We start from the raw sequence: 72,089 nt of genomic DNA on the forward strand, positions 1-72,089 counted from the left end.
GGAAAAACCATAGCCTTGACTAGACGGACCTTAGTCGGCAAAGTAATGTCTCTGCTTTTGAATATGCTATCTAGGTTGGTCATAACTTTTCTTCCAAGGAGTAAGCATCTTTTAATTTCATGGCTTCAGTCACCATCTGCAGTGGAACTGCTCCTTAGGGAGTGCTAATGTTGGATCACTTCCCCCCACCTATCTCATTGCCCATTATAGCATATTCTTATTTGGGGGGAAGTGGACAGCCCCCAGCTTGACGCCAGCTTAGGTGAGACAGCTGGCTCTCTTGCTTACTGGGTTAAAGGCAAGATGTGCAGCTGTGGAATCTTTGAGCATAGAGATGGTATATTGGTGGAATAAGCTCCTTGGCTACCTTACTTCAAGGTCTGGATAATCCCTTTTTAATTTCTACTGCATATTTCATTGAATTCTCAGGTAAAAAGCATGAGTTGAGGCTGTAGACAAATTATGTTGCCTGCCTTAGCACTAAACAAAGGGCGCTGGGGCCACTGAGCCTCGGTCTCTGAAGCCCCCAGGCCCAGTGGTGTACCCCCGAGGGGATTCAGGATGTAGAAAAGAGGACACTGGCCCTAGAGAGTCAAGGTGCATATCAAAGAAAGGACTTCAATGCCTCCAGTCTTCTGCATCTTCCCTGATAGAGAAAAGTACTCAATTCCTAAACTTGAGATGTCCGGTTTTCTTTAAATAACAATAATCTTTTGAAGTTTCAACAGCTTGTGTGTGTGTGTGTGTGTGTGTGTGTGTGCGCGTGTGTGTGAAAACTCCTATACATCCCGGCTGCTTCCTTGTCTCTTTGGAACAATCCCTCAGAGCCACCTGAGAGGCTGTCCCTCGTTCCTTCGCGCTCAGTCATGTCCGACTCTTTCGCGACCCCATGGACTGTAGCTCCAAGGGCGCTTCTGCCCCTGTGGTTTCCCCGGGCAATAATCCTGGAGCGTGTTGCCATTTCCTCTTCCAGGGAATGCTTCTGACTCTTGCACTCCTGCACTGGAAGGTCGATTCTGTACCACCGTACCACCAGGGAAACCCCTAGAGGCTGAATCCCAGGCTGAAGTCCTCAGTTTGTCAGCCAAATAAAACATAATCCCCAACTTTTAGATTGTGCATTTTTGTCAGTCAGTAAGACCCATAGAGGAGATACTTCACACAACCTAAGGTGACGAGGGGTTTCGGCTTAGCATCCCCAACTTGAAATTTTCAAAAACAGTATTACTTACCTTTAATGGAATTTTGATTCTTCAAGTTAAAAAAAAAGAGTGTAGCAATGAAATGCATAGGAACCAAATGAATATCCCAGGAGGAATGCAGCATTTACAATTCCTATTTTCACTTCACTGATGTAATTTTTAAACACAGAAATTTATTATGTAAGACGACCAACATCTTGAATATATTGATTGCATACTTTTCATTCTTTGAATCTTCTCAATTTTTGGCAGTGAATACAACTATTTCCTGCATTTTTTTCTAATTAGAATAAACCCACTTTAAATGGATTGTATTTAAAACATATTTTCTTGGTAAATATCATAGATATCCTCAGCACTATAATTTCTGGAGATAATTGATAGCATTGCCATTATCATAAAAAAAAGTAAGCTTGTTGCCACAGTACTGAACAAACCATGTAAAACAATTTTTTTTTCTCCTTTCAGAAATTCTTTTTCTAAGAAATTTGCCATCCATGGGGGAGGGGGATGGAGTTACTTTCCTTAATCATCAATAGCAAGAAGATTATATTCATATAAGTGTAATGCTTGGTAATATATGCATTATTAATTGTTTTAGATTATATTTGTTTGGTAATTTCACTTAGGTCTCCAGAGCATTTTAAATATTTGTTATCTAATTTAGTCCTCAAAAGATATCATTCCCTTTCTTTCACATAAGTAAACTGAAGCTTGGAGAAGCGAAGGAAATTTGCTTAAGATATACAGATGGCACCCGGGTTCGATCCCTGGGTCGGGAAGATCCCCTGGAGAAGGAAATGGCAACCCTCTCCAGTATTCTTGCTGGAGAATCCCATGGACAGAGGAGCCTGACAGGTGATAGTCCATGGGGTCGCAAAGAGTCGGTCCCGACTGAGGGACTAACACACACACACACACACACACACGCACACACACGCACACACACAGAGGGCAGGCAGCAGAGCCAGTGCAGAAGCATTTTGTCTACATCACCAGTACGTGCAGCATATCGGGGTTTGCAGAATAAACATAAGACATGGTTTCTGATTTTAAGAAACTTATAGATTAGTTGGGAAAAAGATTGATGCCATGAAAATATCTTGCACAGATGGCAGATGAAGCATAGTCCAGAGAGCCCTTGCAGCTCACAAGAACGTGCTTCTCTGAGTTGAATTAAGTCACATGTAAAGGATAAGCCAGCAAAGCTTTCAGCTGATAAAGGTGCTGTCACAGGCACTCGTCTAAGGATTGCAAAGACAATGTGAGGTAATCAAGGCTAGATTTACCTGCATGTAAATGACCTGGGTTCGATCCCTGGGTTGGGAAGATCCTCTGGAGAAGGGGAAGGCTACCCACTCCAGTATTCTGGCCTGCAGAATTCCATGGACTGTATAGTCCATGGGGTCGAAAGAGTCAGACATGATTTAGTGACTTGCACTTTCACTTTCTCTCAAACGCTTTTCAACCACATAATCATGTCTTCCCAACAACCACGCAGCAAACAAGACAGCCGCAAGAGAAGCCAGCTGTGCCCTTCAGAAACCCAGTTTTCATCCCAGGCCTGCGGCAGGAGCAGGAGCAGGAGCAGGAGGCACGCCAGTCACGTTGGTTGAACATGCTGCTCTAAGGGACCTCAGGCTTTGTCCTCTGTGAAACCAATTAGCAGTTAATATTCAGCTGGCCTGTTAACTGGAGCACAAAAGCGGGACAAGATTTGCAATCTGTTAATGTTTCCTTAAAACCTTGTTAAGTAAAAGCTAAATCCATCATTAATGGGAGCAATATAAATTAGGTGCTGCCATTAGCAGCCCAAATGTGTACCTTTGCAAAAGGTTATCTTTAATGCCTTTTTTAAAAAATTAATGTATCTGTGTGTTTTGGATAATCATAGTCACAGGGGAAAATTGCAAGCTGCAAAAGTATTGTTGCTTAGCCCAACAGAAGTGAAAAGGTAATGTCTGCCCATGCCTTGTGCGTGAGAAGGGGAATGAATACTGGATAAGACATTCGTGTATCTAACAAGCTAGATTTAACACATATTACCATGTTTTCTTCAAATTGATATTTTAAAAATGAAATAGAGTGTTTAATGTAGCCAAAAAAATAAAAAGAAGAAGAAAAAGAATCAAATGTAGTCCAAATGAGCCGCCACATAATTATAAAATTCTGTGGGCTATTTGGGCTTCCCAGGTGGCTCTAGTGGAAAAGGCCCTGCCTGCCAGTGCAGGAGACTTAAGAGACCCGGGTTCGATCCCTGGGTGAGGAGTATCCTCTGGAGGAGGAAAAGGCTACGCACTCCAGCATTCTTGCCTGGAGAATCCCATGGACAGAGGAGCCTGGCGGGCTACAGCCCATAGGGTTGCAGAAGAGTCAGACACGACTGAGCGACTAAACACAGGCTACAAATATAAGTGGACACACGCACGAGTGTTAAAACACCGTGCTAGCTCTTACGAGCTTGACGTTTGTGATAATCGGAGAATCAGGCCCTCCATCACTGTTCCAGGCCCTGTCATGCTTCAGTATAGCCCTTGTCCTCTTGGATGCTAATGCTGCTGGCTTGACTTGTTCCACTCCGCCGGCTTGCAGCTTTCTTAGGACAGTACTTACCTTCTCCTCCCTGGCAATTGCCACATCATCTGGAGGACAATAGATACTAAATCAGGATCTGTGAAAGTCATGCCTTAGGTCTAATTTTTCTCTGTTCGTTATTTCATATTGACCATCAGCTAATCAAAGAGTCAAACCTAAATCTGTTTAGATCAGAATAATATCATCTCTCACCTGTGTTATTTCAGCAGCTTACCTTACTGTCTGTCTTCTGCTTTCCCTACCCTCTCATCCGTTATCATTAGTTCAGCCCTCAGGATGCCGTCAGCAGATGTCTATAAAACAGTATCTGATTCTATTATTCTTTTGCTGCTTTCTCATACACCCTGGGGTGGATGTGTACCACTTCTGCATGAAATGCAAGGTCTTTCCGTGAGGAGGCTCATCTTCCTCCAGTTTCTCGGCCCCTTTTTCCCTTTATTTTATGCTCGTTTTATTATAGGACCACCCATGCTGCGTCCTCCCCTCTCCTAACTTCCCCTCCTGCCCGTAACACATCCTCCCTTCCCAGCCTGCACCCTGGCCGGCTTCCCTGCTTAGGGGTCTCTTCCTTATGCTCTGCCTTGCAGCCCAGTTCTCGCCTGTGTATGAAGCTCCCTTTACTTCTTGCTCCTCCCCTCTGCTCCTCCCCACCCCACCCCCATCTTCCCGCTGCCTTGCCCAGGCCGACACTTGTCTTTAGGGAATCAGAGTTCTTGTACTGAAATTGTGTTTTCACATCTCTATCTTCCTTGAAAGCCACAAGCTCCTTGAGATAGAGTGCTATTTGGCAGGTAACAGAAACTTGAGACATATTTGTTGAATAAATGAACGGATGAGTAAATGAATTTGATATATGCAACTGTAAAAATGTCTTCATGAAGTCAGAAAGAAAACAACAACCCTGTGATCTGGAGATTTATTGGAATGACTGATTCTCCGTGCTGTGGGGATCAAGGCAGCAGGGAGAGGGATAAAAACGCACCCACTCAGGTCTCACTCGTCACAGGCACATGGACCAGCTGTCCTAATACGCTTCTGGCTTTTTACAGACAGGACAACACAATTCAGAGGAAATTTTCCATGACATTAAAGAATATCATGAAAGCTGCGGTACAGCTGGTGCGAGGAGCGAAAATAAACTCAGTGATTTAATACAAACTGTCACTAACTTTTTCCAGAAAAGAAGCATTGCACAGGTGTTCACTGAGAACGGTGCGGCCTGCTCGGGCCGGGATCCGCGTCTGAGTCGTCTCGGCTTCCCCGACAGTGCCCACCGTGCGTGTGCATGCAGTAGGGGTTTGCTAAATGCACGAAGGAAGGACTCGGGGGACCCAAATATAAAATCGGGCCCTATTTTACAGAGGCGTTGGGTAAATGATTTAAAGAGTGATAGACATTGTCCTACTTTCTGGATTATGGTACCAAAGCGATAAGGATGCTGTTGAGAGATTTTTCATTCACGTATATAAAATGTGGTCAATAAAAATGAAAAGGGAATGTCTGTTAGTGCCAGAACCACGAGAAAGGAAAATGAATCCAAGACTGCTGTTTCCTCTCTGGCCAAAGGTATTTTGCAACGAAGCTTCCTTGTGTGTTAGAAGCAGCCTGTTCCGGAATCATGTGTCTGCTGCTCTGCTGTGTCTTGTTAACTCTTCATAAAGAATGAAGCCTGGGACACAGGGCGGGAATCAGTGAGGCTTTCTAATATGTTCCAGTGAGACCCTATCTGTTTTCAGTCCCTCAACCATGGATTTTTCTCTTTTTTTGCACCTAAATCTTTCTCTCATCCAACTACCTACTTTTAATTTTGCTTGAAATAGAAATTGAAATTATTCCACAGATATTCAGTGAACACCTACTCTGTGCCAGGTTCTGATCCAGGCCCTGGGACACAGCAGGGTTCCTCATCTCGGGAGTGTGCAGTCTAACCCTGCAAGACCAAAGATAAACTATCAGTACATCGCGGGCCTGGGGGAGTAAGAATTTTGGAGGAGCAGAAGGCAGAGGCCCTGAGACTGAAGGAAGAAGAGCTCTCTGACACGAGGTTACAGGGCTTTCCTGGTGGCTCAGATGCTAAAGAATCTGACTACAATGCAGGAGACCCAGGTTCAATTTCTGGGTCAGGAAGATCCCCCACTCCAGGATTCTTCCTTGGAGAATTCCATGGACAGAGGAGCCTGGCAAGCTAAAGTCTACGGAGTTGCAAAAAGTTAGGCACGACTGAGTGGCTAACACTTCACTAGAAAAGGCAACTACTAGGAGGTAACATTTTCCTTTGTTTTATCCCATTTTTCACTTGCCATGTCCAGACGATTGCCATGAAATCTAGCTGATGTGAGTCTGATGTTGATAGCTATTTATTACTACCTCATAGACACCTGTAAAGGTCTTACTGAATCTCAGACTTCCTATTCTCCAAGTGTTGTGGGAAGCAGTGGGGTCTTGGAGAAGACAGAGCTCCCCTGTCTTTGTTGCATGTAAGACAAAGTACATACCACTCCTTAAAGTGTTGAAGAATATTTCTATTTACCAAGCAGCTTGATGAGAAAGCACAGCTTAATGCATCCAGATTAAAAAACCAGCCCTCTAGGAAAGAATGAAAATTGTCAGCTCCTGACAATTGCCTTTGTAAATCAGTGCTCTCCTTTTCATGGAAGGACGTAGCATTCCAGAAGCGCAGTAGGAGTCCACTCTGGTATTTCCCACTTTGAAAACAGGGGGTGGGGGCGGGGGAGACCTTGTCCACCTGAGAGATGAGTTGTGCTCAGGAAAAAAATTAGGTTGATTCAAAATAACTCCAACCTACTTGCCATATAACTCCACTTTCTTTCTAGGTTTGACTCTTTTGCCATTTCACTTGGGTAGTTAGTTATAGATTGAAGAAATTAAGATTAACCTTTATGATTTAAATGTCTCAATCTCTACGCCAAGTATGGTCTACAGTTTGCAACATCCTCATGAGAAATAGTGGAACTCGCCAAGCAGAGCGTCTGTGTTTAAACAGACTTACTCCAGAAATTCTCCTGCCAATCACTTTCTGAAGCTGGGGTGCTAGTCCAACCTGGAATTTACTTTCTTCTCGGTCCCCGTGTTCTACTATTATTCAGTTCAGTTCAGTTCAGTTCATTCGCTCAGTCATGTCCGACTCTGCGACCCCATGAATCGCAGCAGGCCAGGCCTCCCTGTCCATCACCAACTCCTGGAGTTCACTCAGACTCACGTCCATCAAGTCGGTGATGCCATCCAGCCGTCTCATCCTCTGTCGTCCCCTTCTCCTCCTGCCCCCAATCCCTCCCAGCATCAGAGTCTTTTCCAATGAGTCAACTTTACTTTAGCATCATTCCTTCCATGTAACAAAACACTCCAAAACATAGTAGCTTAAAGCACGCAACTGTTTCCTTATCTCTACTATTGCTGGGGGACGGCTCTCTGTGAACAGGGGCCCTGCAGGAAGCGTCTGGCTCAGGGTGCTCAGGTGGTTGCCGACAGTGTCTGAATTGGAGAAGCAGGGGCAGGAGCAGCTGGGGTTCTGGTCACGTCACCCTAAGTCTTCAGAGCTTTCCCGTGGTGGGCGAGGCTGGGCTTCCTCACAGCGTGGCTGCTCTGAGGCAGTGGGCCTCTTGCAGGGGCATTTAGGGTTCTGGCAGGAGTGTTCCAGCTCACAGGGAAAGCTGACCCAACCTCAGAAGTCACCCAGTGTCATTCTGCTTCATTCCAGGGCCTCCGTGTTTGTCACAACCCTGCTCAATTTCAGGACTGAAGGGGGAGTTGCAGGTCCCTAGGGGAGCATTTGGGACGGGACAGAATAATCTGCAAACCTATTTTAGGAGGCAGGCAACTTCTGATGGAATGAAACTGTGGCCGCTCCCGTTCGTAGTGAGAAACTAGAAATAAGCAGTCAAGAGGGCCCGGACACCAGGTCAATGAAACGCTAAAGGGCGAAAGGTAAACCCTCTACTGCTTTTTTTCACATGGGGATAAGAATACCAGAGTTATTTTTAACAAAATAGAAATGTGATTTTTTTTCCTTTTAGTACTGCCATGTTTTATTCTGTGATGAAACATGATCCCACTCTTTCAAACGCTGACAGTAGACCTAAAAAAACCCACAAAAGTTGATTTTGATAAGTTTTATCCTCTGCTTGAAAGAAGAAGAAAAACCTCAGACATCTTATCTCACAGTCACAAGAGGAATGTGAGAAAGCTGTATAGGTTATGCAGTGCTGAAACTGGGGCTTGAATTTCTGGCTTATACTTCTTACTTTGTTATTTTAAAAATGGTTTGGTTCTAGTGGGGGCTGATTGGAAGTATAATGGAAGCCACATGTTCCTGAGCTAGAAATTAATATGAGCTAGTTTTCAGATGTGGGATTCTGCCAGCTGAGAAATGAATTGTGATTCAGAATTATTCATTTCTTTTTCCTCCTATGTAAACATTTTAGCCCTATTCATAACTGTATCCCAGATGACTTGTAGCACACAATGCTGTGGTTTCAAATTTATTAATGGATGACGATTAATCTACTCTTGACCTCGACTTGCGGGGAACTGGTATTTATTGTCTCTTTCGTTCCGTTATGATTTTGAACACGAGCTCTCATTCAGGGGTTCCCAGGAGAAAGCATACTCGTTCACAACTAATGATACCCTTGGATTCGTCTCAGGCCCCAATGTATTTTCAAAGTTAGCGCAGTATTTACTTTCATCTTTTCAAACCATCTTTCCAATATGGCTTTAAAATCTGCGTTGTGTGTATGTGTTATTTGAATGGAGGAGAATGTCTCCAGTGGGTGTGAAAACGTGTAGAAACATGCCCCTCATTTCTCATTCCCCTTGCTGTATTTCAGCAATTCTGCTCTGCATCTCTAGAAAGACACTTGGAGCAGGGCTAAGGAAAGGATGCACCCCAAATGAGGGAAGGAAGTTGGTCCTTCCCTGTGATAAACGCCTTGGACTGAAAACTGCCTCGTGCGGTGTGATGGTGTTCAGAGCCTGTGCTCCTGCAGCAGATTACCCCAGCAGATCACCAACCCCCCGCAGACACCAGAGCCCATCACACTGAGATGGTGCGCTGAGAACAGAAGGCTTCCATCCCCCAAACCTCTTGTAAACAGAACACCTGGGCAGTTTGTTCTGCAGGGGCTGCCTGGAATTCCACTCGGAGAGCTTGACTCAGACGGCTCTTAGCACAGATGGTTTGTGGGATTTTTTTTCCTGATGCCAATGCAGTCAGACATTTTCTCAAAAAGAAAGTGAGAGCGTCACCAGCAGTCATTTCTTCATTGTACCTTATTCAAGCTAAATTGTGTGCAGCCCAGATAATTTTTTTCAGATGCGCCTTCAATGACAGTTAGGGTGTCAAGGCAGGCTGGAAAGCAGCTTGTTTGTTTGTCACAAGATAGGTAGATAAAAGTAGCTTATACAACTCTTCAGTCACTATCAAGTTATTAGATTATTCCGGGTTAGATTGACATTCACAACTGTCTTTAAGTTGAACTGAAAGATCATTTCTCATCAAGTACCGCCCACAATTCCAAAACCAGAAATTACTTGCAGGGGTCCACTTCCGACAAAGACCTTCATCTTCATGTCTCCAGGAAAGAACCTGGCTTTCAGTAACTGTTATACAAACTTCAAATACACAAAAAAATTAGGCAGCTTGAAAAGAGCGGAAGAATGGCAAGTTTTATCTTCGGTGACCAGCCGGTGGGTGCTAACGCAGAAAGGCAGTGAACGGAGTTTGCAGAGAGGTAAGGGACAGACGGGAGGGTGAATACCGGGAAGTGAGGCCAGGGATGTTCCTGTCTGACTTCAGAAGCTTCGGTCACAAAAGCATTCAGGATGTTTGTTCATTTCCAAGGAGGACAAGCAAAATTAGAACACTTGAGTCAAAGAAACATCTAAAATCTGATGACTCACTTTCTCTTTCATTTGAATCAAAGCTCTGAGCCCAAATATGTGGCCTCAATACATCTAAATATGGCACTGGGGAAAGAAAACAGGTTCTCAAATAAAGTAACAAAAAGGTGAGTGGTAATTAGCAATTTCTTAAAGATCTCTATGTCTAAGGAAAGATCCTGTTAAGTTAGTCATTGAGAGTAACTGTTCGGTCTAGGCTTAGGGATCAGACTGTACGGTCAACACAGAGCCTGCCCCTTAGCGGTAGTCTGTGTTTGGACAGCTTACTGTTTTGTTCGCTTCATTCTCTTCATCTGTAAAATGAGAATACTAGGAGTATCCATCTCCTGGGAAGCTACTCCTTGAAAGAGTAGATTAATTAAGTAATAGATACACAGCACTGAACAAAGGTCCAGGTGACTAGTCAGTAAATGCTGAAAGGAATGATGATGAGGGCTTCCCTGGAAGCTCAGCTGGTAAAGAATCCGCCTGCAACACAGGAGCCCCCAGTTCGATTCCTGGGTCAGGAAGATTCCCTGGAGAAAGGATAGGCTACCCGCTCCAGTATTCTTGGGCTTTGCTGGTGGTTCAGATGGTAAAGAATCCACCTGTAATGCAGGAGACCTGGATTTGATCCCTGGGTTGGGAAGATCCCCTGGAGAAGGGAAAGGCTACCCACTCCAGTATTCTTGCCTGGAGAATCCCATGGACAGAAGAGCCTGGTGGGCTGTAGTTCATAGGGTCACAGAGTCGGACAGGACTGAGTGATTAAGCACAGCACAGCAAGGATGATGATGAGTTTCTTTTGTTGAAAAACTAATGTTCTTGGGATCCTAGGACCCAGAATCCTGAAGGATTCCAAATATGCTGGGTAATGAAATAATAGGTTTGCCTTTGATGTTTTTGTGACTTTAAAACAATAACAGGGTTTATCCAAGCTTGTTTTCCCTTTTAAATGAATTAGGTTATTGTATAACTAGATTAAAGTTAGTCAAAAGATTAACCATGTGTGAAAACCCCAGGCAATATTTCCCAAGGTCACAATCAGAAAATACCAGACTATAATCCTGCAAGGTTCCTGAACACGAATGAGGTGTATTAAAGATCCACGAATGAAGTGAAGAATAGGATTAACCACTTCTGGGGTTGAAGACGTTCTGTCTTGAGTGGAGACCCAAGGACAAAGAAGCCAAATACTTAGGCATAATGCCTCATACACTTAACTATCAAACAAGGACGTGAGGACAGCCCATTTCCTCCTTGGACATAGTTCCCACATGTTGCTACCCCTTCACACCTTTCAGCGCTCCTTAGCCAGGTTCTCGTCACTGTGGGATCAGATTCCTGCCATCGGCTAAATGTTTACCCTTTGGGAGATGATTTGTTTCATTACCCAGAAATCCAAGCTTAACTTCTGCTTTTAGTAGTGTGAGATAGTGAAAGTGAAAGTCGTTCAGCTGTGTTTGACTCTTTGTGACTCCGTGGACTATAGACTCCATGGAATTCTCCAGGCAAGAATACTGGAGTGGGTAGCCTTTCCCTTCTCCAGGGGATCTTCCCAACCCAGGGATCGAGCCCAGGTCTCCCGAATTGCAGGTGGATGCTTTACCAGCTGAGCCACAAGGGAAGCCCCAAAATACTGGAGTGGGTAGCCTTTCCCTTCTCCAGGGGATCTTCCCAACCCAGGGATCGAGCCCAGGTCTCCCGAATTGCAGGTGGATGCTTTACCAGCTGAGCCACAAGGGAAGCCCCAAAATACTGGAGTGGGTAGCCTTTCCCTTCTCCAGGGGATCTCCCAACCCAGGTCTCCCACATTGCAGGTAGATTCTTTACCAGAAAGCTTCGTAAACAATCAGGAAAAGCTTTTGAAAAGCAAATGTTTCATCTCCCCTTCCAGTCTTTAAATTTCACATCACTTTATACATTCAGTAGAAAATGCACTATGTGGTTATCAACATTGCAAAAGAATTTTCCTGTTTTCCTGAAGGCAATTCTATCTTGTTGCTTTTTACATCTAGTTACAGAATTATATATAATAAAAATGTGATAGTGAAAGTGAAGTTGCTCAGTCGTGTCCGACTCTTTGCGACCCCATGGAGCCTACCAGGCTCCTCTGTCCATGGGATTTTCCAGGCAATAGTACTGAAGTGGATTGCCATTTCCTTCTCCAGGGGATCTTTCCAACCCAGGGATTAAACCCAGGTCTCCCGCATTTTAGACAGACGCTTTACCATCTGAGCCACCAGGGATAAGTAGATATAAATTCAAAGTAATTAAATAAAAATTCTAACAAGAAATATTGTGGAATTTGGCAGGTTAAGTATAAAGTTCATCTTGGAAAACACAAGAATGATTAAGATTTCTTTTTTTAAGTAAGAAGTAATTTTATTTTCAATAGTAAAGTGTACTCAAGTTATAGTAATTGAAACAGTCTGCTATTCACGGGAAAATGGAACAACAGATCTGCTACTCCTAGTAGAGAGTTCAGAAACAGAACAATATTCATGTTGTTGCTGTTCGTTGCTAAGTCGTGGCCAACTCTTTGTGGCCCCACGGACTGTAGCACACCAGGCTTCCCTGTCCTTCACTATCTCCCAGAGTTTCCTCAAATTCATGTCCACTGAGTCAGTGATGCTGTCTAACCATCTCATTCTCTGCCTTCCCCTTCTCCTTTTGCCTTTAATCTTTCCCAGCATCGGGGTCTTTTCCAATGAGTTGGCTCTTCACATCAGGTGGCAGAAGTATTGGAGCTTCAAATTAGCATCAGTCCATCCAATAAATATTCAGAGTTGATTTCCCTTAAGATTGACTGGTTTCATCTTGCAGTCCAAGGGACTCTCAAAAGTCTTCTCCAGCACCACCATTCAAAAGCATTGGTTCTTCGATCCTCAGCCTTCTTTATGGTCCGGCTCTCACAGTTGTACATGACTACAGTATATGCATTGAAGTTTGCATATGATAAAAGCAGCATTTGATACAAGAGAGGAAAGCGTTAACTATTCAGTAAATGATTTTGTGCCAATGGCAATTCATTTTGGGGAAAAGGTAAATTATTTAAATCATAATAGACACAAAAATGAACTCGGGGTAGATTAAGCAGTTAAATTTTAAAGGTGTCAAAAATTAGAAGAAAATAGGGGATAAGTTTATAAATCTGAGGTGGGCAAAGTCTTTGAGTCAACATGCTACAGGCAAATGCAATGAAGAAAAATATTCACAGTTTAACTCTGTACAAAGTTCCTGGACCGTAGCAATGGTCAAGGGACAGAAACAGAGGAAATATGCATAACAAATATTTAAAAACAAACAAAAATTGGAGATTGTTACAAGAAGATGTGGGGAAATGAAGAGCATACAAACTATTTAAGTAGTTTTTAGAGAAATTTGGCAGTTTTTTATTAGAATAATTATCTATCCTAGAAAATTTTTCCCACATATGTGCAAAGCGGTATTCAAGAGTATTTCTTGTAGCATTTTTTTCTGGGAAGAGTGAGAATTGCTAAGCACCTCGGAACTGATGATTAAATTATGGTATATTCATAACTATGAAGCAGCTGAAAGAATAAGGAAGACCTACGCTTATGGCAGAAAGTGAAGAGGAGCTAAAAAGCCTCTTGATGAAAGTGAAAGAGAAGAGCGAAAAAGTTGGCTTAAAGCTCAACACTCAGAAAATGAAGATCATGGCATCTGCTCCCATCACTTCATGGGAAATAGATGGGGAAACAGTGGAAACAGTCTCAGACTTTATTTTTTTGGGCTCCAAAATCGCTGCAGATGGTGACTGCAGCCATGAAATTAAAAGACTTCTTACTCGTTGGAAGAGAAGTTATAACTAACCTAGATAGCATATTCAAAAGCAGAGACACTACTTCGCCGACTAAGGTCCGTCTAGTCAAGGCTATGGTTTTTCCAGTAGTCATGTATGGATGTGAGAGTTGGACTGTGAAGAAGGCTGAGTGCCAAAGAATTGATGCTTTTGAACTGTGGTGTTGGAGAAGACTCTTGAGAGTCCCTTGGACTGCAAGGAGATCCAACCAGTCCATTCTGAAGGAGATCACCCCAGGGATTTCTTTGGAAGGAATGATGCTGAAGCTGAAACTCCAGTACTTTGGCTACCTCATGCGAAGAGTTGACTCATTGGAAAAGACTCTGATGGTGGGAGGGATTGGGAGCAGGAGGAGAAGGGGACGACAGAGGATGAGATGGCTGGATGGCATCACCAACTCGATGGATGTGAGTCTGAGTGAACTCCGGGAGATGGTGATGGACAGGGAGGCCTGGCGTGCTGCGATTCATGGGGTCACGAGGAGTCGGACACGACTGAGCGACTGAAATGAACTGAACTGAACGCTTAGAGATAGGAAAATATTTTCACGATATATTAACTTAAAACATATTACCAAACAGTATAGTTTCATTTTTGTAAGCAAAACAAAATTTCACAAAATGAAACTGCATCGTACATGCACTTAGCTGTGCCTGTGTCCTCTCCATCTACCTAGAAAGTGGGCTGGGATGATACAAGCCAAATTGTCAGTGGTAGTTTTCCTGTAGTGTGTAAAGAAAAGGAAGCAAGATTAATGAAAGCCAAGGAGAATTGAGCTTTTCTGCGTTGGTACAGTTAAAATGTTTTCCAGTACAGCTTGTGAATTAACTTTCTGTGTGTGTGTTTTACTTTTTAATCTTCATTTTTTATTGAAGTATAGTTGATGTACAATCTTATGTAAGTTACATGTGTACAATATAGTAATTCACAAGTTTTAAAGGTTACTTTCCATTTGTAATTATTATACAGTATTGGTCGTGGTCCCTGTGCTGTACAGTGTATCCTTGTAGTTTATTTTATATGTAATAGATGGTGCCTCTCAATTCCCTACCCCAGTATTGCCCTCTCCTCACTGGTAATCACTGCTTTGTTCTCTATATCTGTGAGTCTGCTTCTTTTTATTATACTCACTAGTTCGTTGTATTTTTTCTTAGATTTCATAGAGAACTGATATCATACCGTATTGATCTTTCTCTGTCTGACTTATTTCACTTAACATAATGCCTTCTAAGTCTGTCCATGTTGCTGCAGATGGCAAAATTTCATTCTTTTTTTTTTTCTTTATGGCTAAGTATTCTGTTGTCTATACATACCACATCTTTATCCATTCCTTCTGTTGATGGACAGTTGTTTTCATATCTTGGCAATTGTAGATAATGCTGATACGAACATTGACATGTACATATCTTTTCAAATTAGTGGGGATTTGGGGGAGGATACACACTCGGGGTGGAATTTTTAGGCCATATGTTAGCTCTATTTTTAGTGTTTTGAGGAACCTTCATCCTGTTATCTACAGTGCTGCACCAATTTGCATTCCCACCAACAGTGTACAAGGGCTTCCTTTTCCCCGCATCCTCACCAACATGTGCCGTGTTTGTTTTGGTGATAGTCATTCTGACAAGTGTGAAGCGTATCTCACTGTGGTTTTGATTGTATCTCTCTGATAATTAGTGATACTGAGAATCTTCATATTACTGTTGGCCATCTGCCTTTCCTCTTTGGAAAAATGCCCATTCATTCTTCTGCCCATTTTTAAATAGAGTTGTTTGTTTTTTGTTGCTGTTGGATTGTAAGAGCTGTTTATATAGGTTGGATATTAACCCCATTTCAGTCATATCATTTGTGAATATTTTCTCCCCTTCAGTGGGTTGTCTTTTCATTTTGTCAATGGGGCTGAAGGTTTCCTTCACTGTGCAAAAGCTTTTAAGTTTTATTCAGTCCCATGTTAGAGAAGGCACTGGCAACCCACTCCAGTACTCTTGCCTGGAAAATCCCATGGACAGAGGAGCCTGGTGGGCTGCAGTCCATGGGGTCGAGAAGAGTCAGACACAACTGAGCGACTTCACTTTCACTTTTCACCTTCATGCATTGGAGAAGGAAATGGCAACACACTCCAGTGTTCTTGCCTGGAGAATCCCAGGGATGGGGGAGCCTGGTGGGCTGCCATCTATGGGGTCACACAGAGCAGACACGACTGACGTGACTTAGCAGCAGCAGCAGCAGAAGCTGTCCCATTTGTTTATTTTTGCCTTTTTCCCCCGTTGCTTTAAGACACAGATTAAAAAAAACATTGCATTTTATGTCAAAAAGTGTTCTGCCTACGTTTCCCTCTAGGAGGTTTCTGGTTTCACATTTAGGTCTTTAATGCAATTAAAGTTTGTTTCTGTGTTTGGTGTTACAGGATGTTCTAATTTTATTCTTTTGCACAGAGCTGTCCGGTTTTCCCAGCACCATTTATTGAAGAGACTGTCTTTTATCCCTTGTTTATTCTTGGCTCTTTTTTAAAAAAGCAGCAGAACTAAATATGATGAGCTAGCCCTAGGTAGAACGCTTCCCTCTGACTGAGGACCTGTCGGGTATCACCTCTCAGAGCAGGCAAAATGATGCATTGAGTCAGAGGCTTACAGGAAGACGGGCTTCACCTTTCTCGTGTTATTCCAGAGTCAGCCATCTCTGCTAGATGTGATAGCCTACATCTTGTTGTTTGCTTATAGTTAAGAAAGTACTTTGCCCGTTCTGTCTCATTAATTAACATTAACTAAGAGCTTGATGTGAGCCTCAGACAGGGAGAGGAAATTAGTAAGCTGGCTGAAGGGAAACAAAGGCTCTGGTAAACAAAAAGAGAAGCAACTTGTTGAAGACATTGGAGGAGAAGAAATGACAAGAATCAAGCAAGGAGGGTGATTAAAATAGGAGCCTTCTCGGTGAATGCAGTGACTTGGCTGGATGTCTGAACTCTGGATGTGTGCTCAGAGCCATGGGGTGATGACTAAGTCTAGCCTGGATTTCTGACTGGTGAGAAGATGCATCTTGCAAACGGAAAGGAGCAGTGCAAGGGATAGTGGCAATGACGTGCGTATATTCAGTGATTTACACCATCTTGAACAGAAATTTCGGCATAATGTTAAATACTTGGCCCCTCTTTGTATAGCAGCTGGTGTGGAAGTAGGGTCTGACTTTCCGTCTGCCCTGATCTAACAGGAGTGCCCGTGTACCGGGTGATGCGGACGTGTTCTCAGTCCTCGTTTGAGTTTGGTTAATACAACTTCTTTTTCTTTTAAATGGTTTTCTCCCTCCTTGAAAGGAGAGTGTCAGACTGGGCCAAACTGGGCCTTGGATTCCAAGTACGAAGTTGACTAGTAAAAGGGCAACTGAGTGAGGAGGGGAGGAAGCTTGGGACCTCAACTCCGTCCTTTGCCAACACTAGACCAGTCTAGTTAACAAGAATGGAGGGTGAAGTGTGTGATCTAAAGACCTTTGAATTCCCTCCCTCCAAGCTAAACCCTCCACACTTTCTCAGACTTTATCTGCTTGAGATCCATCTGTGTTAATTAGTTAATGCTCCTGGGAATCAATTTGATCCTAACATCTGGCTGAGGACAGATACCATGCTGAAAGTTATTATGATTGAAGAATTTAGGAAGTCAGGGTACATGTATTTTATGAGTCACTCCTTGAGACTAGAGCCAAGGGTTGGCACAGCTGTTGCTACACAGCAAGCATTTAACAAGCACGTGAATGAATGGACGAACTGAAGGGTTCTGAGGTTCAAAACGTGGTTTTGAGGGTCCAATGAGATATTTCAGGGTAGAAGATAAAACAGCCTCTACAGACTTTGGGGACAAGAGGAGCAGATTATTCAGAGGTCTGAACTGATTCTATTTATGGAAGTCCTCCTCCTCCTCGAATTTTTCCATTTCTCTCCTGATGCAATAGAAACACATTCTAGGACCAAAGGGAGGTTTCCCAGGTTTAGCCATGCTCCCAGTAGAGCTTTGTGTGTTTTTGAACACCCAAGAGTTCACCTTAAAGAGATGGGATTACCAGACCACCTTACCTGCCTCCTGAGAAACCTGTATGCAGCTCAAGAAGGAAGTTAGAACCGGACACGGAACAACAGACTGGTTTTAAATAGGGAAAGTAATATGTCAAGGCTGTATATTGTCACCCTGCTTATTTAACTTATATGCAGAGTACATCATGAGAAACGCTGGGCTGAAAGAAACACAAGCTGGAATCAAGATTGCCGGGAAAAATATCAATAACCTCAGATATGCAGATGACACCACCCTTATGGCAGAAAGTGAGGAGGAACTAAAAAGCTTCTTGATGAAAGTGAAAGAGGAGAGTGAAAAAGTTGGCTTAAAGCTCAACATTCAGAAAACTAAGGTCATGGCATCTGGTCCCATCACTTCATGGGAAATAGATGGGGAAACAGTACAAACAGTGAGAAACTTTATTTTTGGGGGGCTCCAAAATCACTGCAGATGGTGACTGCAGCCATGAAATTAAAAGATGCTTGCTCCTTGGAAGCAAAGTTATGACCAACCTAGACAACATATTAAAAAGTAGAGACATTACTTTACCAACAAAGTCCTTCTAGTCAAAGCTATGGTTTTTCCATTAGTCATGTATGGATGTGAGAGTTGGACTATAAAGAAAGTTGAGTGCTGAAGAACTGATGCTTTTGAACTGTGGTGTTGGAGAAGACTCTTGAGAGTCCCTTGGACTGCAAGGAGATCCAACCAGTCCATCCTAAAGGAAATCAATCCTGAATATTCATTGGGAGGACTGATGCTGAAGCTGAGACTCCAATACTTTGGCCACCTGACATGAAAAATTGACTCATTTGAAGAAACCCTGATGCTGGGAAAGATTGAAGGCAGGAGAAGAGGACGACAGAGGACGAGATGGTTGGATGGCATCACCGATGCAATAGACATGAGTTTTAGTAAACTCCAGGAGTTGGTGGTGGACAGGGAGGCCTGGTGTGCTGCATTCCATGGGGTTGCAGAGTTGAATGTGACTGAGTGACTGAACTAACTGAAGAGTTCATTATGATAGTAACTGTGCCCTTCTCTTAGAAAGGAACCTGGTCCAGGAATCCATGCAGGGACTTAAGACCTATTTAAATATAAGCACAAAAGGCATTTGAATGCTTGAAGTCTTAGAAAAAATTAAATTAAGGGTCTATTTCTATTTTTACTCAAAATCATTGAAATACAATTAACTGTATTAAACTTATCCATTGTAAGATTCTTTTCGGATACAACAGTCTTGATTTGTCAACTGCTTTGAATGATGGATAAAATCTGGAAAACGAGGCAATGGAAAAAGGGATGAATTTCAGGCTGCTTGTGTGGAAGGAGGTCTCGAAAGTTGGAAGACTCGACTCCAGTGATGACATTTGAAAGGATACAATGAAGGTAAAAGAAGTTAGGTTGATTTGTAACTGCAAAGACAGAAAAAAGGAAAGGCTGGAAAAAGGAAAGACTAAGAAATAGATACTGGCCTCAAGTCTCTATTTGATCTATGGATTAAAAAGGAGGCAAATAAATAAGCAGTTAGGGAAGAAAATGAACAGATGTATAGGAAAAAGTAGAGCTTTGGTCAAGGAAATAATAAGAGAAGATTTAGGAGAGAATCTTGGTAGCGCAGTCAACGAGATGGAGTCTTCCACAAACACTAGCTGTTTTGAATCAGTGCTAGAATTCTTAGCTCTCACCCAGTTTAATTCTTAACTGTGCACCTTTTAAAACTTTTTAAATTTTATATTGGAGTATAGTTGATTGACAATGTTGTGATAGTTTCAGGTACAGTACAGCAAAGTGATTCAGTATATCTATCCTTTTTCAAATTCTTTCCCCATGTAGGTTGTTGCACGATATTGAGCAGAGTTCTCTGTGCTACAGAGCAAGTCCTTGTTGGTTATCTGTTGTAAATAGAGCAGTTGTGTACCTGTCAATCCCAAACTCCCTAACTAACACTTCCCCAGACCCTTCCTGCCTAGGAACCATGTGTTAATTCTCTAAATCTGTGAGTCTCTTTCTGTTTTGTAAGTAAATTCATTTATGTAATTTATTTTTAGATTCACTGCATAGAAGTGATATTATACAGTATTTCTCTTCCTCTGTCTGGCTTACCCTACCCACCAGTGTTCCAAATATGATTTAAAATGATGCAGAGAGAGAGTTTCCTGGTGGCCTAGGGATTAGGATATAGCACTTTCACTGCCGCAGTCCAGGTTCAATCCCTGGTTGGGAACTAAGATCCCATAAGCCGAGTGGTGTGGCAAAAAATAAATAAATAAATAAATAAAATAGTGCAGATAGTAAGTTTTACTTTCCTTATATATGATCTAAGTGATATATTTTACATATTGACTTTCATTGGGGGTGTTTGGCCCTCAAATAATGAAATTAACGGATTTGGATTAGATACTTCCTAGAGCAACTATGCTAGAGGCAAATCAAAGATATTATGTTTAATTTTAGGAAAATACACTGTTTAAAATCAATCATTTTATTTTTTTCTAATTTATTCAAACCTTTATTATATAAGCTTTAGGTATATAGCATTGCAGTCCAACATATGCAGAATGATCATTACCCCAAGTCTAGTTACCATCCACCACCATGCAACTGGCCTCATTCACCTATTATATTTCATATTTCTTTGTTTAAAATTATAAGAAAAAGATAAATGCTAAAAAAACCTGACTATTTTAAAATGAAATAAATTTAAATGTCTAGTTTCTTGAAAATTTTAATTCACAGTTTATGCAAAAATCATTTTCATTTGGCTGCTGACTTGGTAAATATTTGGAACATAAATTCAAAGTATGGATACAAAGATTTTTTTTTTTTTAACACACTCTGTTTAAAGGGCTTTCCAGGTGGCTCAGTGGCAAAGAATCTGCCTGATGTGCAGGAGTTGCAATTTCCATCCCTGGGTCCAGAAGATCCCCGAAGAAGGACATGGCAACCCACTCCAGTATTCTGGCCTGGAAAAGCCCATGGACCTCTGTCAACATATGCAGACTGATCAAGTCTGTCAAGCCACAGTTCTAGGCGTCGCCACCAGAGTCTGACATGGCTTAACAACTAAGAACATGAACAAGCTTACTTCAATCCCTGAATTCCCTCTATCATCTGACTTCTACAGCTTAGTGATGGTTCCAAATTGACACAGAACCTCGATTTAGGTGACTTTATCTTGAGAGACTTCAGCATACCCCCACTTATTGGGCCTTTAGTAAACTTATGAATTGAATGCCGAAATGAGGAAAAGAGAGAAAACCTAGTTTAGTTGCAAAATAAACATCATCTTGGAGACAAACTGTCTAGTCATGGATTCTTTTTTTTTTTTTTAAGATTAAAAAAATATTAATCTCATGAATCTGGCTATGATGGATCTGGGGCATCAGCATCAAATATAAATTAAAAATTTGGCTTGCATTGTCTGTATGAGGCTGTTCGTTTATGTCAGGAATTTCAGTGTCTGCAAACAGCTCATTCAATTTCTTGGTTTTCGATTTAAAACATTTTCATTAGCTCTTGCTAATGATAAACACCGTTCTGCCTATGTTAGCCAGTTTTGGTCCTCCAAGACGCTAAGCAGGTGCTGAGACGGAATTAGGAACGCAAGAGATTTATCAGGGTAAAGTCTTGTGAAAGTTGAAGTAGAGAGAGACCAGAGTAGTCAGGGGAAAACAAAAGTAGAAGTAAACTGAAGTTGCTCAGTCGCATCCGACTCTTTGCAACCCCATGGACTATAGCCCACCAGGCTCCTCCATCCATGGAATTTTCCAGGAAAGAATACTGGAGTGATTGCCATTTCCTTCTCCAGGGGATCTTCCCAACCCAGGGATTGAACCCCAGTCTCCTGCATTATTGCAGGCAGACGCTTTACCATCTGAGCCACCAGGGAAGCCCGGAGTAGTCAGAGGGGGTCTCCAAACAGCATGCAGGTCTGACTTCGGAAGAAGATGGGATGTGGAGGCCTGGGCAGGAAGCGCCTTTGAGCACAGCCCAGCTCAGAGAAGGTCCTGCCTAGGCCAGGGGTGGCACCTGGAACAAAGATTGCCCGCTGGGCAGGAAGGGCCCAGTCCAGTCCTCCTACTGTGCTCAGACGTGGGGGGACCGTGCTGTCTCGGTCTGGATGCTGCAGCAGATACCGAGGAAGTGTCCACTGGGGGTGTCCACCGATGCGCTCTTTCTAGGTTTCTCTCTTGAAGGACGATCTGAACAAGGAGAACCCCAAGGCTGCCAGTGAGAAAGAAGAGCCCACAGGCAGGACAAGGAGCGGATTAACTGGAACCTTCTGGTTCAAGTCATTTTGTCTACTCCCTTGTGGTAGTTGCAATAATAATAATAATAATGATAATAACAACTCCCTTGGGTATAGCATGGTACAAATTACAAAGGGCTATAATGTAGTTATCTGGTTTTATTATTCTGATTTCACAAATGAATGGGGCTATGAGAGGTGAAGTAACACTGCCCCAGTTCATTCTTTATCAGAGCTAAGACTTTCTTCACTAGACCACAACTGTTTCACTTGCATGACAGATATAATCTCGGATACTTCATCTTGATTTTTCTTCTCTTGTACTTCCCTTGTGGCTCAGAAGGTAAAGCATCTGCCTGCAATATGGGAGACCTGAGTTTGATCCCTGGGTTGGGAAGACCCCCTGGAGAGGGAAATGGCAACCCGCTTCAATATTCTCGCCTGGAAAATTCCATGGACGGAGGAGCGTGGTGAGCTACAGTCTGTGGGGCAAAGAGTTGGACATGACTGAGCAACTTCACTCACTTATTTTCATAAAGTATAACATTGACAAAAAGTTAAATATAACTTACATGCACATTCTAGTGAATAATTATTAGGCAAGTACCTGTTTTACCTTTTTTGGGTGTTAGTTCTAAAAGGTCTTGTAGGTCTTCATAGAACTGTTCGCCTTCAGCTTCTTCAGCATTACTGGTTGGGGCATAGACTTGGATTACTGTGATATTGAATGGTTTGCCTTGGAAATGAACAGAGATCATCTGTCATTTTTGAGATTGCATCCAAGTACTGCATTTCAGACTCTTTTGTTGACTATGATGGCTACTCCTTTTCTTCTAAGGGATTCCTGCCTGCAGTAGTAGATATAATGGTCATCTGAGTTAAATTCACTCATTCCAGTCCATGTTAGTTCATTGATTCCTAGAATGTTGACGTTCACTCTTGCCATCTGTTTGAACACTTTCAATTTGCCTTGATTCATGGACCTAACATTCCAGGTTCCTATGCAATATTGCTCTTTACAGCATCGGACCTTGCTTCTATCACCAGTCACATCCACAACTGGGTATTGTTTTTGCTTTGGCTCCACCCCTTCATTCTTTCTGGAGTTATTTCTCTACTGATCTCCAGTAGCATATTGGGCACGTACTGATCTGGAGAGTTCCTCTTTCAGTGTCCTATCATTTTGCCTTTTCATACTGTTCATGGGGTTCTCAAGGCAAGAATGCTGAAGTGGTTTGCCATTCCCTTCTCCAGTGGACCACATTCTGTCAGACCTCTCCACCATGACACTCCTGTCTTGGGTGGCCCCACAGGGCATGGCTTAGTTTCACTGAGTTAGACAAGGCTGTGGTCCATGTGATTAGATTGACTAGTTTTCTGTGATTATGGTTTCAGTATGTCTACCCCCCTGATGCCCTCTTGCAACACTCACAGTCTTACTTGGGTTTCTCTTACCTTGGAAGTGGACAAAAGTAGGAAGTCAAGAAACACCTGGAGTAACAGGCAAATTTGGCCTTGGAATGCGGAATGAAGCAGGGCAAAGGCTAATAGAGTTTTGCCAAGAGAACACACTGGTCATAGCAAACACACTCTTCCAACAACATAAGAGAAAACTCTACACATGGACATCACCAGACGGTCAACACCGTAATGAGGTTGATTATATTCTTTGCAGCCAAAGATGGAGAAGCTCTATACAGTCAGCAAAATAAGACTGGGAGCTGACTGTGGCTCAGATCATGAGCTCCTTATTGCCAAATTCAGACTTAAATTGAAGAAAGTAGAGAAAACTACTAGACCATTCAGGTATGACCTAAATCAAATCCCTTATGATTATACAGTGGAAGTGAGAAATAGATTTAAGGGACTAGATCTGATACAGTGCCTGATGAACTACGGGATGAGGTTCATGACATTGTATAGGAGACAGGGATCAAGACCATCCCCATGGGAAAAGAAATGCAAAAAAGCAAAATGGCTGTCTGGGGAGACCTTACAAATAGCTGTGAAAAGAAGAGAAGTGAAAAGCAAAGGAGAAAAGGAAAGATATAAGCATCTGAATATAGAGTTCCAAAGAATAACAAGAAGAGATAAGAAAGCCTTTCTTAGCGATCAATGCAAAGAAATAGAGGAAAAGAAGAGAATGGGAAAGACTAGAGATCTCTTCAAGAAAATTAGAGATACCAAGGGAATATTTCATGCAAAGATGGGCTCGATAAAGGACAGAAATGGTATGGACCTAACTGAAGCAGAAGATATTAAGAAGAGGTGGCAAGAACACACAGAAGAACTGTACAAAAAAGATCTTCATGATACAGATAATCACGATGGTGTGATCACTCACCTAGAGCCAGACATCCTGGAATGTGAAGTCAAGTGGGCCTTAGAAAACATCACTATGAACAAAGCTAATGCAGGTGATGGAATTCCAGTTGAGCTGTTTCAAATCCTGAAAGATGATGCTGTCAAAGTGCTGCACTCAATATGCCAGCAAGTTTGGAAAACTCAGCAGTGGCCACAGGACTGGAAAAGGTCAGATTTCATTCCAATCCCAAAGAAAGGCAATGCCAAAGAATGCTCAGACTACCACACAATTGCTCTCATCTCACACGCTAGTAAAGTAATGCTCAAAATTCTCCAAGCCAGGCTTCAGCAATACGTGAACCATGAGCTTCCTGATGTTCAAGCTGGTTTTAGAAAAGGCAGAGGAACCCGAGATCAAATTGCCAACATCCGCTGGATCATGAAAAAAGCAAGAGAGTTTCAGAAAAACATCTATTTCTGCTTTATTGACTATGCCAAAGCCTTTGATGTGTGAATCACAATAAACTGTGGAAAATTCTGAAAGAAATGGGAATACCAGACCACCTAACCTGCCTCTTGAGAAACCTGTAGGCAGGTCAGGAAGCAACAGTTAGAACTGGACATGGAACAACAGACTGGTTTCAAATAGGAGAGGGGGTACGTTAAGGCTGTATATTGTCAACCTGTTTCAGTTCCGTTCAGTCGCTCAGTCGTGTCCGACTCTTTGCGACCCCATGAATTGCAGCACACCAGGCCTCCCTGTCCATCACCAACTCCCGGAGTTCACTCAGACTCATGTCCATCGAGTCGGAGATGCCATCCAGCCATCTCATCCTGGGTCGTCCCCTTCTCCTCCTGCCCCCAATCTCTCCCAGCATCAGAGTCTTTTCCAGTGAGTCAACTCTTCGCATGAGGTGGCCAAAGTACTGGAGCTTCAGCTTTAGCATCATTCCTTCCAAAGAAATCCCAGGGCTGATCTCCTTCAGAATGGACTGGTTGGATCTCCTTGCAGTCCAAGGGACTCTCAAGAGTCTTCTCCAACACCACAGTTCAAACGCATCAATTCTTCGGCCCTCAACCTTCTTCACAGTCCAACTCTCACATCCATACATGACCACAGGAAAAACCATAGCCTTGACTAAATGGACCTTAGTCAGCAAAGTAATGTCTCTGCTTTTGAATATGCTATCTAGGTTGGTCATAACTTTTCTTCCAAGGAGTAAGCGTCTTTTAATTTCATGGCAGCAATCACCATCTACAGTGATTTTGGAGCCCAAAGAAATAAAGTCTGACACTGTTTCTACTCTTTCCCCATCTATTTGCCATGAAGTGATGGGACCAGATGCCATGATCTTCGTTTTCTGAATGTTGAGCTTTAAGCCAACTTTTTCACTCTCCTCTTTCACTTTCATCAAGAGGCTTTTTAGCTCCTCTTCACTTTCTGCCATAAGGGTGGTGTCATCTGCACATCTGAGGTTATTGATATTTCTCCCAGCAATCTTGATTCCAGCTTGTGTTTCTTCCAGTCCAGTGTTTCTCATGATGTACTCTGCATAGAAGTTAAATAAGCAGGGTGACAATATACAGCCTTGATGTACTCCTTTTCCTATTTGGAACCAGTCTGTTGTTCCATGTCCAGTTCTAACTGTTACTTCCTGACCTGCATACAGATTTCTCAAGAGGCAGGTAAGGTGGTCTGGTATTTCCCATCTCTTTCAGAATTTTCCACAGTTTACTGTGATTCACACAGTCAAAGGCTTTGACATAGTCAATAAAGCAGAAATAGATGTTTTTCTGAAACTCTCTTGCTTTTTGCATGATCCAGCGGATGTTGGCCATTTGATCTCTGGTTCCTCTGCCTTTTCTAAAACCAGCTTGAACATCAGGAAGTTCACTGTTCACGTATTGCTGAAGCCTGGCTTGGAGGATTTTGAGCATGACTTTACTAGCATGTGAGATGAGTGCGATTGTGCGGTAGTTTGAGCATTCTTTGGCATTGCCTTGCTTTGGGATTGGAAAGAAAACTGACCTTTTCCAGTCCTGTGGCCACTGCTGAGTTTTCCAAATTTGCTGGCATATTGAGTGCAGCACTTTCACAGCATTATCTTTCAGGATTTGAAACAGCTCAACTGGAATTCCATCACCTCCACTAGCTTTGTTCGTAGTGATGTTTTCTAAGGCCCACTTGACTTCACATTCCAGGATGTCTGGCTCTAGATTAGTGATCACATCATTGTAATTATCTGGGTCGTGATGTACTCTATGCAGACTACATCATGAGAAACGCTGGACTGGAAGAAGCACAAACTGGAATCAAGATTGCCGGGAGAAATATCAATCACCTCAGATATGCAGATGACATCACCCTTATGGCAGAAAGTGAAGAGGAGCTAAAGAGCCTCTTGATGAAAGTGAAAGAGGAGAGTGAAAAAGTTGGCTTAAAGCTCAACATTCAGAAAACGAAGATCATGGCATCTGGTCCCATCACTGCATGGGAAATAGATGGGGAAACAGTGGAAACAGTGTCAGACTTTTGTTTTTTGGGGCTCCAAAATCACTGCAGATGGTGACTGCAGCCATAAAATTAAAAGATGCTTACTCCTTGGAAGAAAAATTATGACCATCCTAGATAGCATATTCAAAAGCAGAGACATTACTTTGCTGACTAAGGTCCATCTAGTCAAGGCTATGGTTTTTCCACTGGTCATGTATGGATGTGAGAGTTGGACTGTGAAGAAAGCTGAGCACCAAAGAATTGATACTTTTGAACTGTGGTGTTGGAGAAGACTCTTGAGAATTCCTTGGACTGCAAGGAGATCCGACCAGTCCATTCTAAAGGAGATGAGTCCTGGGTGTTCTTTGGAAAGACTGATGCTAAAGCTGAAACTCCAGTACTTTGGCCACCTCATGCGAAAAGTTGACTCATTGGAAAAGACTCTGATGCTGGGAGGTATTGGGGGCTGGAGGAGAAGGGGACAACCCAGAATGAGATGGCTGGATGACATCACCAACTCAATGGATGTGAGTTTGAGTGAACTCCGGGAGTTGGTGATGGACAGGGAGGCCTGGCGTGCTGCGATTCATGGGGTCACAAAGAGTCGGACATGACTGAGCTACTGAACTGAACTGAACTGAACTGTTTTATGAGTAACAGAACATTACAAACATGCTGGAAGTCTGTTATGCATCTTCCCAATCACAGTCTCAATGTTTTCTGGGAAGGGAAGCTTTGAGGGTGCAAAAGATTAAACCAACCCCAGTGTCTATCCACAGGTGAATGAGTAAACAAATTGCGGTGCACCCAAACAGAGGCGTATAGGTCTTATAAAAACTGCCTCCTGATACACGTGACAATAGGCCTGGCTCGTAAGAGAATTATCCTGAGTGAAAGAAGCAAGACAGGAAACGCGACAGACTGTATGATCCAGTAATATAAATCCTAGAAATGTAAACTAATCTATAGTGACTAAAGAGCAGATTAAAGGTTGCCTGAGACTGGAGTCAATGAGGAGATAAACTATGAACGGGCATCAGAAACGTTTTGGGGAGATGCAAATATCCTGTGTCCATCTATAAAATCTCATCGACGTGTACATCAAGAAGGAAGCAGTTTGTTGTATTAGAATTACACCTGTGGGGTTTCCCTGGCGGTCTAGCGTTTAAGACTTTGCCCGCTAATGCAGGGGGTGAGGGTTCGACCCCTGATCAGAGAGTTAGAATCCCACGTGCCTCGTGACCAAAATATCAAAACATAGCACAGAATAATACTGCACCAAATTCAATAAAGACTGTAAAAACTGACCCACATTAAAACAGAAAGAGTTATACCTGCACAATATCGGAGGGGAAAGCCCTCTAATGACAACAACAAACTTCTCAGGCTCCGGTTGCATATGTATCTAGCTTTCCTTGTGTTTTCTGTCAGGATTTGATTTCTGCACTTTGAAACTATTTCATTATTTGCTTACCAATTTAAACACGGTGGCATCTTTGTGAAAAATTGAATCATTTATCAATGTGAATTGACTTTATTCCTGGTAATGTTCATACTCAAGAGCAAATTTTGTCTAATATTAATGTAGCTACATCTACCATGTGTTTTGCTAGAATGGCATGGTATATCTCTTTATGTTCTTCAAAATGTTTTTTTATATTTCTCTTTTTAATGCAATTTTTTAAAGGTTACTTTCCATTTACAGTTATTATAAAATATCGGCTGTATTTGCCATATTGGGCAATACATCTTCAAGCCTGTTTCACACCGCATAGCTGGTGCTTCCTGCTCTCCTGTCCCTACATTGCCCTCCAACTCCCCTCCTCTGAAAACCACCAGTTTGCTCTCTACATCTGTGAGTCTGCTTCTTTTTTTGCTGTACATTTTTAGATTCCACATGTAAGTGATATCACACTGCATTTTTTCTTCTTCTCTGACTTATTTCACTTAGCATAATACCTTCCAGGTCCATTCATGATGCTGCAAATGGCAAAACTTTATTTTTTTTTTCTTTTACTGAGTAGCATTCCACCATCTATACATACCACATCTCTTTATCTACACATCTATTGCTGCTCTTAAAACCTTGCATTTTTGAGTAAGATTTTTTATACTTGATACTAGCACACTGCAGTAAGAACAAATCAGGCATTGGATTTCTTACAGCTGAAGATGGGTATTTGTGAAGGCAGGTTAACTTGCCCTCTTAACTCAGCAGTGGTTCTGGCATCCTGCTCAGTACAATGGATCCTGTTAGGCAAGCTTATCTCTGGTCATCCAGAAAGTTCCATTTTCACCTTAACTTACACTCGGCTCCAGCTCAGGGACAGATTAAGGAAGGTGGTAGTAGGTGAGCTGTGGTGTGGGGTTTCTTTCAGGGCAGCCCATAAAACAGAATGTGTCCCACATTATGTATCTCTGAGCCTGTGCTCACATGTCCGACTTGACAGTCATAACAAATGCTGGTGGGGGTAATATTTGCACCTATAGCCTCTTAAAGACAGAAACTGAGTCTCAGGTAGGTTAAAGAATTTGCTGGAGGTCATGCCTGCTGCAAGCTTGCCTGATACTATTCTAAAGCACTGCTGGGATCTTAGGATGGGTTACATGTTGGTCTGTAGCAGCTCTGTCCAAAGAAAGATGAGGTGAGCTGCACGTGTGATTTAAAATTTTCTGGTAGCCATGTTAAAAAAAAGTAAGCGAAACATGAAAAGGAAAAGCTTATTTCTGTACCGTTCTTTTGATAATCTGCTTTTTTCCCTGCAGCTGTTTTAAAAGAGCTGCATTTTCTTTGGTGTTTTGCAGTTTCATGATGACATTACATAAATGTGATCTCATTTATTGAGTCTATTTTGCTGAGTTCTGTAAAATGATCAGCTATTACCTTAATTATTACCTTTAATTATCACCTCTAATTAGTACTGCTGTCCTCTTTACTTTTCTGAATCAGTCCCCTTTTGGAACTGTGATTAAAAGTACGTTAGCTCTTCTATCCCCTTGGAGAAGGAAATGGCAACCCACTCCAGTGTTCTTGCCTGGAGAATCCCAGGGACAGAGGACCCTGGTGGGCTGCCGTCTTTGGAGTCGCACAGAGTCGAACACGACTGAAGCGACTTAGCAGCAGCAGCAGCAGCTCTTCTATCCATCTCTTAACTCTCTACCATGTTTTCCAACTTTTTGTCTCTGCACACTGGCCAGCTTTCTGGTATATTTTCCAATTCACTAAATCTTTTTCTCTTCACCCCTCAACTAAGTTATTATATCTGTCTTTTATGTTTCTTTTATACTATTTCTTTCATTCTTTTTCACATTTTCTAGGTTTATTTTTATAGTTTTTCTTTCTTACAGATATTTTCAAGCTGTCTTCAATATTAATATCTTTAAGCAGAGTATGCATATTTGTTTTATTTCTGTATTTCATCATTTCAATATCTCAAATATTTTGGGGTCTGTTCTGTAATTTTATCTTTCTGCAGATTATTTTCCATGGTGCCTTATTTTTGGGTATTTTTATCTTATTAGTTTTACTGTGGACTTCTCAATATTTCTTGAAAAGTTACTTTTTCGTGATTCTTTGAGGCCTAAGATTAAGGTGCCTTCTTGCAGAGACAATCTGCATTTCCTCCTGCAGACCTCACAAACACTACCAGTTTGGTAAGGCCACCAATCAAGTTTGTGGCTTGACACTGACAGGCTGCCCAAATAATGTAATCCAAACTTTGAGCCGTCCCCAGATATGGTTGTGGTGACCACAGCTTCTCAGGGACTTTCTCTGCCCTCTGATCTTTTCTATTTACAGTGTTGTGGCTGTAGCCTTCCCTACAGTCTCCTGAGCGATGCATGTGGGGTGGGGTAGGGGACTTATTTTTGATTAGTTTTTACCCTGGGATGAGCCCCACAGCACCCAGTTTAATGAGAGGAGGGTCTCCTTGTAAACTTACCACTGCTAGTGGACTCTTGGCCCTAACTTTTAAAGTTGGAGGATAGTTGCTTTATGCTGCTCAGGGGGTCTCTGCCGCAAATCAAAGTGATTCCGTCGTAATCATGCATGCGTGCATGTGTCCCCTTCCCCCTGAGCCTCCCCACGCCATCCCACCCCTCCAGACCGTCACAGAGCACCAGGCAGGTTCTCCACTAGCTATCTGTTCTACGCATGCCGGCGTATATATGTCAATAACACTTTGTCAGTTTCTCCTAGCCTCCGCTTTGCCCACTGTGTCCACAAGTCCATCCTCTCCGTCTGCATCTCCATTTCTTTTCTGTACCTGGGCTCACTAGTACCATTTTTCTAGATTCCATTATATATGTGTCAATATACAATATTTCCTTTTCTCTTTCTGGCTTGCTTCACTCTGTATAATAGTGAGCCAGCTACACAGTCTGACGTCACAAAAGAGTTGGTCACAAAAGTTAATGCCTTAGGAGTTAAACAACTTGCTAGAAACAAGTAAAATACTGTAAGTATTTTGTTTTGCAATATTCTTAAAAGATAAAAATATTAAACAAAATAGAGATTGTTAAGCTGACATCTAAAGGAAAATGGGAACCAAAGACAAGCTTCTTGTGCCTTGAGCATTTGCTGAACTCAGTAAATTTGGACTCAGGAGAGGAGACAGTCAGAAGTATTTGTGTCAATTGTATAGGTTCATCCACCTCACTACTGATTCTTTACCACTGAACCTCCAGTAAGAGTTTCGTATAAATTTATTCTGCTGTTTACTAGAAACAGAAATCTTTGGTTCTTAATCTTATGATAGGAATTGTAAACTGAAAGTTAGCTAATGGAAATAATTAGAACACATCAAACATGGATGAATAACACAGTATGGAAAAGCACCACACTGTTTTGCAAAGCATAAGAAAGACAAGTTTGGTTTGGGATGTGATGCACTTATTTCCTTTTTCAAGATATGATTTTGCAGCCTCAAAACTGGCTAGACTCTGTCACCCAGTAGAATTGTCAAACTCTTCAGCTCTGCTGGCTCAGACATAAGGAATCTGCCTGCAATGTAGGAGACCCAGGTTCGATCCTTGAGTCAGGAAGATACCCTGGAGAAGGAAATGGCAATCCACTTCTGTATTCTTGCCTGGAGAATTGCATGGACAGAGGAGCCTGGTGGGCTATATATAGTCCATGGGTTTGCAAAGAGTCAGACATGACTGAGTGCCTTTCTCTTTCAGTTCATCCTCAATAGACTCTAACCCTAAAGCAAGTATGTCTTAGTTCACTTGGGCTGTTATGACAGAATACCACAGACTGGGTGACTTATGAGCAATAGGAAATCATCCCTTAGAGTTCAGGAGGCTGTCAGTCCAAGATTAAGGCACCTGGAGACTTGATGTTTGGTGACAGTGTGCCTCTGTTCATAGACAGCTGCCAACTCCTGTGACCTTACATGGCAGGAAGGGCAAGAGAGCTCTCTGAAGACTCTGTTAGAAGGACACTAATTCCGTTCAGGAGAGCCTCACCCTCATGGTCTGATTACCTTTCAAAGACCCACCTCCTAACACCATCACATTAGAGTTTAACAAGTAGATTTCAGGGGAACACAGGCACGCAGTCTAGAGCAGTATGAAACCCATGGATGCCTATGATGGTAATTTATACAGTGGAGGGTCAGATCTTGAATAGGAAATACTTCACTCCATCCTGTTTTATCTATACTTTTCTCTCCTGCTTGAGACGAGTTGAAAGAGGTGGAATTTTAGGATAAAAAAGGGAGATTTTGATTTTGTGGTTTATTTTGAAATTTATTATTAAATACATTATTCCTGGGACATGGTAAGTTTGGAATAGATCACAGGAATAATTAATAGCTAATAGATTCAAAAAGATCTGAGAAGGCAATGGCACCCCACTCCAGTACTTTTGCCTGGAAAATCCAGATGGAGGAGCCTGGTAGGCTGCAGTCCATGGGGTCACTAAGAGTCAGATACGACTGAGCGACTTCACTTTCACTTTTCACTTTCATGCATTGGAGAAGGAAATGGCACTCCGCTCCAGTACTCTTGCCTGGAGAATCCCAGGGACAGAGGAGCCTGGTGGGCTGCCGTCTATGGGGTTGCACAGAGTCGGACACAACTGAAGCGACTTAGCATCAGCAGCAGCAGATACTAAAAAATAGGCTACAGAGAAACAAGAGAGATGGTTTTTCACTATCACTCCATGTTAACCTGATTAATTAGCATGAAATGATAGTGAAAAATCTCTACTGTGGTTTGTCAACTAGTGGTAGACAGAAAAACAAAAATTTCCTACTTAAAATATGGGTGAAATAAACATTACCAGAAATAAAGCTTTCAATTTTTCATAATGAATGTGAAGTTAAAAAAAAAATGGTTCAAAAATTTGCGTTGTAATGGGGACTCCTGTGAGAAAATGTCAATTTATAATGAGTGGAAAAATAAGACAAGGCACTAAAGCTTACAAATACCTTCTTAATAAAGCTTAGCATCTGTTTCCTGAAAAACAAGAACGTTTAAACCACTGTTTTGGGCGAGGAGAGAGACAATAAACATGGAAGTCATCAATTTCAAATGACCTGCTTTTTAAGATCTTCCTGCCACTTCTGATATTAACATGCTAAAAAAATACAAGAATGCCAATAAAATAATTCCTGTATTTCAGATATGTTTGCTGGTATTTGTAGCTCTCAATTCAATTTCAATTTAATTCAGTCGCTCAGTCGTGTCCGACTCTTTGCGACCCCATGAATTGCAGCACGCCAGGCCTCCCTGTCCATCACCATCTCCCGGAGTTCACTCACACTCACGTCCATCGAGTCAGTGATGCCATCCAGCCATCTCATCCTCTGTCGTCCCCTTCTCCTCCTGCCCCCAATCCCTCCCAGCATCAGAGTCTTTTCCAATGAGTCAACTCTTCGCATGAGGTGGCCAAAGTACTGGAGTTTCAGCTTTAGCATCATTCCTGCCAAAGAAATTCCAGGGTTGATCTCCTTCAGAATGGACTGGTTGGATCTCCTTGCAGTCCAAGAGACATAAAAGTCAATATGAAATTTCGTGGCATGAGGTCTGCAGATTGGTAGAAACTGTATCTTTCAAACATCAGCCCTTATTAGTATTCACCAAAGTAATCTTTCAGAGATAATTTAGAAGAGCCTCTGTTGTATGTTAAAGTTCTAGCTTTAAAATATTAATTCAGTACAAAATAAAAATAAATGGGGCATTGTGGAGTGGCTTATAGACACAGAGTCTGATTACGGCTCTCTAGAAGACTAACGAACCCGAGGAATTGGCTAGTTTGAACAGACTGCTAGTGCAGGGACCTTCTGTATGTTGGTCAATGAAAATTTAGAAATTAATTATATTAATTAACTAATATTGGGCCTTAATTCTTTTCACAGAAGTTCCTAGTCGAATAAATGAGAGCTTGGTCACTTCTTATTCAGGATGTTACAAATAAGTAAACTTCATGTGCTCTGCTAATTTGATATGCTTAGCTAATTTTTTTTTCTCAACAAGAAATTATTTTTTACTGAGCACATTTAGTAGGAGGTCTTTTTCTTTAAGTTTCCATCATCTAATGATAAGGGCAGCTGAGACATCAGATCCAGAGTAGGTGGCGTTTCCTGCTGGAGCACAGGCTTAGGGTACAAAGGACTGAATATGTATTGTCTCACAGGCTCAAGGATATCTGGTCTTTGTAATGCAGATTAGTAAATAATTTGTGTGTGCCTAAAAATAGGCTTAATTTTTTTTTTTTTTTGCATGTCCTACTTTACTTTTCTCATATTTTCTTTCTTTTCTTGCTTCATGTCCCCTTTCCTGGTGAACTGATGGTGAATAAAGCTAGATTCTTCTACTGCCAGCCAGGCCTCCTCTGCCTGACCCGAGGCTGAGCTCGCAATGACAGCATCAGGTGTGATAGATGCGGGTGGAGGAGACTCAGATGAGAAGATGAGCGCTTTCCAAATCTCACCATAAATCTCCAAACTGCTGAAGTGCTGCCCACTCGTTGCCTCGGTTACAGCCCACACACTCCGTCTCCTCGCAGTCATAGACACTCCTCAATAAAACGAAGTTCATTACTACTAAAGGGTTTTTTTTGTTTTTTTTTTGCTTCTCCCTGGAAGGAACAAATTATTCTTGCGTTGAACTTGCTGCCTACTCACGCCCAGTCTCTTTTTGTGCCTTCCCTGTCTCCAACCCCGCTCCCTTCGCGTTCACTCTCTGTGCTGCTGAACCTCACTGATTTTAACCTGTGGAGCAGCAAACCAAGGCCAGGCAGCAATATGATCGACCTTCCCTGGGCAGGCCGGAGCAGGGCATCTGGCTTCCCCCCGAGACGCCTGCTTCACTCATTGCACAGCCTTTACAAACTCCCAGCTTTAGTGCTACCATAGCTGAGAAAGTGAGTGAAAGTGACAGTCGCTCAGTCATATCCAACTCTTTGCAACCCCATGGACTCAACAGTCCATGGAATTCTCCAGGCCAGAACACTGGAGTGGGTCACCTGTCCCTTCTCCAGGGGATCTTCCCAGCCCAGGGATTGAACCGGGGTCTCCCGCATTGCAGGCGGATTCTTTACCAACTGAGCTATCGGGGAACAACATCTAACACAGTAAGTCAAATTTCTTCTGGCTTAAAAAAATTTTTTTTTGATGCTAAGAGCAAAAATAAACCATCTCTATAGACTTTATTAACAAAGGTGTTGTTTCCGGAATCAGAAAGGAATGCCAATAGGTGAGGCTGAGTGAATATAAGACAGTAAGGAGTGGGAAGCTCAGGGAGGCACAAGATCTCTGCTGTCATCTCAAATGGGCCGAAGTCAACTGTAAAATGGCCAAGACAGATTTCTCAAGGACTTGATTCTATCGATGAAGTCATCAGTTTGCAAAACATTTGAATTATATATATGGCATGTACCCAAAGCTAAAAGTTTTAATAATATATGCTAAGTGCTTCTGTGTATCTATAATGAATGCCGTCACCAGCCCAGGACACCAATTCTGCACTAATGTGCCATCTACAATATCTACATCCAAATTAGCTCTGGGCAAAGAGATGAACCCCCCGAGACTCCAGCTGAATTTTTACCCTGGTTTCCCCAAGTCCACCAGGGTTTTCCTGGTGGTCAGCTGGGGAAGAATCTGCCTATAATGTGGGAGATCTGGGTTGGATCCCTGGGTTGGGAAGATCTCTTGGAGAAGGAAATGGCAACCCACTCTAGTCTTTTTGCCTGGATAATTCCATGGACCATATTCCATGGGGCTGCAAAGAGTCGGAGGCGACTGAGAGACTTTCACTTTCTCCAAGTCAAGCCAACAAGCCGGCTGCACGAATGAATTTTCCAACAGAACAGTGGTCTGCAAGCAGGGTCTGCTGGTTTCCCCATGGGTGGCAGTCTCCCCAGCGTGATGATCTCTTAAATGTCTGCAGAAGATGGACTCAAAACGCTCTTATTCGAAAGAGACTGACAGTTCAGAAGCAGAAGGGCTGCTGGAATGCAAGGTGAGAAGAGTTTGTTCTTGTTCCAGTGATTCAGAAAACACTTAGGGTGCCCAGTCATTCTAGTAGAGAAACAACTTCAGATTTTAGACACATAAATCAGAGAGAAAAAAAAAAAGGTGCCATAGCTCCAGTCCTATGCTTTGGATTCTAGACATAATACCTGAATCCAAAATAATGCTACAGGAATGCGAGGTCTCATCTTCCCAACTTTGAAGTGGCTGAATCAAGTGATTTTTGCACAAACATCATCGCTATAGGGCCCCCTGAGAGCGCTGTGCACTCTGGACCACTCTTGTGGGACAGCCAAATAAACAAGGGGCCTTGGAATAGAAAAAACATTTTTAGAAAAACATCTAAGCTAAGCTTTCCTGACTTCCATTTTGTTCCCTCCCTTTCATTTAAGAAACCTGACTTTAAACTAGAGGATATTTGCATTCAGAGAAAGGAAAAGCTTCACCTGCACGTCGTCCTTCCCATGGGACAGACTGTGCCTATGGAGCACACGGTTTGCTCTTATTTTGACTGTTCTGGCCTGATTGTGGGGCGGCCCAGTAATTCAGGCTTCCAGCCCCACTGGACTTTCTTCTCATTTTTTTGGTCCAGTGCAGGCTTCCCTGAGTGAAGCCGAGGGAAGACAGCTGCTGCCCTTTCCTTCAATTCTTGCTTAGCTTTGAGGATGAGCTGTTTGCAGGCATCAAAAGATTTCTTGGATATCAGAGGTTAAGCAAAACTTGGAGGATTTAATAGGCTAGTGAAGTGAAGTGAGTGAATGAAGTGAGTGAAAGTCACTCAGTCGCGTCCGACTCTTTGCAAACCCATGGACTATAGAGTCCCTGGAATTCTCCAGGCCAGAATACTGGAGTGGGTAGCTGTTCCCTTCTCCAGGGGATCTTCCCAATCCAGGGACTGAACCCAGGTCTCCTGCATTGCAGGTGGATTCTTTACCATCTGAGCCACAAGGGAAGCCCTTAATAGACTAATGAATCCTCAATTATCCCACAAGCATAAATGATTCAGATGATATGTTCATTCACTAGTGCTTTTGACCTAAAGATAGTATCACTATGTGTCAGACCAAGTGTGTGAAGTCGTTCAGTCCTGTCTCTTTGCGACCCCGTGGACTGTAGCCCACCAGGCTCCTCTGTCCATGGGATTCTCCAGGCAAGAATACTGGAGTGGGTTGCCATTTCCTTCTCCAGGGGATCTTCGTGACCCAGGGATCAAACCCAGGTCTCCTGCATTGCAGGCAGACACTTTAACCTCTGAGCCACCAGGGAAGCCGTAAGTATATATTAAATCATTAGGTCTAAGAGCAACTCAGTAAGGCAGATATTATTACTAACATCTTTATTTTAGGGGCGGGAGGATTAATGTACAAGAAGATGGAGTAAGTTGCCTAAGGTCAAACAGCCAGCAAGTGTCAACACTAGGAATTTAGCCCAAAGTTTTTTTTTTTTCTTTCCACTCAGACATTCCACAGCCTCAAAGGAGGGAGGGGTCTTAATCCCCTTAAGAGGCCCCATACTTGCTCCAAGAATGCCAAGCATGAACCCTGACCCCGGCATGACTGACCTCAGTGAGTTCATAGGCAGGCTGTCTCAGTTTTCCTTTAGGGACAAAGAGGTGTGTGAAAGCAGAACCTGGTCTCTGTCTTCTCTCAGGAAGGAAATTGATGATTGATAGCCATACAGGTAGGGGTTTTCAGGCTTTAGAGGAAGGCCAGGGAAAGAATGAGAGGATACACTTCTCTAAAAACACCCATCATAGCTGTCTATCAGCACAGCTGTCCGGCAGAGACACCGAGCAAGTGTCTGGCTCAGTGCCTGTGGACAATAAAAGCCAGATAATCGGTGAAAGCTCTCATGAGGGTCAGACGGTTCTGTTCCCTTGGGGGAGGGAGGATTTAGAGGGATTCAGGACTCAGGCAGGATTGTTCAAATGCATGGATTATCAACTCTCTCTTGTCCAGTTCTCAAGTAGAGAGCTTCGCTTTTCAGTCTTATTTAAAGCCTCACCTCTTCTCTTAAATTATTCTCATGTAGCCAAGGCAACAGAACTTAACACTCTCATTTTATCCTTTCTCTTTGTTCCAGCCTACCTGACCTCTTCTGCTCAGTTTCCCAGTCTCCCCAGAAGAATTACCGTTGCTATGATTACTACTCTACTAAACTGGAAAGCTGAAAAAGCCAGACAAAAAGTCTTTAAGAAAGGACAGCTCTTCTCATTAGTGTGGTTATTCCGTAAGGGAGGCTATTCATTCCAAGAATGCTCCTGAAAGAAGGCAGCCAAACAGATGGATAGGTTTGGTTATAAAAGATGGAAGGTGTGAAAAATTGAGTACAGTTCCTGGCCCACAGAAAAGATGGCACAAAATGTCAGTTGTCTCTCCCCACAAAGTCCTACTCACAGAGCTTATGAAAATATTCAAAGAGGTGATGTGTGTTCAAAGGTGTTCTGAAGAGTGAAGTGTCGTATATATGGCCCACTCAGCGTGGTTCTGTGGGTGAAAGCTGACCCACGGCCTCTCCTCACTGCAGTCACCTGCCAGCGCTTTCAGGCCACTTCTCCTCGGTGCTCAAGGCTGAAGGCCACTCTGTCCTGCCCTGTCTTGTCACAGTGATCATTGTAGTCTCAATGGCTATATCACTGATGACACTCCTAGGACCTTCGCCTCTCACTTCCTTCCCTCTTGGTATCTTGCCTCCACCCTTCCTTAGATCAGTTCAGCTCAGTTCAGATGCTCAGCCGTGTCCGACTCTTTGGGACCCCATGAACCACAGCACGCCAGGCCTCCCTGTCCATCACCAACCCCCGGAGTTTACCCAAACCCATGTCCATTGAGTCAGCGATGCCATCCAACCATCTCATCCTCTGTTGTCCCCTTTTCCTCCTGCCTTCAATCTTTCCGAGCATCAGAGTCTTTTGAACGAGTCAGCGCTCCGCATGAGGTGGCCAAAGTACCGGAGCTTCAGCTTCAGCATTAGTCCTTCCAATGAACACTCAGGACTGATCTCCTTTAGGATGGACTGATTGGACCTCCTTGCAGTCCAAGGGGCTCTCAAGAGTCTTCTCCTTAGATGCTCACTGTACAGGCTCAGCTGTAAGCACCCTGCTCTCTGCCGCCCCTCCTTTCCCTTCAGCTGCTTCATTCCGTGTCCCTCATCCAACCACCCACTGTCTCACCAGGATCCAGGGTCCTTTACCCGCTCACGCCTCACTTACCCAGATTACCCTCCAAAGCAAACTGTTTCAGCCACCCCCCGGGCTATCCCTTCACCCGCTCTGTGTCTCTCTTGTCTACTGAATTCGCAGCCTCGTCCTGTCCACGGCTCCACCCAGGCTCAGTTGCCCGGTGTTGCCCCCAGGAAGCTGGGAACAAGGGCAGAGGCGTCTGTGACGCAGGAACGTTGAATGACATGATCGCATCCTCGCATTCATGACAAATTGCCTGGCAAGAGTATAAAGTTACAATCGCATCTACCGTGTCCTTTTGGGAGAGGAAGGGCCCCTCCCCCCCGCCCCCCCCCGCCCCCCCCCGCCCCCGGTTCCTCCACGTGGTCACTTCTAAATCCTTCCCTGGATGATCCAGGGGGTTGGCCGCCACCCGCCCCCTTCCTCTGAGCTTGCAAGCGGGGGTTCAAGGCAGCGCAGGCACATCTGAAGGCTCTGAGGGGAGAGAGAGCCTCTGGTGGTGGTGCGTTTCCGGAAGCGAAAAGAGGCCATCGAGACTAAAGCGGGAGGAAGAAAGGTGTAACTCTGCAGCTGTGACTCAGCCCAGCAGGCATCGCACGCCGCGGTTGGAAACTTAGAATCGTTTCTATGTGAGGTGGGAAATCACAGGGTACAGTGGACTCAATTTAAACTGACTCGTCTGGCTGCCGTGTAACAAAATTATTTATAACGACAAAGCGAAGCGAAGTGAAGTCGCTCAGTCGCGTCCGACTCTGCGACCCCATGGGCTGTAGCCCGGCAAGAATACTGGAGTGGGGTGCCTATCCTCCAGAAGATCTTCCCAACCCAGGGATTGAACCCGGGTCTCCCGCACTGTAGGCAGACACTTTACCGTCTGAGCCACCAGGGAATTCCTATAACGGCAAAAGTAGATGTTAAAGAGCAACAGGGAGGCTATTATAGGAAGTCAGGTGAGAAACGATGGCATTTGGACTGGGGCCACGAACCTTGGAATGGAAAACAGAGTTGCCATCTGTTTCAGGGACAGAAGTGACCACACTTGCGGATGCAAGCAGTGGGATGTACATTGGATGTAAGGAATGGAAGAGAAAGAAGGGATTCAAGGATAACTTTTAGGATTTTTTGGTTTATTCAGCCGAATGGCTTAGGGAGCTGAGAAACAAGCAAATGTTGGGGGGGGGGGCACAGGATCAAGAATGGGTTTTGTTTTATTTTTATTTAATATTTGAAGTTTGCAATATTTATTTTTTAAAAATGAGGTATAATTGATTCACAATGTGTATAAAAGTGATTCAGATGTATATATATGTATGAATATATATATATATATATTCTTTTTCAGTTCCTTTCCATTTTAGGTTATTACAAAATGTTGAGTGGAATCCCCTGTGCTATATAGTAGGTCCCCGTTAGCTACCTCTTTTATATATGGCAGTGTGTATCTATTAACCCCAAGCTCCTAATTTATTGCTCCCCCCTGTCACTCCGGTAATCATAGGTTTGTTCTCTCTCTCTGGGTCTATTTCTGTCTTGTTAATAGGTTGTTTGTATCACAGACATGTTAAGTTGGAGAGACCTCCAGGATCTGCAGATGATGGCGCCAGTAGGAGGCTGCATTTATAAGGCTGAAATCCAGAGAGGAAGTTAGCCTGGAAATGTAAAATTGGGCATCGCTGTGGGGTAGAAGAAACTCAGAGGTGCAGGAAAGAGCAAGATAACTTAGGAGGAGAATTGTATCAGTAGAAGGAAGACTTGAGAGCCCAGGACCAAGCAGGACAAATAGCAACCGGGAACGGTTAAATGTAGGAAGGAAACTAACAACAGGCACAGGAAAAGAACTCGGAGAGGAGGCAGCCTGCAGAATTTGCTTGAGTTACTACTGGGAGGGACACGCGCTGGCATTTAAGCCTCTGTTTCTGAAGAACGGAGAGACACTCACCCAAGTTCAAGCTTTCTTCTCATATGGCTTTCCCACATCCTCCACACCCCCTCGGCCTGACTCCGGATTAAACAGAGAGATACACATTTGGGGATTTAGTCAAGAAAGGGGAACTTGCATGGCAAAGAGGTAGGGAGCGCAGTCTGAAAGATCAAAAGAAGCTATGGATATTTTCCATCATTTCTCTGTGTCCTGGTTTCCTGATTTTACTTTTAGGGAAGTATTGATTTCTAAGTTCTTTCTTATTCTCAATTCAGAAAGAAAAACGTGAGAGGGAGGAAGAAGGGGAGAATAGTACAGAGAAGTTCAGCTAAATGACCACTTCTTGACTAGATTTTATACATATTTAAATATAATGCACAAATCAAGAAGACTGTTTTTGTCCTGTTACTAATACACTGAATATTATTAGTGCAAACGTTGCAGCAAGCATCTTTTCTGAGACACATAGAATTGCTTTGAATTATTTTTGTATTGGAGTATAGTTGCTTTACAAAGTTGCGTTAACCTCTGCTGTGCAACGAAGGGAATCAGCTACAGGCAACCATACATCCCTCCCCTGGGGACCGTCCTCGCTCCGCCATCCCGCCCATCTAGGTCACAGAGGGCCCTGAGCTGAGCTCCCGGCGCTGCTCTGCTGCGAGGGCCTGCTAGCTGTCTGGTTTACGCAGGGTAGTGTACACATGTCAGTCCTAATCTCCCAGTTCTTCACATCCCTTCCCCTCCCCGCCCTGTGTCCACACATCCGATTTCTACGGCCACATCTCTATTCCTGCCCTACAAATAGGTTCATCTACACCATCTTTCTAGAGTCAATATATATGTGTTATACAATATACAATATTGTATACAATATTTGTTTTTCTCTTTCAGACTTACTTCTGTCTGTATTACAGATTCTGGGTCCATCCACATCTCTCCAAATGACCTGTTTTTCCCCCTTTTAATGGCGAAGTAACATGCCATTGCATATGTGTACCACATCTTTATCCATTCATCTGTCAGTGGACATCTAGGTTGCCTAAATAAAATTGTAAGGAAGCTGACAGCCTCTGGGAACCATCGGAAAGTGCTGGGAGAAGATGTCTACCACAGCACCATATACTGAACTCCACGTATGTAAGTATCACGAGGTTTACGAATGATTCAACAAGTAGACAGGGGTTCCCTGACCTTCAGTGACCTTTTTTCTCTATTTTCCCTATAACTTCCTGGAGAAATTTTTAATTTTTTAAAAATGGAGATTTCTCTGGGCCTGAGAATGGAGCTTGTAGTTTTCTATCCCAGACTGTCATTAAGATAGCCTGGGATCTGTGAACAAAGAAAATAGGACTAAGAGCAATAAAATGGAGTATCAGTGGTCTGGAATCTGTTGGAAATTGTCTTATGGATGGCTTATGTTGTGGATTGTATACGGCACTTTGGTAGAGTAGTCAAATAAAAGGGGTCAGGGACAGACTCAAGAGAAATCCTTGTTGATTCTTTTGTTTGTTTGTTTGGGGATATTTTGTTGCTGCTGCTTTACAGAATTTTTGTTTCCTGGTGGTCCTTGTGATGGCTCTTAGTCATCCCCACCTGGTATCCACCCTTTATGAACTTCCCTCTTGCACTGTATCAGGAGCTCTCTGTGTGGCCCTTAGAATGTGGCAGAAGTCTTGGGACACTATTTCCAAGGTTAGGTGGTAAGAGGCACTGGGCACCAACCTTGCTCTCTCTTTTGGATTATCACTCTGATGGACTCTGGTCTCTACTGGTAGCTCAGATGGTAATGAATCTGATCTGCAAGAAGTTCAATCCCTGGGTCAGGGAGATCCCCTGGAGAAGGGAATGGCTAGCCACTCCAGTGTTCTTGCCTTGAGAATTCCACGGACAGAGAGGCCTGGCAAGCTACAGTCCCCGGGGCCACAAAGAACTGGACACCACTGAGTGACTTAGACACTAGACTGCCCTTAAGGAAGCTAGCTCTGTGATGTGAAGGCTCTCAAGGAGTTTCATGGAGAGACGTCTGCAGAGAGGGGCTCAGAGCTCCAACCAGTGACGATATAAGGAGCCCTCTGGAAGCCGATGTTCCAGCCCCTTTGGATGACTGCATACCTCTACTTGATTTTCCTCCCCTTTGATGTCATTGCCACAGTAAGAGTGTTGCATACAATCTTAGGTTGAAAATAAGGGATCTATTATTTGTGCTTGATGATTCTGCACCACTTCCTCTAGGAATCAGAGGCCAGAATCATGTGGATCAATATCGAAAGAGTCGTTAACTGGACTTTTGGTTTCTAGATGAGATTATTAAAGTATAATTAGGGAAAACAGAATAAATTATTTCCCCCAATACTAATATTCAGTTGTATGTATATACCTTTTTTGTTTATGCTTTTATCCACAGATAAGACATTTGGGTGGTTTTCAACTTTTAGCTCTTGTGAATAACACTTCTAAGAACATTATTATGCAAATATCTGTTCTAGTTCCTGATTTCAATTCTTCTGTGTTTATACCCAGAAGTGGAATTGCCGGTTCAAATGCTAATCTTATGCTTATTTATTTGAAGCCTCACCGTACCGTTTTCCACGGTGGCTGTACCGTTCTACATTCCCGCCAGCAATACCCAAGAGTTTTGGTTTCTCCACCTCCACGCCAATGCTTGTTCTGGGACTAGCGCCTTTGTAAAATAGGTCGCAGGCAGTGTTCCTTCCACCAGGTGAGGACAAGGGGAAAAGTCAGTTGTCTATGAACCAGGAAGCCCTCACCACAGGCTGACTTTGCCAACAGCATGGTCTTGGACGTCCCAGCCTCTGGAACAGGGAGAAATGTCTGTTGTTTAGAGGTCATCTGGTCTACAGTGTTCTGTGTCAGAGGCCCAGACTGACTAAGTCAGTGGCCTTCATCAGCGCTGGCCTGGTGCCCCCCACGGGCCTCTTCGCACAGCCTGTTGGCAGGCACGGCGTCTCCCCAGGGAGGAGAGACAGGTGGATGGGTACATGCGCCCCACCCTCAGGAGAGTTTGCTCCTGAGATACGGGGAGAGCAAGGCTCTCTTTTCTCTCAACTTCCTCGGCATCTTGGGTGCTTCTAATTCAACTTGTTGATTCAATCTTTTGCCAAAAGTGTCTTTGTCCTAATAGTTTTTTTATTTTTTATTTTTTATTGGAGTATAATTGATTTACAGTGTTGTATCAGGTTTTGAGCACATTGAGTCCAAGAATCATTTCTTTCTCACTTTTGTGCTTCTTGAATTGGGCACAGTGCTTGGATTAGGACATGATCTCAGTAAATATTCAATACATTTCAAATATATAACATGAATGCTGTGTGCTTAGTCGTGTCTCTTTGCGACCTCACGGACTGTAGCCCTCCAGGCTCCTCCGTCCATGGGAATTCTCCAGGCAAGAATACTGGAGTGGGTTGACATGCCCTCCTTTAGGGGATCTTCCCCAACCCAGGGATCTAACTCAGGTCTCCCGCATTGCAGGCAGATTCTTTACCATCTAAGCCACCAGGGAAGCTCAGGAATACTGGAGTGTGTAGCCTATCCCTTCTCCAGGGAAACTTCCCAACCCAGGAATCAAAATGGAGTCTGCTGCATTACTGATGGACTCTTCCAGCTGAACTACCAGGAAAGCTCATATAATAGGTATACATGTATCGATATATGTGCACGCATACATATATGCATATAAATGTGTATATATGTGGATACATATGCACACACGTGTGTATATAGGCACACACATAGCTACATACCGCACACACATATGTATACATACCACATTGCTTTTACGAGTACCCAACACAAAAGTACTGCTCTGGAGGAAGAGAAATGGTTTTTAGTGATCAACTAGCCGTCTTCCTAACTTTGGTTTGCAGTTATAACTTCCATCTTGTGTTTTAGTTCTGATGACTGGAAACTCATTTTGACTTCTATGCTTAAAACTTTCTTTTTTGGTAACATCCACTGTCCTTGTCTAACTAGTCGTGAGTCCCAGCATGCTTCTTGTCCCTTCTTCGTGAGGCTCTGTGTCCCAGGCCGGGGCTCTGTGGTCAGCAGTGAGCAGGCTCCCTAACCCTGCCTTTCTGAGCACCCAGCTCCTGGCTTCTTCTTCGCCACACTCCCTATAGCTTCTGTTGATCTTCCCAGATGTTATCTGTAGTTGGGGACCTGTAAACTGCGGGCTAGATGCACCTGCCAGACTGCGTCTGCTCTCATACCTGGAACTGTCCTTCCACTGCCCGCATGGACATGTCTTGAGCTCTAGATGGCCACACGTTCTATAATGGAAACCTAGCAAACTCAGTGACTCTTAACAATTTGGATGGCTATAAATCCCTTTTGAGCAGCTATTGAGAACTGTAAGCTCTCTCTGTAGAAAAAAGTATGCAAATATACATAAAAATTTGTATCTACTATAAGAGGTAAACGGACTTTTGAACTGAAGGTCTAGTGACCTGGCAGATCGGGGTGGTTCAGAAGTAGGCAGACACTACAGTCATCATTGGGGATTTCCCTCCTAGCTCAATCGGTTAAGAATCTGCCTGCAATGCAAGACACCCGGGTTTGATTCCTGGGTTGGAAAGATCCCCTGGAGAAGGAAATGGCAACTCAGTCCAGACTCTTGCCTGGGAAATCCCATGGACAGGGGGGCCTGGTGAGCTGCAGTCCATGGGGTCACAAGAGTCAGACAGGACTGAGCAAACAACCCACCACCACAGCTGTCATTACGGGGGACACTGAGTGCCATCTCAGCTGTCCTTGGTGCTCGACAGGAAAGGGACGGGAGACCTTAGTGGCCATGGGGGACTGTTAGCTCAGGGTGCCAATTATTCAGCAGTATCAGACTCCTTTTACATGTGATTTACTTTTAAAAATCAAAGCCTCCAAAGTGGTTTCTAGAATAGCCTGCAATGTTGTGATTACTGAACAAGAAAAATGAATATATTCTATCTGTCAGCAGGGGACGATTGACACCTTCCGCTTAATGATTTCAGTGCCAACAGAAGCGTGGGCAAACTGAAAATCCCACGATCTAAACTTTTAAACATCTATCAATAATGGGAAATGAAAAAGAGGGAATGTAATGATCTTAAGCAGAGAGTATTTCAGACCTTTTTAAAACAACAATCTTGCAAGTGATTTGGAAGACTGACGTGAAAGGAAAAGCAAAATCAAAAACAATGTCTGGATTTCACGGCTGTTAAAAGGAATAAAGAAGAATCTGTGGAGGTTTAAACTGAAGTTTTACGAATCATTCTTTTTTACACAGAGGTTAATCAACCTCAGTTATATAATTCTGAGGTGAATTGGGTGAAAACTTTTCAATATTCTACGCATTGGAATGAGGATTAAGCCCACGGAGGATATATAATATGCATATGTCAATATTCCATGTTCAGGTTTTTTCATTTTGCAAACTGTTGCAAAAACATCTTGTTGTATTCATGAGATTCTAGGCAGACAGACTCCAGTGGTAGATTACCTACTCTTGTGAAAGTCAGCAAACATCACAAGCTACCAGGATCACAGTGTTCATCAGAGAATTAACTTCCTAAAAAAAATTCAGATAATGGAAAAGAATCTGCTTCATCCATGACAAACAGTTTAATTTTGAAGAGAAAAATTTCTTTTTTTTTTTTACAATGTAAAAGAAGAATTCTTCCCTGGTGGTTCAGATAAACAAACCACCTACAATCTGGGAGACCTGGCTTCAATCCCTGGTTGCAAAGATCCCCTGGAGAAGGGACCAGCTACCCACTCCAGTATTCTGGCCTAGAGGATTTCATGGACAGAGGAGCCTGGCAGGCTACAGTCCATGGGGTCGCAAAGAGTCAGACATGACTTCACTTCACTGATATTTTCGATGACAACTAGGTAAAAGCTATTTATTGAATAGATTTTGTGTAGTTACTCCCACTTTATTCAAAGTGATTTTTAAAGAATTTTCTTTTTTAAACTTTTTTACATCTATCACAAGAATCTAGAGCTAAATTACAACTATGCTTCCCTTATGTAATGTGAAAATAAATAAGTGAATAAGTGCTCTTTCCTTGCCTAGTCCTGACTTCCTTGTTAAAGAATTCTCATCCTTTAGTTTTGAGGAGAACATAAAATCCTCTTTCCCTTTTCCCCAAATAATTCCCTATTTCTGCTTATATCAGTATAAGCAGGAGTAGCTCTTGAGGAAAAAAGCAGTTAAAATGTAGTAGACTCTCCTACTATTCACCAACATCCAGTGCCCCACACATCTAGGCCCATGAGAGGGTTACACTTCTCAATTCCCTCGCATTTGAGTGAGGCCATGTGACTGATTCCAGCCAGCGGGTGGAGGGTCAGTTCCTTAGCTGAGTGTTTAACTGCCAGTGCCAGACAGCTCAAAGGAGTCTTCTCCCACCGTGGTAGCAACAACAGCCTATGTAAAGGTGGCTCTGCCATTGCTCTGGACTCTAGAGACACCAAGATGAACAGAGCCACGAGCCAAGACCCAGCTAACACACTTTGGTGAATGGCATAAGCTTCACTGTTTTAACCACTGAAATTTTGGGAGAGTTAGTTAGCTCGTTATAACCTAAGCTATTCTAACACAGAGAGAACAGTTAACAATAATTCTAACAAAACAAATAACAATATCTCTAATATAAGCTGACATGGATTTGCTGTATACCATGTGTCAGACACTTAAAGCTACCCTGTAAGAGAGTTATTAATATGATTCTTATTTTATAGATGAGGCAATTGAGACCCTGACAGATTAAATAACAAGATTACCCAATTAAGCATTATTAGAATGGGAATATGACGTTAAATAGATTTACTTCCTAGTTCAACTATTCACCAGAGGGACGTTCTACTAATTCCCCAAACTCTACCCTCTAATATTTCATCAGTGTGCTCCAGGAAAAATAATGTTCTGTCCTATAGCCCTAAGAGTTCCATCTTCTAGTCAGTAATTGCAAATGAGAAATATTTAACTGCAAGACAGTTTTCTACTCCCCTAATAAAACTATTTATAAAGTTTCAAAGCTGAACAAATATTTAGGGAATATCTATTATGAATTAGGCATTCTATTAGATTCACTTTACACATGCTTTTAAATTATTCCTCCTCAAAATCTTTTCCATTTATAACACTATTGCCCCTTCTTTATAGAAAAAAATTAAGGGCCAGGGAATATATGTATGTAATATGCTCAAGATCATCCAGCTTGTAGATGGCAGAGGAAGAATTCAAACTCTGTTCTGTCTTAAAACTCCATGCTTTTTCTATTAGGAGAGAATTCATGCGTATAAACAGTAAATGAAGCAAAACTCTGTGAAGCTGATTCTTTTAGGATGGACTGAGCCTTGAACACAGTTGGCTCAGAGGACTGGGAATTTCTGCCAGTGTAGTTGGACCGTATCTCATCCTACTGGTTCAGTGTTGGCTGTGTGCAGGCTGGTGTCCCAATAGCCTTGAACTGGAGAATGACTCTCCTTGGAGCTCTTAAAGGCAACGTGCAGAATGGATTTCCAAATATGCCTGAAACATCACTGCAAAAGCTGCAGACACGCCAGCTGACATGACTTTCAGCTGTTCTAAAGGTTTCCTCTGGAACACCCTCCAGGGAGCACCAGGGTTTTGATCACCTGTAACATTCTGTCTTCTGTACCAGTCTGATCACTCTTTCAGCCCATGGTCTGACATCTGTCTTTCACTGGGTGCTTTACTGTAACCCTTCCACCTTTGCACTTCCAAATTACAGTTTTAAAAACGCATTAAGTGGACACTTTCAGACTTTACCCTTTAATAATAATACTGACAGCCTGCTAAATTGGCATTATTAACCTCTTCTCCACTTCAGTTCAGATTTAAATTCAGTGTGAACACAAGATTGCCCCAGCAGCAGCCGTAAAGGAAGGAACACGCGATTCCTGTTATACCCAGCCTCAAACATATTAATATTCGGCCAGTAAAATTCCTCAGCAAGTTGGCAGTGCCTTGCTCTAGATGTGATAACAGTGTTTTTTTTTTTTTTTTACCGTACCACAAATAAGTGAAAAGCCCTGCCCTGTCCTTATTCTGAACTTTGAAGTTTCTTTATGGAATGTCTTGAGTTCCTGATGCCTCTCTCTTTGTGAAAACCTTCCCTTTTGCTTCTTTACACACTGCTTGTCAAAGGTTAAGACTAACTGTAACCCTGACTTTGTTTTTGAAGCTAAGTCAATCAAAAGTGTCAATGTCCTTAGCAAACAGACTTGTGGTTGCCAAGTAGGAGGGGGTGAGGGAAGGGATGGATTTGGAGTTTGGGGTTAACAGATGTAAGCTATCATATATAGAACGGATAAGCAACAAGGTCTTCCTGGATAGCACAGAGAACTATATTCAGTATCCTGTAACAAACCAAGATGGAAAAAGAAGCTAAAAAAGAACATCAGTTCAATTCAGTTCAGTCCCTCAGTTGTGTCTGACTCTTGCAACCCCATGTACTGCAGCACGCCAGGCCTCCGTGACCATCACCAACTCCCCGAGTTTACCCAAACTCAAGTCCATTGAGTTGGTGATGCCATCCAACCATCTCATCCTCTGTCGTCCCCTTCTCCTCCCACCCTCAATCTTTCCCAGCATCAGGGTCTTTTCCAGTGAGTCAGCTCTTCACATCAGGTGGCCAAAGTATTGGAGTTTCAGCTTCAACATCAGTCCTTTCAGTGAATATTCAGGACTGATCTTTAGGATGGACTGGTTGGATCTCCTTGCAGTCCAAGGGACTCTCAAGAGTCTTCTCCAACACCACAGTTCAAAAGCATCAATTCTTTGGTGCTCACCTTTCTTTATAGTCCAACTCTCAGATTCATACATGACCACTGGAAAAACCATAAAGAGTATATATATATACATATATATGTATATATATGAATCACTTTCTGTACAGTAAAATTAACACAACACTGCAAATCAACTATACTTTAATAAAAAATAAATGAAAGACACATCCTTCTAAAAAAAAGTGTTAAATTTTTTAAGATTCCTTAAATGAGTGGCATTTAGACTCTTCTTTGATACTTTTAGTTTATGGAGCTGAGTTTTCCTGATGGAAGAATCTGAGCATTGTTGGCAAGAGGACCAATGCCCAATGTCTGTGTCGTCTCTGTCTTAATCTTCTATCTCCAAAAGTCAGAGGTAGGATTGCTAGAAGCAGCCTTTCCTGCAAGACTTCCAGCAGGAAGCTGTTTAGACGGTCATTATTTCCTTTCAAACTTTTTGATATCACTGGAGTCACAGATGTTTTAACAAGCAAAAATAATCAAATGTAACATAGAGCATGGTAAATAAAACAAGAAAATTATGTTAAGGTTTTACATCTCATTAGCCCCAGAGACATGATGCCTACCTGAGAGAAGTCACGGCTCTTCTTTGGGTATAATTTCTTGAATTTATACATTTATGTTTGAGCCTATTTTTTTCCTTTCTTATATCACCCATCTCTCCCAATCTCCCCTCCACCACTAGTCCTACCCCGCCGACAACAAAATCAAAGTAAAGAAAGAATTTAATTGCAAAATGACAGAACTTCCTAACAGCAACTTTTGCTTTTCTTAGCGCTTCATTTAAAATCAAACTGTTTTCAAGTGAAAATGTATGAGGCTGAAATCGGGAAGTAAACAAAGTCCTAAACCCCAGAAAATTGGTCCCCAATTAAAATATAAATGTGACATTTCATCTTCTAGTTCAGTACCTGTAAAATGTTGTAGAAGAGCAATGTCCCTTGAAATTGTAAAAAAATATTTTTCAATCTCTTCAATCGCTATTTCCCTTTCTCCACCTCACACACAGACATGTGTGTATGTGCACACATACACAATCATACCCACTTACACATAAGTTTTGTGGCAAATGAGTGTGGGTAAAGAAGTCTGAGAAGTTGTCTGTTAAGTGGACTCTGTGACGTTGTGTTGCAGTATCATTGTCCCGGGAATGCTGATTTTATTTGGAGATTTATAGCTTCAGAAATGCTGGACTAGAAATATGAGTAAGAATCAAGCAGCGGATCTGCAACAACTTAAGCGCTAGTGAAGTCATGCTCAAGATTCTCCAAGCCAGGCTTCAGCAGTACCTGAACCGTGAACTTCCTGATGTTCAAGCTGGTTTTATAAAAGGCAGAGGAACCACAGATCAAATTGCCAACATCCACTGGATCATGGAAAAAGCAAGAGAGTTCCAGAAAAACATCTATTTCTGCTTGATTGACTATGCCAAAGCCTTTGACTGTGTGGATCACAATACACTGTGGAAAATTCTGAAAGAGATGGGAATACCAGACCACCTGACCTGCCTCTTGAGAAATCTGTAGGCAAGTCAGGAAGCAACAGTTAGAACTGGACATGGAACAAGAGACTGGTTCCAAATAGGAAAAGGAGTAAGTCAAGGCTGTATATTGTCACCTTGCTTATTTAACTTCTATGCAGAGTACATCATGAGAAACGCTGGACTGGAAGAAACACAAGCTGGAATCAAGATTGCTGGGAGAAATATCAATAACCTCAGATGTGCAGATGACACCACCCTTATGGCAGAAAGTGAAGAGGAACTAAAAAGCCTCTTGATGAAAGTGAAAGAAGGGAGTGAAAAAGTTGGCTTAAAGCTCACCATTCAGAAAACGAAGATCATGGCATCTGGTCCCATAACTTCATGGGAAGTAGATGGGGAAACAGTGGAAACAGTGTCAGACTTTATTTTTGGGGCTCCAAAATCACTGCAGATGGTGACTGCAGCCATGAAATTAAAAGACGCTTACTCCTTGAAAGGAAAGTTATGACCAACCTAAATAGCATATTCAAAAGCAGAGACACTGCTTTGCTGACTAAGGTCCGTCTAGTCAAGGCTATGGTTTTCCCAGTGGTAATGTACGGATGTGAGAGTTGGACTGTGAAGAAGGCTGAGGGCCAAAGACTTGATGCGTTTGAACTGTGGTGTTGGAGAAGACTCTTGAGAGTCCCTTGGACTGCAAGGAGATCCAACCAGTCCATTCTGAAGGAGATCAGCCCTGGGATTTCTTTGGAAGGAATGATGCTAAAGCTGAAACTCCAGTACTTTGGCCACCTCATGCGAAGAGTTGACTCATTGGAAAAGACTCTGATGCTGGGAGGGATTGTGGGCAGGAGGAGAAGGGGACGGCCGAGGATGAGATGGCTGGATGGCATCACGGACTCGATGGGCATGAGTCTGAGTGAACTCCGGAAGTTGGTGATAGACAGGGAGGCCTGGCGTGCTGTGATTCATGGGGTCACAAAGAGTCGGACACAACTGAACGACTGAACTGAACTGAATTGCTGGCCAAACCGGAGCCCTGCCGGGTGTCTCAGAACCGTGGCTGGCGGTAAAGGGACGTGTCCGGGAGAAAGGCTTCAGTCTGAATCCGGCTCCACAACCTGCGTGTGTGTTCGTGGGCAGAGGACCTCACTTCCCTGCAGCTCAGATCCCTCATTTTATAAAAACCAGAGCTGTGAATATATACCTCATGGTGAAGTTGAGAGAGTTGGCACACTTTGACGGCCTGGAAGACTCCCGAAATAGATATTCCCCAGAAATGTTATTAGACGTATCAAAGTCTCAATGCATAATGTTCTCTATAATGTGTTAGTAAATGGTTCTAGAAATGTCAACCAAATCAACTTCCTCCTTATTTGCTGGTAATTATAGGTTCACAGAGTCTTTTCTTCTTTTGGATCAAAGCAGGTAGCCTCCCTGAGTAACACTGGCATGAGTTCATGACTAGAAGCAAATGTAAAAAAGAAATGAGTCAGCTTTTCTCAGCCCATGAGAATTATCAACACCAATACAGTTCTGAAGGCATCAGGGGAAGAAAGGGCATCTCTGTATCGTGTTTTATCTTGGTGCTTTTCCTATTAATATTGACTGTGATAACATGACTCTAATATTCATTCTTTATTACTCTTGTGCCTCTGAAGTTCATATCATTGATAAATAAAACAAAATATAAGTGTGCTATTTTTCCTTCTCACATATAAATACGCTGATGCATGGAAATGTACCATAAAATTACAGAAAGAAAGGCAACTCTAGCAGGCCTATAAAGTAAGAGACATCATGAAGGGGAAAGAAAAAATGAGAAGAAATAGTGCTGGCAGCTGCCCCTGACATGAATTGGGTCCCGCTTGGGACTGACATGTACACACTGCTCTGTACAAGAACCCCCTGCATAGCACAGGAGCTCTGATCAATATTCTGTCGCAGCCTAAGTGAGAAAAGAATTTGAAAGAGAATAAATACACCTATGTAAAAAAATAAACTGAATTTTGTTTAAAAAAAGAAATGAATTGAGTCCTGTCTCTGAGTGGAATTTGGTGATATGAGCTAAAGCAGAAACATGGGTTTGGAATGACAGCTGGATTTTCAGAAGATGGCATCTGAAGCAAGTGATGAAGCAAATACCCTTCCTTATACATGATGTGGGCATCACACAGCATTTTTGGCTTCTGATGTCTTTTTTGGCTGTGATGTGCAGTTTGTGGGATCACAGCTCTCTGACCAGGGAGCAAACTCAGCAGTAGTAACAGTGTGGAGTCCTAAGCACTCGACCACCGGGGAAGTCCCCTGGCAATCCTTTAGATAACACATCACAAGAGTGCTTGTCTGATGTTTCAAATACTCCTAGAACTGGTGAGTTTTGAAAGTATATGGATGTGAATTATGTCATAACCAACATACCATTAAATGAGAATTATCTCAGGAAATTCCTATGAAATTGCACTGATACATTTGTCACCCAGATTTTCTTCCCTGAAAAACCCTTCATTGCAGTGGACCACCATTGCCAGGAAAGACAGTCTTGAAAATATGAAGTATTGGTTCCTAAAAAAGCTGAGAAGACAAAAACAACTCTGCTTTATTCAATTGTTTAAAGAAAAAAAAAACAAGAACACACAGATATTTACTGAGATTCTTCTACATATCAGATATTATGGTGGGCTGAAGTATTGTATTAGAGAAATACAGCATGCGTGCGTGCATGCCAAGTTGCTTCAATCGTGTCAACTCTTTGTGATCCCGTGGACTGTAACCCTTCAGGCTCCTCTGTCCATGGGATTCTCCAGGCAAGAATACCGGAGTGGGTTGCCACGCCCTCCTCCAGGGGATCTTCCTGACCCAGGGATCAAACCCGTCTCTTGCATCGCCTGCATTGGATTCTTTACCACTAGCACCACCTGGGAAGCCCTGAAATAAGCCATATACACGTTAATTCATTCAATAGATACTGAGTGCCTGCCACATTCCAGACTCTAGATTATTATCTAGTTGGCTAGTGGCAGGGCGGGGGTGGGGAACGTGATCAGAATAAGTAAATTGCAAACAAATTAGAGAAGGATGAGGGATACATGCTAAGGATAAGATGTAATGTTGAGAAACGAAGGGTGGGAGAAGGGAGCTGAAACTATAGACAGGGTGGTCAGGGACGGTCTCACTGAGAAAATGTGCTTTGTGTAAAGACTCCAGGAAGTGAGGAAGTGAGTCCTCTGGAAACCTAGGAAAAGAGCATCCAGACAGAGGAATCAGCAAGTGCTGGGCGTCTAAGTAAAAAGTGTGCCTGGCGCATTGGAGGAGGAGTTGGAGGCGGGTGGCTGAACAGGGTGGAGGAGGCGCAGGAGATGTGATCACAGGAGGGATGGAGAACCAGGTCATGAGGGCGCTTGCTGCTCTTAGAACAGCTCAGGCTCTCACTCTGAGACAGAAAGTCATTAAGGGCTTTGAGTTTGCTTAGTTTAGGTTTAGATTTTATTCTTTTGGCCTCACCGCATAGCTTACCAGATCTCAGTTCCCGGACCACGAATGGAACCTGGGCCTTGGGCAGTGGAAATTTGTAGTGCTAGCCACTGGGCCACCAGGGAATTCCTTGGCTTCCGTCTCAACAGTGTTCCTTTGGCTTCTATGTAGTGACGAGAGAGAAGGGAGGAGGTGGAAGCAAGCAAACCATTTAGGAGGCTGCAGAAAAATCCAGATGAGCGATGATGCGTCTTGGAATAGAGGTAGGAGGGGTAAGAAGTGATCAATTTCTGGGCACATTTAGAAAGTGCATCCTGAAGGAGGGTTTTGGTGGATTAATTGTGGAAAAGAGAAATGCCCAAGACGCCTCTGGAATTTTCAGGGTGAGCAAAGCGTGAGATGAAGTGGACTGAGACACTGGCGTCTTAGTAATGTCAGGTTCGGGCTGCCTGTTAGCCAGCCAGGTGGTCATGGACACAGGAGCTGGGAGTTGAGGGAACGAGTCTAAGCTGGAAATAGAAATTTGGAAGTTGTCAGCATAGAGATGGCATTTAAAGTAATACTACTGGATGAAATCATCTAGGGAATAATTTTTTTGTATAGAAGAGGAAGGATCCAATGGGTGAGCCTGGGGTCTCTTTCAAGTTTACAGGTGTAGAAAATTGGAGAAAGCAGCAAAAGTGAATGAGAAAGAATAATTTGTGAGGTAGCAAGAAAATCAAAATAGGAATAAAGCAAAATGTAGAAATTGCTCTGACAGAGAGGGAGAGAGAGAGGAATCAAAATGCAAACTGGGTCAAATGCGACTTACAGGTCAAGAAGAGACAAGGACTCAGAACTGACCCCTGCATTTAGCAACACGGTGACCTTGGGAAGTACATATAAAAAAGAAATAATAGTGGAGCAGAGCTCAAGTGCCCAGTGTGTGGTTTGAATCCTGTACACGAGGCTGACCTAGAAAGCACAGATTTCTGGACTCCATTCCCAACGAATTGACCCTTGAAATCTAGGATGGTGCTTGGGAAAATTTATTTTGAACATTTTCCATTTCTCCCAGATGACCAGCCAGATTTGGAATCCTGCAGATGATACACAGTCAGGAGAGCAGCACGATGTTACTTGGAGCAGAAATTTTAAGCTGAAGAGGCAAAGAGAAGCTAGGAAACCTCGTTGTAATGCAGCCAAGTGACGGTAATGAATACGGGAAAGGAGCCCAAACTGCTTAAATGAGGGGCAGATGCATTCAGAAAAGGAGACCAAAGCTGAGTGCTGCCAGCCTGGCCAGTCCTGCTAAGGCTGTGCAAGCAGCAGGGTCACAGGGCACTTCTGAGCCTGAATGGAAAAATATACATGATGCTTGCATGAGTATTGCCTATTACCTACTGTGGCGTTTCCTAAAGAAAGGAATCTGAAAGGGATCCATCGTAAAGTTTGTCTTTCAACTTAGATAGTTAACATTTTGGTTTTAGGCTCCTTTGGGAGCCTCGGTTTTAAGGTCTCCTAGCACAAGCTGGCGGAGAAGGCAATGGCATCCCACTCCAGTACTCCTGCCTGGAAAATCCCATGGACAGAGGAGCCTGGAAGGCTGCAGTCCATGGGGTCGCTGAGGGTCGGACATGACTGAGCGACTTCACTTTCACTTTTCACTTTCATGCATTGGAGAAGGAAATGGCAACTCACTCCAGTGCTCTTGCCTGGAGAATCCCAGGGACGGGGCAGCCTGGTGGGCTGCCGTCTGTGGGGTTGCACAGAGTCGGACACGACTGAAGTGGCTTAGCAGCAGCAGCAGCAGCACAAGCTGGAATCAAGATTGCCGGGAGAAATATCAATAACCTCAGATATGCAAACGACACCATTCTGATGGCAGAAAGTGAAGAGGAACTAAAAAGCCTCTTGATGAAAGTGAAAGAGGAGAGTGAAAAAGTTGGCTTAAAGCTCAACATTCAGAAAACGAAGATCATGGCATCTGGTCCCATCACTTCATGGGAAATAGATGGGGAAACAGTGGAAATGGTGTCAGACTTTATTTTGGGGGGTTCCAAAATCACTGCAGATGGTGACTGCAGCCATGAAATTAAAAGACACTTACTCCTTGGAAGGAAAGTGATGACCAACCTAGATAGCATATTCAAAAGCAGAGACATTGCTTTGCCAACAAAGTTCCATCTAGTCAAGGCTATGGTTTTTCTAGGGGTCATGTGTGGATGTGAGAGTTGGACTGTGAAGAAAGTTGAGCCCCAAAGAATTGATGCTTTTGAACTGTGGTGTCCTTGAGAGTCCCTTGGACTGCAAGGAGATCCAACCAGTCCATCCTAAAGGAGATCAGTCCTGGGTGTTCACTGGAAGGACTGATACTAAAGCTAGAACTTCAGTACTTTGGCCACCTCATGCGAAGAGTTGACTCATTGGAAAAGACTCTGATGCTGGGAGGGATTGGGGGCAGGAGGAGAAGGGGACGGCCGAGGATGAGATGGCTGGATGGCATCACCGACTCAATGGGCATGGGTTTGGGTGGAGTCGGTGATGGACAGGGAGGCCTGGCGTGCTGTGATTCATGGGGTCACAAAGAGTCGGAAATGACTGAGCGACTGAACTGAACGCTAATTTAGTTTCCAGCCACTGTCACTTCTTTGTGAGTTCTCTTGCGTTCTATTTCCTGCCTTTATTTATACTTTTCTTGAACAGTGATTCTCAATCAGTAAGCTCTAATATTCTTATGAGCGCACACATTTTGGCCAATACATAGTACTTATTTTATTATGACTGATTTTAAATACAATGACAACTACGTTTGTCGGGCAGAATGTAGCACTGAAGAATCTCACGCTGGAATATAATGTAGAGAAACTCAGAGGTAAGAGTCGGGGAACCATATGATTAATCATTAGCCCAAGAATGCTTCTGAGAGGAGAAGGTGCCACCTATAATTACATCAGGAGAAGAGGCCCAAACTGGACTATTCAGGTAAACTGGGGCATGTGGTCACTCAGGAATGAGCTGTATTTTATCACTAAGTTCAACACTAGAAAAAATATTCTACTTATGGGATTTATAAGAAATCTGCCTTTTGAATATACTAAGAATTTGTCCAGGCTGTAAACATTATTCAAACAGCTCCTAAAGGACCACCAGCCAGGTAGAGCAGGAGCTGTGAATGAGTACAGAGATTCTATAAAATACTGTGGCTCTTTAATGGTGATTGTGTGTAATGATTTGGAGAAGGCAATGGCACCCCACTCCAGTACTCTTGCCTGGAAAATCCCATGAGCCTGGTAGGCTGCAGTCCATGGGGTAGTGAAGAGTTGGACACGACTGGGCGACTTCACTTTCACTTTTCACTTTCATGCACTGCAGAAGGAAATGGCAACCCACTCCAGTGTTCTTGCCTGGAGAATCCCAGAGATAGTGGGCCCCCCTCTATGGGGTCGCACAGAGTCGGACACGACTGAAGCGACTTAGCAGCAGCAGCAGCAGCGTGTAATGATTATTTGAACTGTTTATATCTGTTTTGAGATTTATACTCTACACCGTTGGGCTGTATAACTATGAAAAAGGTTATAATCCCTTCAAACCTGCTGATAAAATTCTAATATTTGGGCTTCCCTTGTGGCTCAGCTAGTAAAGAATCTGCCTGCAATGAGGGGGACCTGGGTTCAATCCCTGGCTCGGGATGATCCCCTGGAGAAGGGAAAGGCTACCCACTCCAGTATTCTGGCCTGGAGGATTCCCTGGTCTGTGTAGTCCATGGGATCGCAAAGAGTGAACACAGAATGGATACATCTAACACGGAATGTATACATCTACACATCTGACTTTCATGCACAATTCCCTAAAAATGGTTACTCAGAACAGTTTCTCTGAAGGTTTGTTAAGAATAGTTAAAAATTAGAGACATTAACTGTGCTCTAACGCTTTCATTGACTTCTAGGGAACTCTCCTTAGGTTGCATTTCCTTTGTCTTCAAATATCTTCTGGTATCTCAAAGCATGAAGAAGAAAATGTCAGCATGACCCTGACAACATTTTTCTTAAAAACGTGGTGTTGAACCTAATGATAGATTTTCAGTCCATTCTGCTTGCCAGTCTCACAGTATCCAGCGATCTCTCCTTCTGGAAACTTGCCCGAACCCCCCACCCCATCATCTTTTTTTTTTATTGGAAACATTACAATTTCCTCCTGTGTAAATGGTCTAGAAGAGCTGCTGCTGCTGCTAAGTCGCTGCAGTCGTGTCCGACTCTGTGCGACCCCATAGGCGGCAGCCCACCAGGCTCCCCTGCCCCTGGGATTCTCCAGGCAAGAACACTGGAGTGGGTTGCCATTTCCTTCTCCAATGCATGAAAGGGAAAAGTGAAAGGGAAGTCGCTCAGTCGTGTCCGACTAGTAGCGACCCCATGGACTGCAGCCCACCAGGCTCCTCTGTCCATGGGATTTTCCAGGCAAGAGGACTGGAGTGGGGTGCCATTGCCCTCTCTGAGAAGTGCTTCACTGATCCTTCTTTCTCCTCCTTTGCCAAAGTTGTCTGTATTGCTTGAGGGTAATTCTCAATGCATTCTTATGCCCTTTCTTTTCTAAGTTACTTTCATCCAATCCTAGAGTTCAATATCAATCATGCCCATGACCCCAAATCTTACAACAACTTTTTTCATCTCTCTCTCAGTTGTTGGATTTCTCACTGTATCTCACTTTCAGCTTATTTCAAGCAAAACTCATCACTTCTTTCTCATGATCAGTCCCCACGTCCGACTTTCTTGCACAATTCCATAAAAAGGTTGACTGATGGAGACTTTGTTACAGAACAGCACAGCTTTCACACACCCACACTGCTTTTCCAATGCTTGACAGCAATAGTCACTGGCAATTTTTCATTTTATGATTCTGCCTCAGGAATCTCAGCAGTGCAGTTAATTCATATAACTAAGCCCAAGGCATGGGCAGTGCAAAACTTGGGCAGCCTCCCTACTTAGGGGCAAAGACTGACTCTATAACGCTTCCAGTGCGGAGTTTCTGAGCAGAATACAGGCCTCGCAGGCTAGCTTATCCCCAAAAGAAAAAGGAGAGAAGGGAGAGGGTCAGACTCCACTTGCGCAGTTTTTCTTCCAAAACTCATCAAATTAAGTTAAAGACGCCAGGAGTGTAATGGAAATGACACTTCCCTTGCACGAAAAGAAAAAACGTGGGCAGAAAGTACCCTGCTCCACCCCCGCCTCCACCAGTAGTCCCATTCTTTAAAACCTTAGAGGAGGGTGGGGTCATTGAATCGATCACATAACCCAGCAGTAAATGAGAGTAATGAAGTACCCTACATCTGAATATAAAACCCATCCTCCACAGTGGCTGTATCAACTCACATTCCCACCAACAGTGCGAGAGGGCTGACTTTTCTCCACACCCTCGCCAGCTTTTATTTGCAGATTTTGATGATGGGCATTCTGATGGTATGAGGTGATACCTCATTGCAGTTCTGATTTGCATTTCTCTAAAAATGAGCGACGTTGAGCATCTTTTCTTGTGTTTCTTAGCCATCTGCATCTTTGGACATCTTTGGAGAAATGTCTATTTAGATCTTCTGCCCATTTTTTTGGTTGAGTTGTTTGTCTTTTCTGGTATTGAGTTTCATGAGTTGTTTGCATAAATTGGAAATTAATCCTTGTCAGTTTTTTGCTGTTATTTTCTCCTACTCTGAAGGTCATCTTTTCACCTTGTTCATAGTTTCCTTTGCTGTGAAAAGCATTTAAGTTTAATTAGGTCCCATTTCTTTATTTTTGTTTTTATTTCTATTACTCTAGGAGGTGGGTCATAGAGGCTATTTCTGTGATTTATGTTATGGAGCATCCTGCCTGTGTTTTTCTCTAAGGGATTTATAGTTTCTGGTCTTACATTTATGTTCTTAACCCATTTTGAGTTTATTTTTGTGTTTGGTGTTAGGAAGTGTTCTATCGTCATTCTTTTACATGTAGGAAAAAAACTACTCTAGGAACCAACAATCCAACTCCTGGACATAGACCCCGAGAAAGCCATAACTGAAAAAGACACAAGTACCACACTGTTCATTGAAGCACCATTTACAATAGATACAGCATGGTAGCAACCTAGATGTCCACTGACAGGTGAATGGATAAAGAAGCTGTGGTTCATATATACAACGGAATATTGCTCTTCCACGAAAAGGAACACATTTGAGTCAGTTCTAATGAAATGGATGAAACTAGAGCCTGTTATACAGAGTGAAGACCAACAGAAAGAGAAAAACAAATATCGTGAATCAATGATCAATGTATATATATGGAATCTAGAAAGATGGTCCTGGTGAACCTGTGTGCAGGCAGCAATGGAGACGCAGACCTAGAGAACAGGCTTGTGGGCACAGTGGGGAAGGAGATGGTGGGACAGATGAAGAGTAACATGGAGACGTATATGCTACCATTTGCAAAATAGAGAGCCAGTGGGAATTTGCTGTGGGACTCAGGAAGCTCTGAATGGTGCTTTGTGACAACCTGGAGGGGTGGGATGGGGTGGCAGGGAGCTTCGAGAGGGAGGCGACATATGGACCTATGGCTGATTCTTGTTGATGTGTGACAGAAACCAGCACGATGTTGCAAAGCAGCTATTCTTCAACTTGTTGTTGTTCAGTCACTCAGTCATGTCTGACTCCTCGCAGCCCCATGGACTGCAGCATGCCAGGCTTCCCTGTCCTTCGCTATCTCCCAGAGTTCACTCAAACTCATGTGCATCGAGTTGGTGATACCCTCCAACCATCTCAACCCATGTGTCCCCCTTCTCCTCCTGTCTTCAATCTTTCCCAGCATTAGGGTCTTTTCCAATGAGTCAGCTCTTCACATCAGGTGGCCAGAATAAATAAATTTTTTAAAAAATTCATTTTCAGATTGCCAAAGGGAATTAAAATCCAAAGATTAAATCCTCAAAATTCAAAGTACAAAGCATCGAGTCTACAATCAAAGCTTCATGTCCTGTGGATTAAGTTCACAGGAACTAAAGTACAAAATTCATTAACCATCCCAACTTCCAGTTCTGCTCAGTCTCAGCCAGATGGTTCCTGATGCCTAGGAATTGCTGTGATTGCTTCAGTAGCTAGAGGCAACTCTGTCTCAAGCCAAGTTCCTCATGTTTCACCTGAGAGACCCCAAAGATTATCTGAGAACTGGCCTTACCAACTGACCAAATTTAGAAAACAAGCCAGTCTTCAGGACCCTGGGCCAGTTAATTTTGGGCAAAGATTTATTCCCTGGAACCTAGGGAAAACCCACTGTACTCAGTGTTGTCAAAGATCCTAATAGGTGTTCATGACATTGATGCGAGAGAGAACAGATGACAAAAAATGTGATTTCTGCTTTGCCAGGATGCTAGTTACTCCAAATCCAGTGACTCAAAACCTATGATTGAATTTAAATTCATCTGGGAAATAGTACTCAGTAAATTTGTTTTGACATCATGTATTATTGTACCTTACAGGTAAACTCGACTATATTCATTCTTAATTTTCTTCTGCAGGCTAACATATTTAGACATTGCTGCTTTCTTGCAAACTTTTAAAATTAGCAATTGTGGTAACATCTGCCACTAGGTGTTATTGAGGCATGCTCCAGTCTCTTGAAAAGCCCTTGATTTCCATTGAACCCATAGTTCTATTGCTCATCTCCTGAACTGAATGCAGGGCCTATTCCGTGACTTGAAATCACTTCTCTAGTAAGCAGGCGTGTTCAGGTCTGAGCCACAGTGGCTGTTGCTGTTGCCTCTTCTTTTGGAATTGCTTCAGCCTTAAAACTCTGCCTCAAGCATGTATACCCAACCAATTCACAAGTAACCAATTCATATGTAACCAACCAATTCAGAGCCAGTTTGAAACTGCATGCGCTTCTGGAGTTAATTCTTGAGTGTGGGCAAGCCTCATTAACTCAAGAATTGCCTCTTTCATTTTGCTTTTAGCAAAATGAAGTTTGGGACACCTTTGGAGGGAATGATGCTGAAGCTGAAACTCCAGTACTTTGGCCACTTCATGTGAAGAGTTGACTCATTGGAAAAGACTCTGATGCTGGGAGGGATTGGGGGTGGGAGCAGAAGGGGACGACTGAGGATGAGATGGCTGGATGGCATCACGGACTCGATGGACATGAGTCTGAGTGAACTCCGGGAGATGGTGATGAACAGGGAGGCCAGGCGTGCTGCGATTCATGGGGTTGCAAAGAGTCGGACACAACTGAGAGACTGAACTGAACTGAACTGAATCCAGTGCTACCTAAATTAAGTGTTAGTCACTCAATTGTGTCTGTCTGTTTGAGACTCTATGGACTATATAGCCCTCCAGGCTCCTGTGTCCATGGAATTCTCCAGGCAAGAATATTGGAGTAGGTTGCCATTCCCTTCTCCAGGGGATCTTCCCAACCCAGGGCTCGAACCCACGTCTCCTGCATGGCGGGAAGATTCTTTACTGTCTGAGCCACCAGGGAAGCCCTAACTGGCCCTGATTAGAACAGGGGCCAACAACTGATGGTCCAGAGTTGTTTTCATAAACATGTTCCTTCATTTGTGCGTTGTCTGTGGCTCTTTTGCAGTTTGACAGCAGAGCTGAGTCCTTGTGAAAAGCCCCTGCTGCTCTAGCACACAAGAAGCTCATCCTTTTGCAGCAAGAAGCAGTGCATGGAATTCTATCCCCCAGTGCACCGAAGGTCTAATCTCACTGACAGGGTTCAAGGCTAGGGACAGCCACTGTGTTCTCAGTTCACCGCAGGCAGTCCCATGCAGCCAATGTCTGCTAAGCTCCTTGGCTGATGCTTGACTGAGGTTTCCCAAGGCCTGAGGCTTTTCTGAGGCTTATCCCCCCATTTTGTGAAGACTCGGTACAGACCTGTCTTTATAAAAGGAGTCACTTACTGGTGGACAAGGCTGCTATAAATTTTATAGCAATGAATCACCATGGTCAAAGTCCCATGGTCTGCATCTAAAGGCCTAGAGCTGTGCACATGGGTTGTTATAATTAAAAGTCCACTGTGTAAAACCCAGTCTTTTATCCTTTAGAAGCCTCTACAAACCACCAAGGTCAACATGTCCTGTCTTCATATTCAAGTTCAAAGCCCCAAATCACAGGCCCTGCCCTTCAAAGCCCCACTTTCTATTATTTGACTTCTCAAAGCCACTAGCCAGGGAACACAATATCAACGTGCCTGATGGAAGCTAATAAAGAGCGCCCTGTACCTGGCTTGATTCCAGAACAAACTAAGAGCTAAGTAAGGAGTAACACTGGGCTTCTCTGATGCCTTGGTGGCAAAGAACCTTGCCAACATAGGAGGTTTGATCTCTGGGTCAGAAAGATCGCTTGGAGAAGGAAATGGCAACCCACTCCAGTATTCTTGCCTGGGAAATCCCATGGACAAAAGGAGCCTGGCAGGCTACAGTCCTTGGGGTCACAAAATAGTCAGACATGACTTAGTGATTAAACAGCAGCAACATATAGGAGGTAAGAACTAAAAATAAAGAGAAAAGCAAGTACTTTAATTATCTTGGCTTATTCCTTTAGACGCTTTTATTCCTTACGCAACGACTAATGCAGAAAACCAAGGCAGGCTGGTGTGGCTCCTACTTCTCCATTGTCAGCTGTGTTACCTTTGGTTCCTTGTGTGTGCTCAGTCGTGTCTGACTCTCTGTGTTACCTGGGCTTGTTTATTTTCCTCCTTGACCTCAGTTTCCTTATCCAAAAATGTGAATAACAATGTTCCTACCTCACTGGATTCACAAAGGCTTGTAAAACACTAAACATCTTGCCCGTCCCATTGTAAATGCTCAGCTTATGGTTATTAAAAGAAGGACAAAGGACAGTTGTTGTTTAATCACTCAGTCATGTCTGACTCTTGCGACCTCACGGACTGTAGCCTGCCAGGCTCCTCTGTCCGTGGAATTTTCCAGGCAAGAACACTGGAGTGGGTTGCCATTTCCTTCTCCAAAGGATTTTCCCGACCCAGGGGTTGAATCCACATCTCCTGCTTGGCAGGTGGATTCACTGAGCCACCTGAAGCCCCAAAGGACAGCTATTCCCATGTTACCTGACATACAAACAAACAATTGCTTCATTCCCTGTTCAGGTAATTGCTCTCTCTCTGAAACCAAATCATAATGTATTTATTAACAGAGATTTTTCTTTTTGCTTTCATTTCAAAATGATTTTTAACGAAGAAGCAAAAGTAAATGCTGTGTAAAGCGGAGGTCTAGATTATTTTCAAGCATGTCTGTCTGAAATTCATGAGTCTTTATAGAATAAATGGCCTTTAGTTTTACTTGGATATCATCAAAAAAGACCCTATTTCATTTTACTTTTAGTTCTGCTTTGTATGGAAAGATTATTAAGGAATTATACACAAGGTGTTAAATAACCCTGAATCATAAAATGAGACAATTCTTTCTTAACTATCTTCCATTCCTTCTGATTATGTCAAGGAGAGATGTCTCAGGTTCAAGCAGAGACTTTATCACCTTAGCAGTCTTCTTTGTTAACAGAGAGGGCAGATCAGACTGTAATTACAAGAGGAAACAGCGTTGAGTAGGAATTAAATAATACCGTATTGCTTTTATTGTGTGTATTTTTATGTTTAACTCCTGTTTTTGCTAAAGTGGTTACTAAAACATCATTTAAAAATCATTTAAATAAAATCATGAGCCATTTAAAGACAAGTATTTACTAAATAACATCCCAATTGATATCCATATGCGAAAAAATATGACTGTAGCTACCAAAGAGTCCCAAATTGGGAAAAGTCCAGAGAAGGTGGCCGGCCACTTTTCCTCCTTCAGACTGCAGGGGCTCTGAATGGTGAAGTGAGACCCTCACTCACCCCTCTGCGGCTGGGAGGAGCTGATCAGCTGGGTGATGACTCCAGGGCCCACACTGAAAGGAGTGTTTCCCTCACCTCCCACTCAGCCTGCCTTTTCCTCCTGGGCTGCAAGGAACAGAAAAGGAGCTAGGGAAAAAAAGGAGACTGGAGTAAGGATAAGAAGAATATTCATTCTCAGATGGTCTGGCGATGGCATATGTTTCCTAAGTGGCGGGGGGTGGGGGGGGGGAGAGAGATTCTCTGGTGAAAAAAAAGAGACAGCTGTGGTCTGAACACATCTCATATCATTTGAACCCAGCAATGAAAATATCTTGGTAGCTGAAGCTATTGGCTTATTCATGGACTAGCTGGCATTTTCCCTTCCCTGATTTAAGCAGGGACTCTCCAGTATGAACAGGAGATAACATTTGCCACACTGGGCCTTATCTTGCTCTTTCTTTCTCCCTCTTCCTTTCTAATCTGTTTACTCCTCTAGATTTTCCTGAGATGATTTTACATTACCTCAAGAATATTTGCCTAGAGAATATAAAATAATTTCTTCACTAAGTGTAATAAAACATTCCACAGGCAAAGAACATGAAAATGTTAAATAGAAAATTTAAGTCTTATAAAGATTGCTCTTAGATGTCTACAATTTTGTTGTGCTAACAGACTAAAAGTTGACTGGAATTTGATTTTTTGTGTGTGCCTTTTTTAACCATGCCCTGCCATTGAATGGACAAGCCTATGGTTATGATCTAATTCTTAGTATTCATTTACGAATTATCTCTATCAAGGCTAAGATTTTGCATATGCTTATTGGAGTGTGAATATTTCCTAGTTAAGAGGAACTAAGGAACCAGACATTGTAGACAAAATGTATTTTCAAGATGATCCTATTTATCCAATTCATTTTATGAATAGGCAAACTAAGGTCCAGAGAGATGAAATGAACCTGCAGGGTTACACCACTAGTCACTGCCCAGAGGTAGAGAGGGACATAGACTGACCCCAGCCTTCCAGGTAAGGAAAGCTGTTATTGTATACACCATGTTGTTCATCTGTAATACCTACATGACCAGTAACATTTGTTTTAATCTCCTGTAACATATCAATCTTGACAATCTTCTGAGTTGTTTTAAAAAAATAGATAATTCTTTCAAATTAATCATACAAAGCCATCCATTACTCATTTCTTAACATTTTACTAAACACTGCATATCCCCTTATGAGTCTTAAATATAAACATGTACTTTCCATTAATAGTGTCCTATAATTGAGATCAAAGCTCTCATTGAAGCTTTCTCAAGAGATGAGTCTTTCATTTCCCTTTTCAGGAGTTTGAACTTTAGGAAACTGTACCTCAAGTTGTAGTTAGCTAGGGGATCTACCCATCCTGTTTTCAGAGCAAGGTCTTTTCTTTCATATTTGTTCCTTTGATAAATAAAGTTGTGGCATTATTGCTAAAGGGAAGAGAGAATAAGAGTTATCATCTAGACTTAAAATAAAATATTCTGAGGCACAGAACATAGTGTTTTAATCTGAGGAGTGATTTTCCATGTAGACACATCACTTTCCAAGATAATTTATATATGCAAATTGCTGAGTAAACTCACCCTTATATATACTCAAGTGAAAGTGAAAGTTAGTTGCAAGTTGTGTCCAACTTTTTGTGATTCCATGGACTGTAGCCTGCCAGGCTCCTCTGTCCTTGGAATTCTCCAAGCAAGAGTACTGGAGTAGGTTGCCATTTCCTTTTCCAGAGGAACTTCCAGACCCCAGGATCAAACCTGGGTCTTGTACATTGCAGGCAGATTTTTTACCAACTAAGGTACTAGGGAAGCCCTAGTAGCTAGAGTCAGACACGACTGAGCGACTTCACTTTCACTTTTCACTTTCATGCGTTGGAGAAGGAAATGGCAACCCACTCCAGTGTTCTTGCCTGGAGAGTCCCAGGGACAGAGGAGCCTGGTGGGCTTCTGTCTATGGGGTCGCACAGAGTTGGGCACGACTGACGTGACTTAGCAGCAGCAGCAGCAGCAGTAGCTATATATACTAAAGATCTATATGTACACACATATAAATACATATACCAGTAATATCACATTAATGTATTAGTATCTCTAAATTATGCTTCTGGACCATAGTTGTAAGGAGTATTCAAGGCAATGATTTAACTGTAGTCAATATAGTCAGCAAAACATTTAAGTAGTAACATTTATATAGGCTACATGTGATATATCACTTACTGAAAATGATGTTAAGAATCGTCTTACTCTCTCAGTTACTAACAGAGGTTGCTTTTGTTGTTTATTCCTTTTTAAATGAGTAAGAAAAAATATGAGAGAAAAAGAGTATAAAAATTCAGTCTGAAAATTTTAGAAGTCTAAAATTAATTCAATTCTGATTTTCATATTAAATAAAACAAGAATACTCCCTCTTAAAATACACATAAAATCAGGCACAAAAATGAGGGATTTCCCTGGTGACTCAGAAGTGAAAAAAAATCCGCCAGCAATGCAGGAGATGTGGGTTCCATCCCTGGGTCAGGAAGATTCGTTGGAGGAGGAAATAGCAACCCACTCCAGTATTCTTGCCTGGAGAATCCCATGGACAGAGGAGTCTGACTGGCTGTAGTCCATGGGGTTGCAGAGTAGGACGTGAATAAAGTGACTCAGCATGAATGGAAATGAGGAGAAGAAGAAAAAGACAATCTTTTTGCTAGAGAACAGAGGAAGGTTGGTGCTGTGGAGTCTTAGTCAGTTCAGTTCAGTTGCTCAGTCGTGGCCGACTCTTTGCAACCCCATGAATTGCAGCACGCCAGGCCTCCCTGTCCATCACCAACTCCCGGAGTTCACTCAGGCTCACATCCATCCAGTCGGTGATGCCATCCAGCCATCTCATCCTCTGTCGTCCCCGTCTCCTCCTGCCCCCAATCCCTCCCAGCATCAGAGTCTTTTCCAATGAGTCAACTCTTTGCATGAGGTGGCCAAAGTACTGGAGTTTCAGCTTTAGCATCATTCCTTCCAAAGAAATCCCAGGGCTGATCTTCAGAATGGACTGGTTGGATCTCCTTGCAGTCCAAGGGACTCTCAAGAATCTTCTCCAACACCACAGTTCAAAAGCATCAATTCTTCGGCGCTCAGCTTTCTTCACAGTCCAACTCTCACATCCATACATGACTACTGGAAAAACCATAGCCTTGACTAGATGGACCTTAGTCGGCAAAGTAATATCTCTGCTTTTGAATATGCTATCTAGGTTGGTCATAACTTTTCTTCCAAGGAGTAAGCGTCTTTTAATTTCATGGCTGCAATCACCATCTGCAGTGATTTTGGAGCCCAGAAACATAAAATCTGACACTGTTTCCACTGATTCCCCATCTATTTCCCATGAAGTAATGGGACCGGATGCCATTATCTTCGTTTTCTGAATGTTGGGCTTTAAGCCAACTTTTTCACTCTCTACTTCCACTTTCATCAAGAGGCTCTTTAATTCCTCTTCACTTTCTGCCATAAGGGTGGTGTCATCTGCATATCTGAGGTGATTGATATTTCTCCCAGCAATCTTGATTCCAGCTTGTGTTTCTTCCAGCCCAGCGTTTCTCATGATGTACTCTGCATATAAGTTAAATAAGCAGGGTGATAATATACAGCCTTGACGTACTCTTTTTCCTATTTGGAGTCTAGCGTTTCCTAAAAAAAAAAAAAAAGAGGGAGATAAATACCTATTGAGTGATATAAATCCTTTAGCCACCACCCCAAAACATGAATGCATAGCTCTGCACAGCCTTGGGTTAGCTTTATCAGTTCCTTTTTGATGTGATTAAACAGAGAATCTTAGTCTTATGTTTGATAGCTAAAAAATCTTTAAAATAAAGGAAATTCTTTCCTCTAAATGCCCTGAAACCACAGACAACATTTTGTAGGAATGTACATTGGTGCATTTTTTTTTTTTTTCTAGGATGTTAGCTCACAGAATCCATTAAGGCTTCAAAGGGATTTTTGGCTAACAAAAGTTAAGAACCACAGTAAAGGGGTAATGAATTGGAATGGAATTTCAAGCGCATTGCAGCAGTGGGGAAAGATTCTGGGTAGGCTTTCTCCTTCAACAACGTCAGATACGCAGATGACACCACTCTTATGGCAGAAAGTGAAGAAGAACTAAAGAGCCTCTTGATGAAGGTGAAAGAGGAGAGTGAAAAAGCTGGCTTAAAGCTCAACATTAGAAAAAAAGAAAACTAAGATCATGGTATCCACTCCCATCACTTCATGGCAAATAGATGGGGAAAAAGTGGAAACAGTGACAGATTTTATTATCTTGGGCTCCAAAATCTCTGCAGATAGTGACTGCAGCCATGAAATGAAAGGACGCTTGCTCCTTGGAAGAAAAGCTATCACAAAACTAGACAGCATGTTAAAAAGCAGAGGTACCACTTTGCAGACAAAGACCCACATCGTCAAAGCTATGGTTTTTCTTGGAGAAGGAAATGGCAACCTACTCCAGTGTCTTTGCCTGGAGAAACCCATGGATGGAGGAGCCTGGCAGGCCACAATCCATGGAGTCAGAAAGAGCCGGACACAACTAAATGGCTAAGCAAGTGATTTTCCCAGTAGTCATGCACAGATGTGAGTCACTCAGTCATGTCTGGCTCTTTGCCACCCCATGGACTATAGCCTACCAGGCTCCTCCCTCCATGGAATTTACAGGCAGGAGTGCTGGAGTGGGTTCCCATTTCCTTCTTCAAGGGATCTTCCTGACTCAGGGATTGAACCCAGATCTCCTGCACTGCAGGCAGACTCTTTACCATTTGAGCCATTTGGGGAACCCAGGATGTGAGAGTTGGACCATAAAGAAAGCTGAGCGCAAAAGAACTAATGTTTTTGAATTGTGGTGCTGGAGAAGGCTCTTGACAGTCCCTTGGACTGCAAGGAGATCAAATGAGTCAATCCTACTCATTTAGCTACTAGGGCTCCCCTATTCAATCAACTCTGAATATTCATTGGAAGGATTGATGCTGAAGCTGAAGGTCCGATACTTTGGCCACCTGATGTGAAGAGCTGACTTGTTGGAAAAGACCCTGATGCTGAAGAGATTTGAGGGCAGGAGAATAAGGGGGCAATAGAGGGTTAGGTGGTTGGATGGCATCATCGACTCAATGGACATGAATTTGAGCAAGCTCCATTAGATAGTAAAGGACAGGGGAGCCTGGTGTGCTGCAGTCCATGGGGTCGCAAAGAGTTGCACACAACTTAATGACTGAACAACAAGGCTTCTCCTTCCCCTCAAAAAGGCTACATACTAGATGACTGCATTTGTAGAAAATTCTAGAAAATTCATGTTAAACTACAGTGACTAAAAGCAAATTACTGTTTGCCTGAGGTCTGGGAGCAGGGGATAGGATGGGAAGATGGATGGTATGTGTTTTGAAGCTTTTTCCTCTTTAAATCTTAGATTTTTCCACTGAATGATTTCTTATTTTAAGAAGCTAGATCATCCCTGATGTTCTTTCTTAGGGATTGGTGATGGGGATAGCAGGTTGGCTGACCTTAGAATGTGCCCTTTTGTTCTCTCTACCTAATATACCACTCTAATGGCAGAAAACAAAGAGGAACTAAAGGGCTTCTTGATGAAGGTGAAGGATGAGAGTGAAAAAGATGGCTTAAAACTAAATATTAAAAAATCAAGATCATGGCATCCAGCCCCATTTTGGCATGGCAAATAGAAGGGGGAACAAGGAAGTAGTGATAGATTTCCTCTTCTTGGGCTCCAAAATTACAGCAGACAGTGACTGCAGCCATGAAATCCAAAGCGGTGACAAACCTAGACAGTGTGTTGGAAAGCAGAGACATTCCCCTGCTGACAAAGGTCTGTATAGTCAAGGCTATGGTCTTCCCAGTGGTCACATACAGTTGTGAGAGCTGGACTGTAAAGAAGGCAGAGCACCAAAGGGTTGATGCCTTTGGACTGTGGTGCTGCAGAAGACTCCCAAAAGTCCCTTGGACAGCAAGGAGATGAAACCAGTCAATCTTAAGGGAGATCAACCCTGAATATTCACTGGAAGGACTGATGCTGAAGCCGAAGCTCCAGTATTTTGATCCTCTGATGCGCGCAGCTGACTCATTGGAAAAGTCCCTGATGCTGGGAAAGACTGAGGGCAGAAGAAGAGGGAGTCAGAAGATGAGATGACTGTATGATACTATACATAGTAGATTTTAGTACCATGATCTTTTCCTACCAAGTGTTCTGGTTGTCTTCCTGTCTCAAGGCTGACATCCACCTTCAGCTTTCTGGCTCTGCTTCTGG

General features: G+C 42.9%; 1 long non-coding RNA gene across 1 annotated transcript; it reads left to right on the forward strand.

Moving 5' to 3' along the window:
* Window positions 1–5,423: 5,423 nt before the first annotated feature.
* LOC138445999 (uncharacterized) lies at window positions 5,424–34,660 on the forward strand. The gene is made up of 2 exons (XR_011259083.1): window positions 5,424–6,059; window positions 34,421–34,660. It is a non-coding gene; the product is annotated as an uncharacterized lncRNA (long non-coding RNA).
* The last annotated feature ends 37,429 nt before the right edge of the window (window positions 34,661–72,089 follow it).

The sequence above is a fragment of the Ovis canadensis genome, chromosome 9 (genome assembly GCF_042477335.2).
Source record: "Ovis canadensis isolate MfBH-ARS-UI-01 breed Bighorn chromosome 9, ARS-UI_OviCan_v2, whole genome shotgun sequence".
In the NCBI taxonomy this organism is placed as follows: domain Eukaryota; kingdom Metazoa; phylum Chordata; class Mammalia; order Artiodactyla; family Bovidae; genus Ovis; species Ovis canadensis.